At 36.8% G+C, this 60,948-nt stretch overlaps 2 protein-coding genes and 1 long non-coding RNA gene across 5 annotated transcripts; 1 reads left to right on the forward strand and 2 right to left on the reverse strand.

The window, feature by feature from the left end:
• Positions 1 to 16,125: 16,125 nt before the first annotated feature.
• Positions 16,126 to 16,674, reverse strand: LOC147479532 (uncharacterized). The gene is made up of 3 exons (XR_015204383.1): positions 16,567 to 16,674; positions 16,399 to 16,449; positions 16,126 to 16,250 (listed from the first exon to the last, which is right to left on the reverse strand). It is a non-coding gene; the product is annotated as an uncharacterized LOC147479532 (long non-coding RNA).
• A 16,883-nt stretch (positions 16,675 to 33,557) lies between these two features.
• On the forward strand, positions 33,558 to 37,916 carry LOC147479533 (uncharacterized). 3 transcript variants are annotated; one of them, XM_086577962.1, is made up of 9 exons: positions 33,558 to 33,806; positions 34,465 to 34,561; positions 34,629 to 35,679; positions 35,767 to 35,939; positions 36,521 to 36,715; positions 36,798 to 36,956; positions 37,258 to 37,327; positions 37,402 to 37,494; positions 37,618 to 37,916. In XM_086577962.1, the coding sequence occupies exons 6-9, from the start codon at positions 36,922 to 36,924 to the stop codon at positions 37,720 to 37,722; spliced, it is 303 nt and encodes a 100-aa protein (XP_086434088.1). In that variant the 5' UTR covers positions 33,558 to 33,806; positions 34,465 to 34,561; positions 34,629 to 35,679; positions 35,767 to 35,939; positions 36,521 to 36,715; positions 36,798 to 36,921; the 3' UTR covers positions 37,723 to 37,916. The 3 variants fall into 3 exon arrangements, 2 of the variants coding, with proteins under 2 accessions (XP_086434088.1, XP_086434087.1); XR_015205020.1 differs by lacking the exon at positions 36,798 to 36,956 and having other exon boundaries at positions 37,402 to 37,505; XM_086577961.1 differs by lacking the exon at positions 36,798 to 36,956.
• Positions 37,917 to 58,864: 20,948 nt separating this feature from the next.
• On the reverse strand, positions 58,865 to 60,447 carry IPT1 (isopentenyltransferase 1). The gene has a single exon (XM_086577215.1). It carries the CDS (start codon positions 60,157 to 60,159, stop codon positions 59,131 to 59,133), a length of 1,029 nt encoding a protein of 342 aa, XP_086433341.1. The 5' UTR covers positions 60,160 to 60,447; the 3' UTR covers positions 58,865 to 59,130.
• Between the last annotated feature and the right edge of the window lie 501 nt (positions 60,448 to 60,948).

Here is a 60,948-nt window from a genome sequence, read left to right on the forward strand (position 1 = left end):
AAATATCTGCCTAATGTCTTAGAAAAAATAATGAAGCTGACGGAAAGTTTCGTTGAGAAAGAGCAGCGCAATGCCATAGAAAAAATAATGAAGGCGGAAGATAGTTAACCGAAAGTGCTAAGCAAAGCGAATGCAGATTTTGAAGAAGAAAACGAAAATTTAATCGAGCGACCGTAAGATAATTGACAGAGACAATTGATTAGGTAATTGTGTGAATGTAATACCATAGAGCAAAAAATTTCTTTTGATGAAAAATAAAAATAAAGTATGGGTTTGCTATTGAATATTGTTGTTGTGACAGATAGCATACCTGTAGAAAACTGATAATGTTGTGGATTTATGTAGTTGAAATGAAATAGAACGAGACACCCCCATGTATAGAAAAACACCCCCAATGCTAACTTAACTTGGCAAAATTAGACTAAGCGAGCGTAAAAATGTCCAAACTTCAACTGACAAAACGAAACGCGGTGACTTAGTTGGATATTGTTGTAGTGATAGTAATGGACTAATGGACTAAAAGCGCTTCAAACTTAGGCGACGGCTAAACGTGGTAACCGTTCAAACTTAGACGGCTGAAGCTAAAAACATTCAAACTTAGGGACCGACGGTAACGCGGGTAACTTTGTCGATTTTGTCGTAAATAGCGATAGTAACGGACGGCGTAAAAGCGTAAAACATTCAAACTTAACATGGTTACTTTGTCGATTTTTTGTAGCTAAACGCGTGGTAACTTTGTCGATTTTTGTCGTAGCGATAAATAACGAACTAACTAAGCGAGCGTAAAGCGTTAAAACTTAGACTAACGCGAAACTAAACATGGTTACTTTGTCAAATTTTTCGTAAGCAATAGTAACGAACTAGCGGCGTAAAAGCGTTCAAACTTAGGACGGACGGTTAAACGGCGTAACCGTCAAATTTTGTCGTGGCGATAAAAGTAACGAACTAAAACGAAACATAAAAGCGTTCAAACTTTTCAGAAATGAACTGCCGAAAAACTAAACTTAGCGACGTAACCGTCAAATTTTCTCGTAACGATAGTAAACGAACTAAAAGCGCTCAAACTTAAAGCGTTCAAACTTAGGTAACCGAAATTTTCTAAATAGTGGTAACCGTCCGATTTTTGTCGTAAATGCGATAATAATGTTGCGATGGAAACAAAATGATACCATTAGAACTGAAGTGAAAGAAAGACTTTATTGAGCACCAAATCTTGAAAAGTGCAAAGATAATAACGGAAAAGAAACTATTGAACTAGAAACAGACGAACAAATATTTGTCCTATTTTTCGTTCAACTTGTCTATTTTGTCCGCTCCCTTAGTAAAATAATTTGTTACAACGAGCAAGAAACGAACACTGCCGGGGCTGTCAGAAATAAACCAACAATGTCAAGGCCCCATTTTGCAAATGACCAAGGTTTATGGATTAGATGATGCTTCATCGTGGAAAGTTTGACCCATATCACATATCATGTTTTTAACAAGGCATACACTTCTCGGACAAACGCTTAACATCCTTTGGCATGCATGGCCACCAATACCATTGGGTCATTGCTATGTGAGCGAGACTTCGCCCCCGGGAGTGGTGTTCACATAGTCCTGAATGAATTTCTTCGAGGCCGAGTAAATCGTTTGTTCTGCCCAAACAACGAAGGATAGGATTGAGACTTGTGCCGCTGCGATAGAATTTTTGGTCATCAGGAATTCCGGAGCATTGGCAGCTGCATGATCGTCATCGGTAGATACCGAGACATTATCAGTGTCAAACTCGTTGGAATCATCTGACAGCATAAATGGTTAATCCAGTGTTGTCGTGATAGCGATGACTTGATTTTCCACGGATAACTATGCGATAGAATCAGGATGCCTTACATCATAACGTGGATCCTGTACAATACTAATAGATGTAAAATTTCATACAATTTGTTGAACTAAGTCCAAATAAACGTACATTCTATCATCGTGAGCCGTATATTATCATTCAAAGTGGCTAGCGACTAACTTAGAATAATTAATCATAATTTAGTCTCCCCCAGCTGAAGAGTTGTGCGTATACCACAAATAACAGTTTCATACTCGGCCATATAATGTGAAACGTCAAAACCCAAATGTAGAGACCTCTCAATTATGTCTTCATTCAGCTTCAAGATGACAAAACCAAGACCGGAGCCAGACTTATTATGCAAACTATCGGTGTAAATCTAATAATCAGCTGATATATCTAATAAGTATTTCAAGTCATCGCCCCCGGGAGGTAATGACAATTAGGGATCGACGAGGTCCTTATCGAGTAACGCGTTCGACATAGGAATATCATCGATATGAAAATTAGTCATTAGAGAAACCAAAGTTTGTCTCTTTTTAACTGTATGAGTGTTAGAGATAATGTTGTAAGCGCTAAGGTAACTTTTCCATTCTGCGACTTGATCCGTAGACATTGCGAAAAAACTTGCGCAGCGGATATTCGATAAGTATAAACTTCGACTATTCTTTCTTTGAAATAAGTTTAAGACGTCTAACAGCATGAAACAAGGCCAATACAATTTTCTCAAAACAAGAATGCCTCCATTCAGCTGATATAAGAGCCGTACTAACAAAAAATATGAGACGACCATCATCACTATCAAACCACAATGGACAAATATGAATTAGATACGCTTTGCTGAGATTTGTGAAAAGTAATTATTGCGAAGTCCGTATTATTGTCTTAAACTCGTGGATAACCATTGCGAACAACGAGAATCTAATCATCACCGCTTAAACGATCCCACACGCAACTATGTTATTGGCGTGTATTACGTTGTGGTGTGACAAATACAACACCATTTTTGAGAACTCGTGGATGACGTACACTGCGAATAAAAGGAATCTCATCCTCACCACGTAAATGATCCCACATGCTACAATGTCATTGGCGTGTATTACATTGTGGTATGACAGATACAACGTTATCTTTGAGAGGAATGGTTTATTTCAGACGACATTTGTAGTAATTGTTATGTTTGTCGTACACTCGTGCACTTTTAAAAAAGTGTTTCTCGAGACATATGACTGGCATTATCCGTAACAGATAACGAAGAATCGTCGGAGGCAATAACTTTGTGCCGAATAATTTGGCGCATCGGTGGAACGGTAGCCGGGTTGCATACAATCGGGTCTTGAAAAGGAATAGGAGGGAGTAGTCCGATACCGCCAGGTTGACCTTGAACCTCACATTCGTGATGATCGTCACTAAGTGCATCGAGAACTTAGGCTCGTTGAGTATTCGTCATAACTTTTGTAGAACGTGATCGTCGGTTTTAAATAAGAACCGCAGACGGTGCCAATTATGTTTCGACCAAATATGATCAAAACACTAGGTGGTGACGAAAGAGGTGAATAACATAGAAAAGTAGTGAGAAAAGTGATGGTCATCATTCTCTCGATCACCATCACTTTTCTCACTACTTTTCTACGTTATTCATCTCTTTCGTTACCACTTAGTATTTTGATCATATTTGGTCGAAACATAATTGGCACTGTCTGCGGTTCTTATTTAACACCATCAATCACGTTCTGCAAAAGTTATGACGAATACTCGAAGAGCTCAAGGTCTCGATACAATTACTAATGATCATCACAAACATGATGGTCAAGGTCAATGTTTCAACAAAATATGATCAAAACACTAAGTGGTGATGAAAGAGATGAATAATATAGAAAAGTAGTGAAAAAGCGATGGTGATCGAGTGAATGATGAGACTGTATCTTTCGGTTGCCTACGTACCCAAATTATCGATGGGATCAAGTCTCAAGAACGTAGTTCTATATGATAAATAGTTTGGTATTTATATAGGTAGAGTAGAGAATCCTTGTAGCTAAAGTATTCTTGCAGCTTAAGTAATTGTAATTGAACCTGACTCTTAATTGATGATTATCTCTTTGATATGAAATGAATCTAGACATAAATTAATGTACGTAAGTGGCAAGCCATGTGGCTAGGGTTCAGCCCTAGACACATGAGTTAATGAGCATGTACATCAATCTATGGTATTGCAAATTAGGCCTTAGCCCTGTTGATTAAACGAATAAAGATGCCAATGGATGTTTGCCACGTAGGTGAGGGTCGAAACATGAGCTATGAAGATGCGACCTGGTGTGTGGACACATGTACTGTAGTGATTGGTTTGAGAACGGAGGGTACTTACACACCTCCTTACAAAGCTATGTACATTCTCGGCAGGTAATCTAATTGAATCTCTGCTCGTTTAGCTGATTGAATTGCATCTTCAATATATGGTATGAGGTGCTTATCACATTCTTCACGAAAGTTTGCAATCAGCACCCATTTTGACACATAAGTCAGCACCAGGGTTCGCCTCCTTCCAAACTAATCCCCCGATTTGTGTGTTTGCTTATTTGATGCTGCAATTACATTGCAATAAACTCTATTGGATTGAAATGCATTCACCATATTGGCAGAATCTGATTGAATCTAGTTGTTTTCCCATCCCAACCAAATGGCTTCGGACAATCCTTAGCAATAGATACAGATTCTGCAACAAAATTTGTCTCTAACACAAAGCCACTGTTATAAACAAATTCACCAAATGAAAAACATCTCTATTAACCCAAAAAATTTCAATATTAGCATTCAGGTGTTGGATCTAAAAACCACCGCACAATGAAATAAATCAGACAAAATAATTTGCACTGCATAGGCTGTCTGGATGTGGAATGTATAACAAATTGGAAAGATTTAAAACTCGCAGAATCAATACTACAAAAGTGGAAAACTCTGAAAACTGTCTCAAATCAACAATGTACGATTGTATTTCCTAAAGCTGAAATTACCGCATAATGAAATAACAAACTGGAAAATTATAAAAACTCGCTAATTCAATACAAGAAAACTGTGAAAAAGCACAAACTCACACAATCTTAACCGATGTGGAAATGCTTCTGAGCACTATCTCCAATCAACAATCTACAATTGTTTTTCCAAAATTGAAATTGCCTTAGTTGTTGGATAGATATCCATTACCTAGTTTAAAATAAAGATCCTGACCAAAAAGTGATGTAAAAAGAAAAACACAAAATAATAATAATAATAATAATAACATATGTACTTGGGGCATGGGAAGATAAAGAATGCATTCCCATGAGAAGCGTGGGTTGCAAAACTTTTAATATCATTTCACATTCTCTCAAAAAGTGTCTATATTCTCTAAAAAAACTCTCAAAACCCTATATGGCCTACTTCAATTGGAGTGGGAAAATAAGCATCATGTTTTGCAAAAATGAGGAAAAGAAAAAAGAACCTAAAGCTAGCGCAGTCACCATTTATCAAATATTTGATACCAATAACACTAACTACTACTGATTGATAGACCAATGCTTCCATTGAATTTTGTTGCAAATGAGTTATGAAACTAAAGCATATTTAAATGAGAGTGATGTACCAGACCAAAGAATGTATTTAAACAAAGTTTCCTGATAAACTGAATAGACACCACAAAAATAAGATGTTTGTAAGGATTTTAAAATTTCAAAATACAACAAAAGTTATACAAATTTATCCTAAAAAACATTTGAAATTGCAAACCTCAATTTGATTGCATTGAGTTCTTACCTTTAATGTGTTGTTTTTAACAATTGGAGGAACCTTGACGCCAGAAATTGGGAGAGAGAGCTTTGGGAGTTGGGGTTTTATACATAGAGTTGAGAGATACGTTACTCAGTTATGTTCTCCTTTAACTCTATTGAGTAATTCCATGTAATGGTAGTGGAGCAACTTAAGGAAACAATCACTACTGCTCTAATGGTTGTACTAATGGGTGTCTTCAATAATCCAATTCATTATTTTGCGAAGAAAAAGGAAACTACTTTTGCAGATGAAAAAACTCAAAAAGGGAGAAGAGAATTGAATGTACTGATGGAGAGAAAGAAGTTGTAACGGCGAGAGGATGCATAGGAACATAGCCCATTTTAAAACAATTGTTACAATCCGTCCATCATTGATTTGGCCTTCATCGCCCAACTAACGCACACCTGGTCACATGTCTATCACTCTTTTGTTTTGGAAACTTTATATTTTGGTTAACGGAGTTAATTGGTGAATTAGGTTATAGACTTATAGTTAAAGGAATTAAGTATAATAAATATATGTTTTAATTAAAATTGGAGTAATTGATGGGAAACCAAATAATGAAAATTAAATGAGGTATTCAAGCCAACATCTAAAGCGATCCCAGCCGCACATCTGCCAACATCTAACTCAGATCCCTACGAAATCCCCACCACCCTTTGTCTATCCATTTTGTTTTGTTATAATAGATTGTTCCTTTCTTTCAGTGTTTGTTGTTAATATTTCTAAACAACAACACTTAGGTTTATGTTAAAAGTAATACTACACTGACATATGAAAAATGACACAGTCAAGACACAGTGACGTGGCATGTTGCAACATCAATGTTGCAGTGGTGAAAATAAGAGCCAAAATCTCTTTTCTCTCACTCAAAACACTTCTTTTCTTTCCATTATTATTTTGCCATTCTTATCTTTTCTTCATAGCAAACCATCCATTCCATTGATTTTTCATAGTGCAACATTGATGTTGCAGTAGTTTTCATGGTGCAACATTGATGTTGCAGTGATATATTTTTCTGTGCAATATTGACATTGCAGTGGTTTTCATGGTGCTACATTGATGTTGCAGTGGTACTTCTCGGTGCAACATTGATGTTACAGTGGTGGTTTTTCATATTGCAACATTGATGTTACAGTGCCTCGTCACTGTGTCGGTCAATTGTGTCAAATTCTATGTGTCAGTGTAGAATTATTGTTATGTTAAACACGCTCTTTCTATGTGTATAATTAGATACATTAATATTTTTTTACCAACATGTGCTACTTGTGGATATACTTTAACTCATAATGTAACATGCTATGGTGGTGTGTACATACCAAGTTAACACGCAGGTTGAATATGTTAGTTTCAATTTATTTTGACTTTATTTTCTATGTATTATGCATAATCATTATCTTTTTTGGCTAGAACTTTACAACGTGCTCTGCTCATAAGTAAGTGGATAAATTAAGGGTCACTAATCTGCTCATAAAGTTATGGTTTGGGTTAGCCCCCCCTATTTTCAAAAACATTAGTGATCCCCAGTTGCAAGATCCAACGACTACGAGATGAATTTTTTTTCAAATGAAGAATCATGACCGTTGGAATCTTACAAATGGGGGGTATCACTAATATTTTTGAAAATGGGGGGGGGGGGGAGGCGCGGCGGGGGTAAGTCTAACTAACCCTTATGGTTTTTTGGGTTTGTGGGGATTACTATACACTATGCAAGGGATTACAATATATAATGATATGTGGTTTACATGAGTGGGGTCTATTACAATTTTTTCAAAGGATCCGGTTCTAGGGACTCAGGAATTTTTAACTCAATTTGCTAGCCACTAGATCTTCTGAATCTAACGGATCTAATTAAAGTTGTCTACCACGTTTATTTACTCTTTTAAAATGATGTCATGTAGGACTAACAGAAATAAACTTACGTGTTTTTTCCCTTTGTTGTTTTGTTTTTGTTTTTGTTTTTGTTTTTTTTTTTTTTTTTTTTTTTTTTTTTTTTTTTTTTTTTTCCTGAGGGCTCTTCTCCATCGCTCTTCATTCTCTATCTTCTCCATTACCCCAATCTCCATATTTTATTTATTGTTATTATTTGCAGACACCATCAAATTAAGAGCTTATTTTTTGCGGAAATATTAAAGTATCTTCATGGAATCTCAATGTTATCATGTAGATTTGTTTTGGAGGAGTGGAATTTGAAGTGTGATAGTGTAGTAAATTCGGAAAATAAGCTCCACGAAAGGCATAGTTTTGGTGGAAAGACATAGTAGCACAGGATTTGAGTACTTAATCGTTTGGATAAGTAGATAGTTGAATGAGGTTAGTAGGTCACATTTTTAGCTTGTTAAAGTTGAAATCAAAGTTAACACCAAGGATTCTGTCAGGTTTCCAACAACAAACATTAATACAATTGAATGCTAGAGAATGAAGTTCTGAATGCTAAGTGAAAATGGCGTATCCAAAAATCCTCCTATAATATATAACTTTTGGGATCTTTAATTTGTTCAAGGAATTCTTGTATGTACGTACATAGCTACTGTGGAAGGTTTTAATATATGAAGCAGCAAATTAATAATTGTTATTTTTGGCGGAAACAATATTATAGCTTAATCTAGTTAGAAAATGACCACTGCTTCGGAGGTGCTATTGATGGAAATGGTAGTAAGAATGAGAAAAAATTAAATTATGCTACTGGAAATCATGACATAATCAAAATTATGCTGCTAAAAATTAACACTTCACCTCACATAAACTAAACGCTTCAAAGAGAAGAACTTCTTGAAATGAGTAACAGCAAGGTACTCACCCATATCCATAAGGTACCCATACCCATTTCCAATAAGGTCAATGGCTAGACAGACCAGAAATACCACAACTGCAAAGAAAATAACTTCGAAGAAGTTGGGTGGTGGACCTGCAACTCAGAAAAGGCCAATGGCTGGTGGACCTGCAACTCAAACAAGGTCAATGGTTGGTGGACCTGCAACTCAGACAAGAGGAAAGGTACCTAGTGGTAAAGGGAATGCCAAAAGATGGCATATCTAGTTGAGTACTCGTATATAGTTGTGTTCAGTACTCAAGTAGATCAAGTAGTTGAAGCAAGCAACTCGACTATTTTTTGTGTATGAATTTTTGTGTTCTTTTTTTATCTTTAGAGAATATGGATTATGGATTTAGTTTATGTAGAGAATATGGATTATGTAGAGTTTTTGGATTCAGTTTGGACTCAGTTTAATAGTTTTTACGTGGAGTCGAGTTTTGGTTTTGGTTCTGTCAGAGTCAAGTTCTGTCTGATCAAGTTTGTGGTGAAACAAGTTCTATTAGAGTTGAGTTTTGTTTTGAGTTTTTGGTTCTGTCAGAGTCGAGTTTTGGTTTTGGTTTTAGTTCTGTTAGAGTCGAGTTTTGGTTTGCGTTTTTGGTTCTGTCAGAGTCGAGTTTTGGTTTTGGATGTACGCACCAAAAAACTCTGTGAATGTACGCACCAAAAAACTCTCTGCAAGTTAAAACTCTGTTGAGCCCTACTATCACTTGGTTCTCACCATTCTTATTGGAAGTTTTAGTCTGCCAAAGTAAGGATGATACATACTATATAGCATACCATTTTCTGGATGATACATACTATACAGCATCCTGTTGAGCCCTATTATCACTTGGTTCTCACCATTCTTACTGAAAGTTTTGGTCTGCCAAAGTAAGGATGATACATACTATGTAGCATACTATTTTCTGGATGATACATACTATATAGCATCCTATTGAGCCCCATTATCACTTGGTTCTTCCAATTCTTACTGGAAGTTTTGGTCTGCCAAAGTAAGGATGATACATACTATGTAGCATACCGTTGTCTGGATGATACATATTATATAGCATCCTGTTGAGCCCCATTATCACTTAGTTCTCACCATTCTTACTGGAAGTTTTGGTCTGCCAAAGTAAGGATGATACATACTATGTAGCATACCGTTGTCTGGATGAGAGTTCATCGTGTTTTTTATTTTGGTTATTTGAATTTCGGTTTTGGTTTTTGACCAGGCAATGTTAGTTACCACTGATAACAAACTGATGAATGGTTTATGAGAGTGATAATTTATCATATCGTCCATATATACAAGATCATCATGAAACCAGTTATGAGTTATGACGAAATGAGTTATGAAAGTACGTGGTACTAAATAGTCATAAACTCTTTCAACAATCTTTACAAGATGAACTCATTACCTTAAGGAGGAGTATCCACAAGAAGACACCTAATAATGAGCTTCATAGAAAACTAGAACAAATGACCAAAAAACATATATAATTTTTTTTTAAAAAATCTTGAAATTGTGACAGAGAGCCAACTCTACCAGTTTTCAGCATTAAAATGACTTGTCCATGAGTACAAATTCACAAATATAATTAACCATTTGATGCAATACGACATACACAGTTTCGAAACCTACAAAATAAATGAAAAGAGTCCTCAAAAAACTCTTCTCCTCTGTTAGAGGTTCCTCCTCTTCTTGCAAAATGCACTTCAAATTCTTCACAATAGTTCAACTCCAAATTCTTTGAAAAATCTCGAACTGCCATATAGCTCCTGCCCAAGTTTTCAACTACCACAAATCCATGTAGCTTCTTGTCCAAAGTGTTTGTTGAAATTAAAGACACATTAGTGTTCTATAAATAATATTCACCGAGAAGAAAATAAACAAATAGATTAAGCAGCTCTATAAAAGTTTTACAGACAAAAGAGATGAAACAATACCTAAGTTTTTTTCAATTCCGGACATGTTCGCTTGTCATGATCCTGCTATTTACACTGGCTACATTTTCTTTTCTTGGTCACTGCAATTTCAACCAAATTCTTCCATCTACCATGGGTGCTATTACCATCCTTTGGTCTCCCCACTGTTATTGAGATATTCGGATCGAGAATCGGAATTTGACATGAAGTAGTAGCATCTTCTTGACTTTTTTGAGCCTCCATTGAAGCATCAATAGTATTAGGAGTTCTAAATAATTTGTCGTGCTCTTCTAAAACACTTATGAAAAAAAATTCAAGTCCATCCAATGCTATTTTGTACAAGCTCTCATCTTCAGAAGCAACACTCCACATTTGCATAGATCTTCTATATAAATGGCTCATTCGGAAAGCCATAGGACAATGGTCATTAGGTTGCACTACTTCCCCATTCATCACTCTAAACTTGTTTGCCTCCTTTCTCCATCTTTTTAAAGTAAAATATGAGGGAATTTTATCCACATCAAGAGGATCAAATACTCACAGCATATGTCTGCAAACTATACCTGTAAACTCGAAATGGTTGCATTCACAATAACCTTCAAGTGTTATATTATTCCATCTCACTGTAAATTTTTCATGCACACCAGATTTTGATTCGACTATATAATTGCCATAAACACCATCTCCTACTGATCGACATATTTTCATGTTTTTCACTGTTGAGAATTCACCATGAAATTTTTCAAAAATGTTCCTCGTAAACACACATGTTGCATGCTTCAATAGAAAATCATAGTCATTAACAATAAGGTTCTTGTGCTCTGAAACGTAATCTTCGTCACACTCATTTCTAACAATCTTCTTCAATGGTTGCTCATATCTTGTGACAAACTCTCTTAGATTTGTATCCTTATTGACAAATTCATTAAAAAATGCGTTGATCCCCTCACTGCGTCCAGTTGTATTCATACCAACATAGAATATGATGCGATGGTATACAGGAACCCAAGATTCTCTAATGGCATACAAACCATTTAGCCATTCATTATCTGTCAACCCAAATTCTTGCATCAGATCATTCCACTTGTTCTCAAACTCTTCAACCTTATATGTGAACTTAAGGCATCTCTCAATTCAGTTCCTGAAGCTGGCATTCATAGTATAGACATGTAATTTTTGTGGCGTGTGCTAAGGAAAACTGTTTTCACAACCGAGAACATGGCAGCACATTGATCAGTAATGATGGACTTTGGAGCACGATCTCCCATTGCCTCAAGCCATGTATTAAATAACCATAAAAATGTAAACTCTATCTAATCTTGAAGAAGGGCACATCCAAGCTATATGGATTGGTAGTGATGATTAACCCCTGTAAATGGAGCAAATGACATCTTATATTTGTTCGTCTTACAAGTGGTATCAAAGAAAACAACATCTCCAAACTGCTCATATGTCATACGAGATCTTGCATTAACCCAAAAAGAGTTCACTACCCTCCTGGTTAGATCTAGTTGGACATCATAATAAAATTGAGGGTTGTCTCTTTGTTTTCTCTGAAAATAAGATATGACAGAAGCAGTATCACCCTTTTCTAATGTATCAGGCCTTATCGTTCTTAAACAATTGTAACAATCGCTTGATCTAAACCCTACATATTCTCCAACAAAGAGGTCAGGCACCTTGGAAAATTTCATGTTTTCCCTCTGAAAAATCTCTATTAGATCTTTGGCAGCAGCGGGCATGTGTCTGTTAGACGGCATATTCATCCTCTTTAGAGGAGTGACAAACTTATGATTGTGATGATAAGAAAAGACACTTATAATCCACTTTTTTAATTTTTTTTTTCTTGTGGAAAATCCGCATTTGTGCCTGACATTCACACTTCACTGTTGATGTACTACGAATTCTTCCTTCATCATCGTCATTTTCAACCCTCGTATGAGCCTTTCCCTCACGTGAACAAACAAATCTAACACTTGTTACTTCATCTGCACGAGCTTGAGTTTTATTTGATGAACTTATCCTCACAACAAAACCATTTTGTCGACCATAATCTTGATAATAGTTATGTGTTTCTTCAACATAGTTGAATAACATCCCTAAACGTGGTGCCTCAAGCTTCTCAATGAACTCCTTATTAGGGGTTGAATTACCACCAACCACACTCCCACTCACACCAAAATTATCACATTCCTCTATAACCATAGAATCAACAGATGGTGCATCCATCTAAAGAAAATGCATTAAAATAACCTTTAGAAAACGCAACAAGAAGTATACAAAATCGTTTGAAATAGAAAATGCAACAGTACGAAAAAAAAAATACCTGTTCTGATTCTCGCACTGTTATTGGAACCTCCGACAACGTTGTTTCATTGAGATCATATAGCTGTTAGAACATGACAGAAGCTCGATAAGATTCTTTTAGAAATTGACTTCAAGCAACTCCAAAAATAAAATAGTAAAAAATAAAGAATGTTAAAGTGTTATTTATTCTAGCAAAATATCATGTAAGAGAAAAGATAATCCATAAGTGAATGGAAGTCGGGATCGTCGCCTAAAAAACAAGCCATCTCAGGTTGTGTTGCAACCTGACAAAATCTCAAGCAGTTAGCCATATTGTATTTCCTTTCGCTTTCACTGTTTATTCATAATGACAAATGAGATGAGTCTAAAAGCTTACAAAAGGTACAGGAGTGATAGCAACAACCGAAGAAGATGGACGTGTCTCACAATCTACCATTACAAATGATAATGGGTGAGAGGGAGATACATTAGAATCTTCCATTGAACTAGGAATTAATTTTTTGTTGTTTCAAAAAATTTAATTGGAGATGGAGGTAGTGAGAGAGTTGTGAGAATGGTGTTGGTTGGAGAAGAAGAAGAGTCTCGCAACAAAACTTATAGGAGAAGTTAGATAATGAAGCGTATGAGGAAAAACACGTAGTTTATTTTTGTTGGTCCTACATGACATCATTTTAAAAGAGTAAATAAACGTGGTAGACAACTTTAATTAGATCCGTTAGATTCAGAAGATCTAGTGGCTAGCAAATTGAGTTAAAAATTCCTGAGTCCCTAGAACCGGACCCTCCTTTATAATTAACCTAGCTCTAATATATATGTTTACCCTGTTAACCCACTTCATCACGTTAGGTGCTCTAATGTTGTTAATAGGGATTTCCTATAAAGTTGGTGGTGGAAAATTACAACCTTTCTCAAGCCATATTTCGAAAGAATTCTAGAATCTTGAACGGTATGCATATAACTATTTGGAAGTAAAACCATGTGCACTATTTAATTCATTTAATCACAATAATTCTTTGTTCAGTTCACCATCCATGACTGAAAGTGCTTCCTAAGAGTTGTTATTCTCATATTATTGAAGCATTTTGTTGTTGATGGTGTTCTCTGTAAGTCAATTATTAATGTGGTTAAAATTCATAATATTATTGTTATCGTTTCTATATCTGATTTTGGTTTAGAATCTATATATAAACACATTGAATCCATTAACATACAACTTATATCCAACCATAAGCATCCTACGTATATGCTAAGAACATATGTGCTGGGCAAATAGAGTGAATCCCACACGAAAGCATCACAACTTGACATGGTGAGTTTCATGTTTAGAAACTTGAGTTATTTGCCTTTTACCTCTTAGAACTATGAAAGTGAAGTGACCACTAAAATACCATAGAATGAGCTTAAGGTGGTTAATGTTTGTAATTGCCTAATAATTTTCAGATCAATCGATGAGATCAAATAGGAATTGAAGCAACATCCAAGTAAGATCTTGCATTTTTGGTGTTCCAGCTTTAATGAGTTTCCAAGGACTAATTATTCAAATCGTTGGTCAATCAGACCTATTTGATCTCCTTTTAATTTGAACTGATTTGTACTTATATGAAATAAAATTTGGCTTAGAACAATAAAAATTCATCTTTGTGACATGATCCTCCAAGACTACTCTTTAAATGAACAATGAAAAACTGATTGGATTAGATAAAAGTTCTTTTAGTTGTGCATATAGTTTGACCGGGAATGTTATAGCATTGTTGATCAAACCATCTCCGATCCAACTTATATTTATGAGAGAACGAGTAGAATTAGGTGGGGACAAGTAATATCATGTATCTTTGTGACTAAATAAGTTCAACTCTCCATTACAATTTTGATGAAGAATCAGTTGATTAGGCATAATTAGGAGATATAGGGAGGTCACCATTTTTTTCTATGAGATTGTGAGTTATTGTGCATGTCTATCTGCTAAACTTGCTTGATTTTAATGGTCACTGATAGTGGCTTCACTGTTGGCCACTATCAGTGACCATTAAAATCAAGCAAGTTTAGCAGATAGACATGCCGGATCTTAGAAGTACATACTTATTTTAAGTTAAAATAAGTACGTAAATAAAACTTCACCTAGAAAATGAATTCAAACCTAACTTTTTGTGGATATCATCTACTCACCATAAACATCATCTCTACAAAATTTCAACTCATTTGGAAATCTCTAACTTAGGCAAAAGACCCCATTATATTTTGCAAGCATGGTACAAATAGACCCATCAAAGTCCCCAATTTAATTCTAGTTGGCTGCAAGATAAATCATATTTCATCCATCAAAAACACATGGAAAAGATTTTAAAGTCAGCAAAAGTGCAAAACTACAATATATTTTATATTTTGACTGGTAATCCCTAATTACATCAGGGTACCTCTTGGGTAACGCCTTCCCACCTAAACATAAGATTGAATTCTGACACAATTTCTCATCGATAAACAATCAGAACTGACCTTCTTTACTTGAAGAACTACAATGTCAACTGGATGGGCATTTGGTGTAAGTGACTCAACCAACCCTTCATGGTACACAGACATGAGAGGAATGTCCTTTCCATTGGAGTCGAGGAGACCAACTGCCAAAGGTATGAACATGGGTACTTTCACTTGCTGGCCAGGGGTTGGAGGAACCTCTTGACTGGAAAAAGATAAATCATAAACATAATTGAAACTACAAACATTCCTACTGTATATAACGACATTATGTGTACCTAAATCTCAAGGAATAAGTGTTGGCTTCGGGACAAAAAGAAGATGTAACTTTCACAATAGGCGTGCCCGCTTGAGAGTACCTATAATTTATGATTACATTACAAAACCAAAAGCACCAACAATAATGTTAACAAGTAGAGATTGAACATAACAAGAAGGGGCGCAGACATACCATAATAAGAAATTCTGGAAGTTCGCATCATTTGAATCCTGTATGGAAGTAAAAAAATCTTCACAAGTAGCAGCCTATCCATCATGCCTCTTAAAGTAGAGATCCATTCCCTAGAACACATAGAGTGCACGTCATCACTCCATAAAAAACAATTAGTACAATAACATCATTCGGAAGTAACACAGAATCCACATTTGTGTAAATGTACATATAGCTATAATGCGACAAGATAAACATTTCAGGTTAAGGAAAATCCATGTTCATACTTTTCGAAAACCTCGACTCCCAAGCAAAGTTTTGTACATCTTGACAACTTCAGCTCCCTATTAAGCACAAATACAAATGAAGAATCAAATAACGCAAACTGTAATTATCAAACTAATTCCTAAAAATTATCAAGTACATTGTGTGAGTTCGGTTTCTTCTAAAATACTTAGCTCAAATCAATACACTAAACTAAAAGCTATGATCTTCTCTTTTAAGAAAGCTAATGGTGGCGTAGTGACGCGACTGTTATTCAGTCAATGATACAAGAAGGAAAACTCACCATAGATTATCGGAGGAAGAGTTCCCAGAGTTAGGCTTTCAAACTCAATAGATTGTATTTGGTACTTTCCAATGTAATCTACAAATATTGGTTCTACCGTGCTCTTTATCATACCACATATAGCCTGTACAGAACAAGATTGAACAACAAGTAATAAGAGAGGAAGAATAACCAACCAAAACAACATGTAATCCATATCTCAGTTTCCAGTACAAGGCATGAGGTACAGTTGTGCATATACTTATTAATTGATTATCTGAACTTAAAAGCACCTTATCGAGGTAGGGCCACATATCAGATAGAAACTTATTCAACCAGTCCACCTAAAAAGATCACAAAAAGTAAATCAGTCACTGTGTGGAAAGAAAAGACCGTAAGTCCAAAATATCGGTAAGTGCACAACAAGAAATGAAAAAATCTCCATTAACTTCAATACTCACTCTATCATAATCCGGATTTTTTATCCATTGAGGAATCTCATCCAAAAGATCGTGCAAGGCATTTGAATCCAATTCATGAAGTGGTTTGATGATAGGGTCCTGCCATGTAGGTTTCAAGTGAATATTAATCATACTAAAAGATTCACCAGAAGAACATTTGCAGCACTAACTAGGGAACCGTACCATTCTTAAGTCTTAACTAAATAACATACTTCTAGAGGTAACACATATACTGATGGAGGTTTTAGGTGATGCAATAGGACAAGGACAATATACATGGCTGGGTTCAAGAATTTTTCAGGGCTATGTCAGCATTTCAGAAGATGGTATATTTATCCGGTTTGAAATATTCTTCCAATTACCACGAACAAGACAAATATAAGCTTTGAGAGAGCCCATAGATCCCTACAAGACCAGCCTTGTCTCATTCTGCATAGCTAACGGTCGCGGCAATAAAAATGTCTTGTCCTCGATTTCATAAACAAAAATCAATGTGAATCACGACAGTGAAACCTGACTTTGTAATTGCTTCTAAGATTGTTTGAAAGACTCCCTTTTGCAAAAGCAATAGCGGCGAGGAGACAGGTGAGAGGCGTGGAAACTTATGGGTGAGAACTAGTAAGATTGAGATCTTTATTAAAGAAATATATGAGAATCACTCTGAAAACAACCAATACCATCTAATTTTCAATCGGCAGAAAAGCAAAACCAACCTTTTTTAATCAAGAATATTCTAAAGTAAAACTGAGAGGAAACCGAAATCAAAGTAAACAGATCGAGAGTGACCTTACCTAGTTCATTAGCGATGTCACACCACAAATTGGAGAAGATGACAAGAGGAACCCAAAATGTTTTCAGAAGTTGGAGGCTAGATTGAAATAGAAGATGGATGAAGAGGATAACCAGTCTTCTCCGTTTGTTTTTGGTTGGGCTATTTTTGGTGCAAGAAAAGAGTCCATATGTTTTTTATTTTCTAATTTTTGTTTAAGGGTGGCTAGTCTAGCAAACCAATCATGCACCTGTTTCATTTCTATTTTTCACGGTATTTTTCTAACTAATTAACTTAATTAAAATTAAAAGGAACTATATTAATAATAACACTTATGGAAATCAAATTATAAGTGATTTTGAAAACTTGGCAAAGTCACTTTTAAAGTGGTGTTGAATACATAGATATTACATCACTTTATAAGTGACACGCTGAGTGGCAACACCTTTAAAGTGATGTTGAATACATAGATATTATATCACTTTATAAGTGACACAGTAAGTGACATAAAAAAGTGTTACTACATCACTATCACGACATCACTTATTAAAATGATGTTGTACAACTCTACTATATCAGCTTTTGAAATAAGTGATGTTAAAAAAAATTGTGATAATTATTACATCACATGCTGAGAAAAGTGATGTCATAGTTTTCATATGACATCACTTCAATGAAAGTGATGTAAAATTAGTGATGTCATATGTCATATTTGTTGTAGTGACTTCTGACCAGCTAGTAAACAAGGGCAAATGCAAAATATTTTTAAGCCCTATGACTCAAAGCAGGAGAGAGCGAATCTAGGAGACTCTGGGAATAAATGAAGGAAGTTTGCCAGAAAAATACCTTGATGTCCCCCTCATTACAAGAAGAGTGACTAAAGCTGCTCTTGCACCTCTAATGGACAGAATCAGAAGAAAGGCTTCAGGGTGGGCAGGAACGATGCTATATTTTTAGGGCAGAGTGGTTCTTGCAAGACATGTGCTTAACAGCATTCCTGTCCATAACATGGCTATATATAGATGACCAAAATCAGTCCTGAAGGAATGCGAGAGCATCATAAGAAACTTCATCTGGAGTGGCAATCCAGCCGAGAGAAAAACAATAACAGTATCTTGGGATAAGACATGCAAACCGGTGGAGGAAGGCGGGCTAGGGATAAGAAGATTGCAAGACATCAATCTTACAATGCTCATGAAACAAGCTTGGTGTCTACTAATAGAAGACGGTGACTGGTCATCATTTATGAAGGGCAAGTACACTAACAGAGTTGGGGGATGGTCCAAATACAAGTCATCAACAGTTTGGCTGGAAATACGATGGGCCCTCAAGGAAATGGCTCCACTTCATGGATAGATAGTGAGCAATGGCAAAGATATAAACATATGGAGGGATAGCTGGTTACTGAGGAAACCTTTCTGCGATTTCTTTCAGGAGGACAGAAAGGAGATTATGAAGCTTCAAGCAACGTACTCTGGTTGATTGCATACATGGAGAGGATTGGCATTTGTCTAACAACATGACTCAAGTGCTAAATCACATTGGCATGGAAGCGGCAGAAATTCAGCAGCCACATAGCACCTGAGAAGATGAAAGAATATGGATATCAACGAATAATGGACAATTCACTGTCTCGGCAACACATGAGGACATAAGAGCCAAGGCCCACAAGCCCGTATGGTGTAAATTTATATGGAGTGCACATATCCTACCAAGGACGCAAGGAATAGCTTGGAAGTTGTCTCATAGTGCTGCAAGAATAGATGAGCAGCTGAAAAGAAGAAAATTCCAGCTGGCCTAGCGATGTAGCATCTGTAGGGAACAAGAGGAAACATTGGATCACCTTTTATTTCAATGTGAGCTGGCAAATAGGGTGTGGCAGTATGCAAGTCAGTGCTTTGATCTCAACCAGAGCATGGAATCTCTGAACGATATCATATCTAACAACAGGGTAAGCACTACAGGTCAATAATTCTGGATATGTGGAAGGCATGTTCCCTGACCAGCCTAGTGAGTCTATGGAAGAATCACAACAAGGTAATGTATGACAACAAGGTTTCCAACTTCAGAGAAATCTGTTTGTTGATTCGAAGGCCAACAGTAAGGGCATATCATAAGTCCTCGGGACACATGGAGAACTCGATGAGAGATCTGAAGGTACTTCGAGCATTCAAACTCAGCCACAAACTTCAAAAATCTCCAAAAATCTTTGAATGTTACTGGAATCTTCCCCTGCCTGGAATGTTAAAGATGAATGTAGATGGAAGTTCTAGGGGTAATCTAGGTAACTCAGGGTGGTGTGCTGTTTATAGAAATCATAATGGGGCTTTCCTTGGGGTTGCAGCGGGTGGATTGGGAGTCACTACCAACTACATGGCGGAAACATATGCGATTGTGGAAGGAGTCACAAAAGCTTTAGAAATGGGATGGAGGCATATATGGGTGGAATCAGACTCTTTTGCAGTAGTCCAAGCTTTTCAAAAAGGTAATATGCACTGGAGAGTCGGGGCACAATGGCAGCTAATAAACTCGCAAGCAACATGGATTAATATCACCTCAATCTGGAGGGAAACTAATTCGGGAGCAGATTGCTGTGCCAGACATGGAGCAGGACTAACTAAAAGACAAAGTGTATGGTGGCAGACTCGACCTCCATTCATGAGACATCTTGAGAACCACAACACTACGTACTTTAGATTTACTCACTAAGCACTGTTGTATTGAGAAGGGTACACATTTGTTTTATCCTTCTTAGTTTAGTCATGTCATAATGTTCTTATTTTTTCTTCTTGTAACCTTTATTATTTTAAGTTAATCAATTACCTTTTAGCAAAAAAAACTTAACGGGAAATCGGAAACTAGATACAAAACCTCAACAAACAATTAATAGAAAATCGAAAACTGGATGCAAATGCATTGAACTAACTTCAAAGAATAATTAAAGAGAAATCGAAAAGTATATGCAAATGCATTGAACTAACCTTAGAGCACATGATGTTGAGATTATTAGCGGTATGATATATAGGTGGAAGTCACGATTTTGAATTTATCATTTTGCATTAACAAATATACTTACAAGCTCCATCAGCTCAGATCACTTAACAATTTGCATATCTTACTTTATATTTCTATGTGACCCTTAAGTTAGGTCAAAATAATCTAATCCACCTTCGCGGCTTCGCCACTCCTCTTTGGTAGCGGTAAGGCAATTTCAAGCATAATAATTGCTTGCAATATTTTTACGTATTAATTTAAAAACAAAATTTTATTATCATCCATTCGGATCAGAATCTGAAATTATCAATGAATGCATTCGGGGTTATTTACCTTAATATAATTCATTTACCAGAATCTAAAATTATCAATGAATAGATTCGGGATTCTTTATCTTAATAATTTAACTGGATAATATATAGCATCATGACAAAAAAAATTGATTTATTAAAAAAAAATGTTTTTATATTACCACGGACGGGTTCAAAAGCTAGTATTATACAAAGCACATGCACACTATACTTACCAAATCTAAGTTATAACTACACGAGTTTCTAGTTGTTCACTTTTTTTAAAAAAAAATAATAATTTTGAACTTTTTTTAAAAAAATATTTAGAGGGTTAAGACATACCCACACTGGTTATTCTAGTTGTTCACTTATTTGTTCAAAATTTTGGAATTTAGGTATGTGATATGCTAGAAATTTGACATATATCACATTGAAACTAATTATTTGTTCAAAATTGTAGACTTTAGGTATCTGAAATGCTAGAAATTTGATGCTGGTTAGTTCTTTAGATTTCAGAAAATATCGCAATACTTTATGCCTTTGTCCGTTTGTTTGGCTAAATACAATATGAGTATTAAAATGTAGGGTCTTTTAGGTTTTGATCCTCCTAAATAATTGGTATTTGGGGTTTGGTCTGCACTAATCAGCTTATTAGGTTTTGGTCCTCCTGACTAACAGTCAACCAAGTTGACTGTTTGTTGACTATTACTATTTTGTAAATACTCATCATACCCTTACGTGTGTACGACACGTGTCAACTTGGTTGACTTTTAGTCAGGAGGACCAAAATCTAATAAAACAATTAGTGCGGACCAAACCCCAAATACCAATTATTTAGGAGGACCAAAACCTAAAAAGACCCAAAAAAAATAAACACGTATCAAGATCAATTAGTTTAGAAGGACCAAAACCTAAAAAACCCCAAAAGAAAGTCGAAGAGTTTAGTTTAGTTTTCATTTTTTCCTACCATATTTTTAAGATTGTGATAATACACGTCTATATAACAATGATTTATATCAAGTTAATATATACAGTATGGCGGGCAGGTTCCACTATGTAAAAAAATCATGAAATACGATTAGATTCAAGAAACAATAACACCCAAATTTCTTAACCCACACTCAAAAGAGGCACGTGTCAATTTGGTTAACTGTTAATCAGGAGAACCAAGGCCTAATAAGCCAATTAGTGCGGGCCAAACCCCCAATACCAATTATTTAGGAGGACTAAAACCTAAAAGACCCTTAAATTTGGGATAGTTCTCTATATGCGGAATCTATTATTACAATAACTCACAGGTGATGTTGTAGGAATTTTGTGAAGGCTGGTTATGCAGTTATCTTTCTACATCGACGGTGAAAATTATTTCTTACAAGCTTTTGAGTGTGGGTTAAAAAATTTGTGTGTTATTGTTTTCTTGAATCTAATCGTATTTTATGATTTTTTTTTTTTACAGTGGAACCTGGCTGTCATACTATATAGATTAACTTGATATAAACCATTGTTATACATACACATGTATTATCACAATCTTAAAAATACAGTAGGAAAAAAAAAAAAAACCGTCTTCCACACCCTCGCAGCACTACTTGTGCTGCACCACCACCCACCGTCCACCACCCTCTTCCCTTGCAGCGCCTACACCACCACCCACTATCCACCACCCATCGCCACCACCATCCAGCACTGCAGCCACCACCACCGGTGGTCTTGCAAACAGATCTACACACAAACAGAGCAACATCACTCGTGCTGCATCCCCATCGTTCACCACCCACCGCCATCACCCACCGTCACCACCATCGTCATCATACCAAAAACCCGACCTCATAGCAACGGCGCCACCACCATTCTCAGACCTTCCACCCTCCGATTCCCACCATTCTCAGACCCTGCAACCACCGATTTCCACCGCACCACCAGCTCAAACCGCCACCCAATCCCACTCCTTCCATCACCATCCAAGCACCGCACCACCATCATCACACCAAAACCCTGACCTCGCAGCAACAGCGCCACCACCATTCCCAGACCTTGTAACCACCGAATTACACTTTTCTCAGACTTTGAAACCACCGATTTCCACCACACCACCAATTCCAACAGCCACCCAATCCCACCCTTTCCATCACCATCCAAACACCCACCACCCACCCAGCTTCCAAACAAAAACGAAAAACAACCCCATAATTCTCACCAGCACCTTAAAAAAATTTTAAAAATAAAAAAAATAAAAAAATAATAAATTAATTTAAAATAAATTAAATTATATTAAATTGTTGGTTGTTTAAGATTAGCTAGGTTTGGTTGGTTGTTGGTTTTGATGGCGTTGGGTTTGCTTCGATGCTAGGTTTGTCGGTTGGTTTTGTTGGAGTTGGGTTTGCTTCCATGATATGTTTGTTGGTTGGGGTTGATTTATGGTAGTGCTTTTGTTTGTTGTGGTTTCATATTGGTGTCGTCTGTTTTTGGGTTTGTTCGAGCATAGGGTGTCGTCATCATGCTCTCTCAGAAGAAGCATGTGCATTGTCCTTTTCGTGAGTTTGACAAGTGCAAAGATGGGGCCAATGGTGGTGGCGGCTTCGGTTTTTCAGATATCGAAACTCACATTAAGAAACAGCACTTGTGTGGTCAGGGAGATATAGATAGCCTGCGGGATAAGATTAAGAAGGACATAAGTTTATATTTATCCCTTCTTAATTTTTTGAAAACGGTGAACAAATGGATATGTGGCCACTGTCTCAGCATGCATGCATTAACCATACCATGTCGTCATTCAGGAGGCATCACAAAACCACCAGAAATGACTGATAATGGAGAGTTGGGATGCCTTATTGTCGGTATACCAGAACCACCGCCTATCCCTATGACTATGTAATCTACACTCACATCACAAGGAGACGCTAGTGCTATCCCAAGGCCTCTGGGTGTTGTTCCCTCTCTTGATGAGACGTTACTTGATAGGGCATTCCGTATACCCTTTCGCACTGTGAAAAGTATACCACGTGCATGTCGTTTGGCGTTTTCTAGTGCATTGAAGTCTGCTCTCTGGGATATTACGGTTGATCCTAGTTCAGTTTTGTTATGGGTTCGTCTTCTCCTTCTCCCGTGCTGCACTCTACAGGTTTTCCAACCACAGAATCGTCAGGAACGTCGATCTGGTACGAGGAAAAACCTTCAGCAGAAACAGATACTCCATGCGTTGACGATATGGAACGAGCCTGGTGGACTGTTTCACCTCTTAGAGTCTGCAGTAGAGCCTCCTTCAATCCAGCCACCCCAGCGATCTGTTTCTACTCAGAATGTGCGTCGATGCTTACAGAAGGTTGCTGATGGACATTTTACGGCAGCGGTAAAAGTGTTGTCATCATCAGGGGTCGCCCCTAACTCGGCGGAGACTATCCAAGCATTAGAGGAGAAACACCCAGTGCGACAACCACCTGTGAGACCAACTGTTCCTTTTGCCGAGCATCCTTTATTTGTAGAGAGAAATACCCTTTTGTCATGCATTAGGTCGTTTCCGAAAGGCACTTCTTGTGGCGGGATGGTCTCCGAGCTCGGCATTTGTTGGATGCTATGAGTGGTCTTTGCAGCAGCTATATCGTCGATTTGCTAGATGCATTGAACCCCGTGGTAAATCTTTGGTTCTGAGGGACAATGTCCACGTACCGTTAGCGAATTTATAGCGAGTGCTCCGCTTACTCCACTTCTTAAGCCGGATAACGATTATTCGGCCCCATAGGCGTGGGCATGGTTTGGCGTCGTTTGGTCTCTAAGATTGCAATGAGAGGAGTTTCCAGAGATGTGGTTGGGTACTTACAGGATTTCCAATATGGTGTGGGTGTTTCGGGAGTGGAGCGAGGCGATTTTGCACGCCAACCATATGGTGTATGCTAACCATATGGTGTATGCTATGCTTCCGGTAGATTTTCGAATGCAATATGGTCTCATGTTGAAAAAGGTTCGTGATCCGATAGATTTTGCCCCTTCGCTTTTAAGATGGTTTGTCGGACCATCATGTTGAAAGGTCTCACAGGTTAAACAATCCCCTGCCCTTCTATTTGCCCTCGTGTTGCATCCTCTTATTCTACGGATCCAATCTTGTATTGTCGGGTACTTTAGGTGATGGGACTCTCGGGGGGGATACGAATGTGGCGACAACTTTGGGTATGATTCCGGGGAAGAAGGACCTTCTTATGGGTTGGTTCTTAATGTGGCTAAAACCGAGATATTTTTGGCCATCACTAGATCCACGCCGCTCTACTCCTGGTCTCTTTCCTTCAGATTTGTCCCATCCTCAGCAGGGGGTCAGGTTGCTTGGAGGTGCAGTTAGCACTGATGCATCTTTTGTCATGGGTCTTGTTCGCAAGCGTATTGACAAGGCTATGACTCTGATGGACTATTTGGCTGTATTAGAAGATCCACAGTGTGAGTTAGCACTCTTACGAGCTTGTGTTGGGCTCTCTAAGTTAGTCTTCGCGATTCGTACTTGTCCACCATCTTTTTTCAGAGAGGCAGCTCAGACTTTTGATCGGCATCTCCGCAGTGTTCTCCAGGGTATTGTGGTTTCTGATGGTCCTGGCTTCGGTGATTTACAGTGGCGTTTATCGACACTCCCATTACGTCTAGGCGGTTTAGGTATTTATTGTTGCCACCGATGTATCTACGCTTTGCTTTTGTGGCCTCCCCACGTCCGACTTCGAGCTTCCGTAACCACATTCTTAGGAGTTGTGGCCCGGCACCTTTGGATGAGATTCTTGATGTTGCTAGCGGTGCATTGAGTCTCCTGTCTACCCGATTTTGACCTCCTTCTATGGTCGTGAGTGCTACCGTCCCCTCAAAACCACAAAAAGTTTTGGCGGAAGCGTTCTATGGTAAGATTGTTGCTGGTCTTGAGAGGGAGTTTGTGTTATCTGCTCGTCAGAAAGCAGTCATTGGATGCTTACAGTCAGAACATGCAAAAGATTTCCTACTTGCTATTCCGATGGAGGGACTTGGACAGCGCATGTCACCGGTAGAGTATCGTTCTATTCTCCGGTACCGCCTCATGATTCCTTTGTACTCAGATGGTGGTCTATGCCCTGTGTGCAAAAAGAGTAGACTAGATACTTTTCGGGACCATGCAGCACATTGTAGATATTTCCCAGGCTTCAAATACCGACATGATCATGTCAGAGATATTTTATGTGATGCATTTTGGAGGGCTGGGGTACAGTGAAGAAGGAGGCTCTCGTGAATTTTCTCACCGATCCGAATGAGGGAGATTGACACTTCGCTGCGGATGTATTGATCTACGGTTGGTCCGAGGGGAGGCATCGCGTGTGTTGAATGTAACTGGAGCCTCTCCATTAGTAGGGCTTGGGAATGGAGTCTTTGAGGTGGGAGAAGCAGCTAATAGAGCAGTGGTAGGAAAAATTGAGAAACACGAGGAGGCTTGTAGAGCTAACCAACATTGTTTCATTCCTTTCGGTTTTGACACCTTTGGTTTCTTGGCACAACATCTGTTGAGCTCCTTAATAGATTGCGTAAAGTTATGGACCGCGAATGTAATGACCGCTGGTTCTAACGAGTTTGTTTTTGGGAGGATAGGTTTTGCTATTCGAAAAGGACTTGCTGGCTTGACTTTGTTGCACGCTTGTCCTAATTATTTGTAAAACTTCGTTATCATTATTAATAAAATTTTCAAAAAAAAAAAAAAAAAAAAAAAAAAAAAAAAACTAAACTAAACTAAACTAAACTCTTCCATTTTCTTTCGGGTTTTTTTAGGTTTTGGTCTTCCAAAATAATCAATATTTGGGATTTGGTCCTCCTAAACTAATCGATCTTGACATGTGGTTTTTTTTTTTTTTTTTTTTTTTTTTTAGGTTTTGATCCTCCTAAATAACTAGTATTTGGGGTTTGGTCTGCACTAATCGTTTTATTAGATTTTGGTCCTCCTTACTATAAGTCAACTAAGTTGACACATGTCTCACACACGTAAGGGTATGATGGGTATTTACAAAATACCAACAGTTAACTTGTTTGACTGTTGGTCAGGAGGACCAAAACCTAATAAACCAATTAGTGCGGACCAAATCCCAAATACCAATTATTTAAGAGGACCAAAACCTAAAAAATCCTAAAATTTAAAAACAAAAATTAAATCTGAATAGTACAAGGTTTTTTTTTTTTTTTTTAAGTTTAATTTATTAGTGGGAATGAAATAGAAACAGAAGGCGAGTGAGATCCTCACACTAGCAGTAAAAAAACTAGAGAGGTTTAGTAACCAATGACAGAAAAAACCATAGAATCTAGAGCCCATTGCTTGGAACGTGCACGCTCAAAATCATATAATATAAGCAAACGCATAGGGATCATGGGTTAAGGAAAAGCACACGCATGGAATGTAGAAACAAAGTTTGCAGTTGCAAAACTGGCAGATGTATATAACGAGGTAAGTTGTACTGTTATAAAAATGCTTCATAATTCTCTTCACTCTCTTCTCTATGCTTTTGTCTTTCACTCTTTTCTTTGGACTTCTTGGATCTCCCATACACTGGTCATCATGATGGGGGTTCATATTATCAAGGGAATTCAAATGTCAGTTATTTTAAGCTAAACATTCTTGCCTAAACTCAAGCATGCCTGATTCTTTCAGACAAAGAAGCCCAATGTGACTTGGTGTTCCACGCCTTCATAATTGTAGGTTTGTCAGTAGAACAGTTCGATCAGGTTGATCAATATATTCGTTATTGGATCAGTTCTGAAACCTTCGATCATTTTAAGTCTATATATTCTATAGATTATGCTAACTAGATCATTTTAAGTCTATCTATAGGTTATGCTAACTAGATCCTATACTTTAAAATAAAACAAAATAAAACAAGGATACCACTGAATGCACTGATTCAATACAAAATTCGATAATGGTCCATTGATATATATTTAGAAAATCCACATGAATTGAGTTTGATGAGCTCTCTATCAGCAATTGTGCTTAGTTATTGCCGCTAGAGACTAAATCAGCTAGTTCATTATCTATAAGGTGAAGAATCATCAATTCTGTGACCAAAATGTGGACGTATTTAGCTTTTTGAACACTACACCATTTGGGCCAAACAGAAACGGATTACGCCGGTTTCTGTTAGGCCCGTCCCTAAATTGTGAAAAAAACTACTGGGACTTTTAGCCTAATTTTAAGACGGGCCTAACATAAATGGGCCCATTCGTTCTTTTGTTCGGCCCAAATGGTGTAGTGCTAGCTTGGTTATTTCGGAATCTGTAGAACCCTGGTAAGTTCGGCTAAATATACTTTTGATAGAGCATATATAAACAATTAGACAGGATCTAATTCTAACCGCAAAGGGTATTTGTAGACACCCCATTTTTGCAACCCAGGCATAATTCATTTACGATTTTGTGTTGAATTAAATTTGATCATATAAGGTGATTTGTATTCTCGAGTCTTCATTTCTACATCAAACTTTTTCTTTTTCATCTTCTATTAGCGTCTTTAGACTCTCCTCATCATATTCTATCTATAGTTGAAGTTTCATTGTTTTCTGAATTTCAAGCTGAAAATGACCAAAATGCCTTTGTAACCCTTTGGAGCCCAAATTTCGAATTTTCCACTATTTCTTTGGATGAGATTATTTCATATTTGAATTCCCCTCGAAAGTTCCTTCGAAATGAGTACAAGCTTTACTAGGTTCTTCTTGGATTTCTGAAATCCTAATCTTACCCTATCCTGTTTCAGCCCGTTGTGCGCGTTGTCAAGTGCAATACATTTTTGGAGTAAGATTTCGACCCAAGGGTATTTTTGAGAGTTCATAGACCTTCCTAACGAGCTAAGAATCTTCAGCTAGTTATTCAGAGCTAATAGCCTAGTAGTCTTCTTTTCTTGAGTGTTTATCATTTTTCTTTCTAGTTCTTCATTTTAGTCATCTTTTCTCCTAGTTCAATCCTGCGTAGAAGCTTCATTTCACCAAAAGTTGTTTCTTCTCCCAAATCACCTGTTTCAATCCAAAAATCAAGGTTGTCAATTCAAGATCAAGTTCATCGTCATTATTAATCATTCATCATATCATTCATCAACAATCAATAAAGATCAACAATCAACAATCAACAATCAAGTATGAGGCAACATTCCAAACAAGATGACATCTTTCTTACTATTTTATTTTAATTAGTATTATACATGTTAGGATTATTTTTTTAGTTGTATCATAGCATATAGTTATTAGTCTTTAAATAATTTAGTGAAGATCATCCAACTTGGTAGTTAAATTTCAAGTTTTCTTCATTTGCTTATCTCTAAACTTTATACCTCAATAGAAGTAAGGGTGGTTTTTACCAGGAGAGTGTGGGTGCCTAACACCTTCCCACATCATACCTTGACTCCCGAACCCAATAATCAATCATCTAGTTCAGGGACTAGTCATTCACATAGATTTTACTCAACTTTTCCTTAATAAAGTTAATGGCGACGACTGACGACTCTAAAATCAATTATTGCTTAGACCTAGGTACACATTTTTGTGCATACAGGTTTTCTGGCGACTCTACTGGGGATTCCCCTAGAGAGTCAGATTTACAGTATCTTTTAAGGTGTTTCAATTAAGATAGGAAAGAAGTAGGCTTATACAAAAGCCAGTTGGAATTGAAGACTTGGGTTAAGGTTATCTCATGCAGCTATTAATTAACTCAATAATTGAAATGGATAATACACTAGCCAGTTCTCCTCAAGGATCTCTGCCACTAGCATCTTTGCCAATAGTTAGTTCCCCGCTTATCTCTCAAGATGAGCAATCACTGTGTAGCAATGGACAATCTCCCCATGGAAGGAGTCAAAATCCGATATCACTTCCAGCCGGATCGGAGGAACTAATGAGACAAACAATGGAGAGAATGTTTCAAGAAATGATACCAAAATTCATGAACATGGGGGCAAGGACAACTGTCTCAAGGGCAATCCACTCCACTGCCACCACCAAGGTTTGATCTTAACCTAATACCTACTGCACAAACCCAGCTACTTACTAGGAATTTCACACACCAATCCACCCAGCTACAACTTCCTATACCATCAGCTCATACTTCAAGCCAACCCATCTCTTATATCGACCCAACCTACATGGCTCAACCAACCGTTCATCATTCATACTACAACCCAAACCAATATACATCCACACACATGTTCACCCCAAACATATCCCAACCCATGAGCTCCACTCCATTCATGTTCCCTCCTCCATGCATCACACAGCCACCGTAACCTACCACCAACATGAACACCCAAAGCCAAATATCCATAATCTAAGGCCCAATGGCAAACAGATTGAAAAAGATTGAGGAAGCATTGACAAAGATCAAGGTAGACGAGTTTGATTTGTCTATATCCACAAATCAGAGTTCCACATGGTTTCGAATTCCCTAAAATGGAGAGATATGATGGAACTGGGTGTCCTAAAGCGCACATGAAGATGTACGCTAGCTACTTGCAACCTATGGGGATTGGGCTAGAACTATTGGTCCAACTATTCCAGAGGAGTTTGAAGGGTGTGGCACTGACCTGTTGGATAAACACAGATGCTCAGAAGATAAAAACTTGGGATGAACTTGCAATAGCTTTTGTGACGCATTTTTCATACAATACAGACATCCATATGGGTTAGAGACAATTGGAGGCCCTCAAGCAAGGTCCAACTGAGACATTCACCGAGTATGTAACCAGGTGGAGGACCAAGGCAGCTCAAATTCTAGATAGGCCATCAGAGACAGAACAAATTCGAATGGTGGTAAAAAGTTTGAACTTCGAATATGCAAATCGATTGAATCTCAGCTATCATCCATCTTTTCAAGTTTTGGTTTTGGCAGGGACTCAAATTGAAGATGTTTTAGTTTGTGGAACTATGACCTCAATTGCATCTTCAGGTTCAAGTGTTGTTCAAAAGAAGAAGCCACCTTCAGTCACTGTTAACAAGCAGAAGGACGCACATGCCGTTGCCACATAAGTCCAGCCTCAACCCCACACACAGATCCAGTCAGAGGTGACAACTCATCCTTCTTCCAATCAGGTTGCTTTCCCTCCAAGACAGCAAGACAGTGGTGTTCCCATGCAACAAAGGCAGTTCACAAAATTGGGCTACCCAATACAAGTTGTTCTCAAGGCTTTAGTCCAACAAGGCATGCTTACTTTAAAGCATCCAAGGCCTCCTCCAAATCCACTATCATATTGGTATAAACATTGTGATTTCCATCAGTCTCTTGGATATCATACAGAGAAGTGTGGAGCTCTCAAGCATGCGATACAAGTTTTGATCGAATCAAGGAGAATTGATGCATCATATCTCAGTACTCCAAATGTGCAATGAATATATTATTGTACTATAATGAAGGAGTTCACACATTATATCCTGTCAAAAAAAGTCCGACCTCATTTATTACCCCACTCGAGCAAGCATCCAAGGTTAGTGCCATGTTGCTCTTCAAGTCATTCAATTTTTAAGATGCAATTAAAAATTACAAAGCACATACACAGGTAAGGCCCAAGGTTATATCATTGGATGAACGAGTGGCGCCTATATTTGTTGAATCACCAATTAAGAAGGCATCATCACCGGTTCTACCTCTGTTGCATGTTCCAGATAAGGAGTTCGTTAAGCCCAAAGAGGAGTAGATACTTCACAATGTTCTTTACAACAATTGATGCATCATGACCCAAATTTGTTAGAAGGTTGTGTAGAGGCCCAAGAACCGGTCCTTGAGAATTCTACCAAGTCTTTACTTGATCCGGGCCGGTGACCAAGATTATCAATACATCTCCCTGATAGATGATTCAAAAGATTATGGTATTGATCGAGCTCTTTGACATGTTTTGTCCTCCTATTTTTTATGAAGAAGATTGTATTTCTGCTATCAAGATCACTTCACTAGAATACAATCAAGAGGACTATAGTAATGCTTTCGCACTACCTTTCTTTGAAAACCGGCTCATAATGGCTAAGCCGGATTCCAATATTAGGCGTTTTAAGAGTCTTACTCCTAATCTCAAAGACTTGACATCTTCCTCACACTTGGAAGATCATATGCGAGCTCAAGAAAATCGAAGTCATTTGCCATCGCAATATTCTGGCAAGTTATTCTTCTAATCATCCTATTGGTATTTTGTGAACGGGACTACTCTATGTTTGTCTCTTCAAGATCTAGTTGTCATCAAAGCTAAAGCAAGTTAACAATGGAGAGGTTGGGAAACACCACCAACCATGATCATATGAAATGGCCATTCGATCATCACCATCACTTTCAAGCTAGGCGCACGTCTAGGCACTCATGTGTCTTTGATGGCATTCATGGGCTAGACCCAGGATGGAAACCTGACTTCTTAGGGTGTGTGGCGTACAAATTACAGAGCATCAAGAAATTTGATATGATGCTCATGGAGGTACCACATCATTCAGAAAATTTATCACTCATGCATGGATCGGAGCTGCAACATTGGTTGAGGGGTTCCGGATCAATTTCTCTCATATATTTGATCCAAGTCTGCTATTCAAAAAAAAACACAAAAACAAAAATAAATCAAATCAAATCAAATATTTCAAAATTCCAAAATTCCAAAAATTAATAAATCAAAATTTTAAAAATCAAAAAAGTTTTCAAAATCCCGCAGATATGATTTACCCACATGCCTTAGAGTAAGATGATTGGATGACTTATGTAGGTTATTGACCCCTCTCCCCTGACAATGAAGAAGAAATGGACAATGATGATGTTAAGTTTATTCTTCCTCACGAACATTATGAGGACTGACCGACTGACGCCAATCATCAAGGAGTCAGAGACAATTAATCTTAGCACCACAGAAAAACCACGCAATGTGAAGATTAGTACAAACTTGACCCTTTTCTGAGAGTGGAAGCCTGAGCAAATTACTGAAGGAACCCTGGTTATTATATTGGCACAAGATTACTATTGGTCGGAAAAAAATGATTGGTGAGGAAGCAAGTTCAGTAGTCGTGTCTAAGAAGATTTTTCAAATGTCAAATATCACTTATCATAAGCATCGAGCATTCCGTATTTACCCTTGTGGAGAGGGAAAAGCTCCACTACATCATTTGATCACTTTCCCTACTGTAGAAAGGGCAAATTCTACAATCTATCAGTCAATAGCTACTTAGCCAATCATCCAATCAGTTACCCTACCATGGAGAAGGCAAACTCCATATTGCATCATTATCATCCATTTGCATCGATCGAAGACATGAGAGCTATTTATCAGAAATGTCAGCTTACTTGAATCTAACCACATCAAGAGAAATGCCAAGAATAGTTCAATTATAATCAACAGTCATTGAATAATATGAAGGGGCATATTACGAAAGAGCAAGGGAAACCTGGATACTACTAGAAAATCATGGAGACGGATTGTTACAAGTGCAAGTAGAGGAATGGATCAATAACCTAATCACTAAATGACGGGAAGTTCATACCTAGTTGGGAGGTCCCATTCAATATCAAAAAGATTATACTTAGGAAAGTTGTGATCCTCACTAGTCTTGATGGTGAGAAATTCTCAAATCCTTCCAATGCCAATCAGTTAAAGAGGTACACTAGTACAAAAAAAAGGTTTTGTGACTGCTTTAAAATGTTATTTGTGACTGTCGTGTTCGAAACGGTCACAAATGGCAGAAAAGGGTTTTTGTGACTGTTTTAAAAAGTTTTTTATGACGTGCGTTTTCGAAACAGTCACAAATGGTTTTTTTTTATAAACAAGGTGTATGTGTGTGGAGAACTATTTGTGACTATTTCACTAAAATAGTTACATGTTCCCGCATTTTTGTGACAGTCATAGTCATAGAAGACCAAATTCTAATTTTTTAGTCCCGCCCACAATTGTACTAAAAACTACTTTGAAGCCCACATTCAGTCTCCTGGCCCGCTTTCTTCAAACACTTGTAGGTTCGTGCCTCTAAGAAATGCTTCACAAAAAAAAGAAAAAATAGAAGAAACAAAAAACAAACAAACAAACAAACAAACAAACAAGCTAGATGAATCGCACGATCTCTCACGACTCTTTCTTCACTTCTGTCGATTAGGATTATTTCGGTCGAACCCGATTCTCAGTATTCAATAGCTATCCCTTTGATTAATTGAATATATTTAATTGAATTTCACAAAGTCAGTGTGGCTAATGACTAATTGAACACAAGGTTAGTTCTCGTTTCTCTCTAATTTGATTTTGAACTTGTTAGTTGCACTAACAAATTTTGTTTTTGATTTCTATTCCGGTATGTTTTTCAATTAACCGTTCATTCCTCTCTCAACTTAAATGAAATCAAGTAAGATATGGGTTTTCAATTAACTGTTCATGCCTACTTTACCTCATTGATTTGCAAATTGTTATGCTTATATAACCCCATTTACCTGAAATTTTCTCTGAGCACAATATCAATTAAAATTATATGAACCGAGAAATACAAATTAACCCCATAAAATGTTAGCTTAGGACAATTACAATTTTTGCTTATTTAACTGAGGATAAATGTTTTCACTAGTTCACTGTAACACCAGATGTCTTGTATAACATAATGTTGTGTCCGACTTGAATTTGTGAACCGGGGAATTTTATATTGGCTTGCTAAAAATTTTATGTACTTTGCTTAAGTTTATGGTAATGGAGATATTAGCTGCTTTATGCTCATTGCAAGCATCCACCAATCCACCATGAACTAAAACCTGATTTGTGTTCTTATGTTGTAGTTTGTATTTACAATCAGGGATCACCATCTTTTTACTGCTACAAAAGTAGTTTTTTATTTTTGGAATGTTTAATAGCATTAACAATTTGGCTGCTATGTTCTCATGGAGGTGATTCCTTATGCTTCTGAATGTCTCTTTTGACGAGAAGATTTTACCGACCACATATGGTGAATTAAGGCCTCCTCTCAGGAAGCATCACTTGAAGGTACATCCTCACTCTTCGTAATGAGTTACTGTAGTTTGGCTATTTATTTATTAATATTTAATTTCAGCTGGAAAATATAGCTTGGTTACAATCCAAAATTGATACTCTGGGCTTCTAGAGAATTGGTAGACCTCTCTAACCTATTATTAAGGTTGATAATATGTAGACCTTAAACCATTCTTCAATCTTATCCGAGTAGAATACAGGTAAGTGTCTGATGTAATCGAGTGGTTGTGCATGTTTTGATGCCTTCAATGAACTGTCAAACTCCAATTACTTTGTTTCTTGAGATATTAGTACGTTATACCATTTCATGTGTGATAGTAAAATCATACAATTTGTACCAGAAAATCTTATGTTTTACAATAACATATACTACATGTCTACATCATGAAAAAAAAAGAAAAAAAATACATTTCTTGCAGTTTGTTTACTTGTGAATATATTCTTGTAGCAAGAGATCGTACTTCATAAATTTTTAAACAGTAATAGTATTGGTTTCATACATATTACATAGTGATAAATCATGTGTACTATGCACAACTTTCATAGTTCAGTTGGTTAAAGTGGGTTTCTTTTATTTTTGGCCTGAAGAGTTTTGGACTTCTTTCTAAGTTTTCTTCTGTTGTGCTTCTATTTTTTAAAGTTGTTTTTAATTTTAAACGCCTTTCCCGCCTTACAAAAGGAGCCTGCCTAAGCAGCACCACTGATGCTGGGCAGGTCATGGGTGGACTTTATAGCAGGCGAGGCCCACCCAGGCGTTGGCGTTTGCAGTATCTTATTCATTGTAATTTCAGTTTGTATTCTCTTGAAACCCTTTATTCTTATGTATGTTACTGATAAAATTGACTTGACTGGGTTTTAACTATTTTAACCAGATATCAACCTTCATTTACTTGTTTTCCAGTTCTTATGGTGGTGAAATACTGTGCATTGTGTTTAGTGCCCCCCCCCCACTGTCCTCTTCTTCTTATCACAGGCCGGCTTCTCTAAATGTCTATTCCTATCTGTCAAATTGTGGAGTTTTTTGCCGTGGTGTTGGGGATTCATAATGAACTTGCTGAGAAAGAACTGGTTCGTGTGGGTGCGATCAAGAGAATTCTAAATCTCATTTTTTAGTAAGTAAATCATTATTTCATTTCAGACCAATTCCTTTAAGGTTAGTGGTTATAGTTTCCTTTTTTTTTTTTTTACAATGTATGCAGGTATCCGTTCCATAATGCATTGCATCACCTTGTAGAGAGCATAATAAATTCCTGCTTGGAGAGCAAGAATTCTTGTATTGTTGATCATCTTTTCCAAGAGTGTAATTTACTTGGAAAATTTCTCCAAACAGACAGTCATCCCATTCTCCGTTCTCTCCAGTGATGTAAATAAGGTACTTTACACTTGAGCAACTCATTTAAGAGTCCATTGCATTGTATTTTTCATGGAATATATGTTATGCTCTTGAACAGGGATTTGTTGACCCATTGTATATTACCAAATGTTCACTTCCTGAATTGATTTCTAAGCCATTTGTTTCGAGAAGATTTGTTACTTAGTGGACTGTTATAGTCACCTAATGTTCCCTACTTTGAGTTACTTTTTGGGCTTGTCTTAGGACAGTTTGTTAGCTGAAGGTTTGACCAACTCACTTTAGGCCACACATGTACAGGCCATTGTAGGCCACAACACAGCCACTTCAAGCCACTGTAGGCCATATCACAGCCCACTGCAGGCCACTTCAAGCCACTTTAGGCCACAACACAGGCCACTTCAAGCCACTGTAGGCCACTGCATGCCACTTCAAGCCACTGTAGGCCACAACACAGGCCACTTTAAGCCATTGCAGGCCATAACACAGGCCACCTACAAACCATTTCCAGTCCACGTACACATAGGCCATGTTGCGGCCACCCTTGCTGCACATGACAATATAATATTTTATGCTAATCTTTTATTCGGTTTCTGAATCAGGAACAAAGGAAACGATCTATGCACTTCCTTTGGTGCCATGATTGGTACAATTATTCAAAGTGGTCGACTTAAGTTTCCATATGGACCAGAATTATTCAGAACTAACATGGAGTTTTCATACATAGAGACAAATGACATGAAGAATGTTTGTAATCTTGAATCTGTCGAGTCTCCTTGTATGGTTGCATATATGAGGTGATAAAACTTACATTGTTACTAACTATTTTATTGAATGTTTAGTGCGTTTATAAAATGAGTTGTTGTCTTCACATTTCAGATGCTTGTATGAGAAATTTGTAAGTTCTAGAGATGGATATATATTTGTCAACTAGGCTGTCTTTAGTGCTGCGGATTCAAAAGCAAAAACTAAATTTGTTCTTGATAGATTGAGGAAAGCAAACATGAATGAAATTGTTTTCATTCCTTCCAACCCATGGTATGGACATATATTATATTGGTTTTGTTGAACTCATATTTGGTTACAAGTACATATTAAATGCTAGTTAATAGCTTGTTCGGTTTTAGCTTCCATTGGATTGTGATTGTCATCGACATGTCTAGTATGGATGTTTATTAGTTGGATTTGTTACATGGTAAATGCACCGGTGACATAGAAATCATTATCAACACGTACGTAACTATTTCCATGTGCATTTATTGCTATACATTTTTTATTATATATGTACACTTTTTTATTTATTATATTGAAATTAATTGTTTAAATTTTTAACTTGAAGTGCATTGATAGCTTTAAGAGGGATCCAAGTGAATAGAAGTTCTCAAAAACCATGTTGGCACCAAATCAAGGTAAACGATTACAGTTACTATTTATGTATGTACTTTATGTATAACATCCCTAATTCAATTTCATATTTTTGCAGGGCCCAAGACAACCAGATGGTAAACAATGTGGTATTCACGTAATGCGCTTCATACGAGACATAATGAGCGATCCTTCTCCTTTGCCATTGAAAGTAAATAAAATGTCTCTCACATTTTAACTTAATTTATGCTTGATATCTTTAGCAACTGTGTTTTTAACTTTTTTTTTTTTTCTATTTTGCAAAATATTAACCTTGTTGTTTCTTATATTTCAGCTAAAAAATCTTAGCAAGAAAAAGGCCTTCACCGATAAAGAGATAAATGAAGTTCGAATGGATTTGGTTATGTTCATCCAAGAATGTATTATGAACTATCCTTAAGACGAAGATGAACCGTAAGGCTGAAGACATATATGTGGGCGGGTGATCGATTTTGACGAGATTAGGTTATTTTTTCATTTGGATTTGGATTAGGCTGATTATATTTATATGAATTATATTGGAAATGTGTTATTTACTTCATTACGTTTTACAATTTAGTACAAATATATATTGGTTATCCAAGGGGATTGGAATGTTTCAATGAAATTAGCAATATATATGAATGTTACTTGAAATTTAATGGATCATATTCAAGTATGTAGTTTATTCAGGTGTGTAGTTTATTGCAGATTCCCAATTTTGTGAGTTTTCATATATATATTCACATTTTTTTTTCTTTTTTTAAATAAAAAAAAATATACATATTATGGTTTTACCCAAACCGTCATGACTAATGGTACTTTTTATAACCGTTCAAAAGAATGAATGCATAAGAGCAAGTCCAATGGGGGGCTATATGAGCTGCTAAAGGCAAATATAGCACCCCAACCACAAAAATGTCATTCCAATGGGGCTGCTAAAAGAGTCTTAAATTTGGAAGGAGTCAAAAACTCAGCTAAAGTTAAGACCTTCGCTAACAGCTGCTATAATAAGTTTAGGAGACGGACGACATAGTTTCTGCTCGTATGTGTGTTAAATTTTGATGGATAGCAGAAACTGTGTTGTCCGTTCAAAAAAAATTCAACTTAAGTTACAAAATAATGGACGGACGGCAGAAACTATGCAATCCGTATCATTTAGCAGCCCAATTTAGCAGTCAAAAAATTCAACTTAAGTTACAAAATAATGGACGGACACGATTGGGTTGGTTTTTTGATTTTGGGGTGTCAAATTTGGCTGGCCAAGCTAAAAGGCCTATGTGGCACCTTTTAACAGCCCAATTTAGCAGCTCCCCATAGGACTTGCTCTAACAGTTTATTTAAAACCGTCACAAACGATATGATTTGTTGTGACGGTTTTTTAGTAGTTGTTACAGTTTTTTATGGTAGAGATAGGCTAGTCTAAAATAAATATTTGTGACGGTTTTGGGGGGGGGGGGAATGACCCTTACTCCATCACGATTTTGAAAAAAAAATGACAAAAGACTACAAAAGACTTTTTGTCACTGTTTTTAAAAGTGATATAAAGCCTTTTTTGTTGTAGTGGTACTATTCATGACCCAACCTTGTTTATTTTAAGATAAAAAGTATAGTGGAAGCCTTAGAGAGACGATGGAACAGGCTATTTTTACCCGATATGTTAGCCTAAAAATCTAACCTAATGACATATGTTTTCATTAGAAGTGCCCTTTTGAGCTGGCGCCTTAATTAGCCCATCCTTTCATCCCCACAATAAAAACCTATGTCCTTTAGGAAACCAGATTTACCCTAAACCTACCTATAGTTACTCCAATCCCATTTTAATTTATAGAACTTGTCATGTGATAAGAGCCCAAAACTGTAGTATTAACTTCCTAACAATAATACTTTTAGACCAATTATGCGAATAATAAATAAGAGTTAATACTGATTACGTACTTTTATGTATTTCAGGCATTGGAGTCAATTATGTGAAATGTGTCACTTTGACGAGATAAATGACCAAGGGTTGGTTGCTAAGAAGTTCTATGATTAAAGGCCAAGATTCAAGAAGAAAAAGCCTTTTTAAATCCCGGTCAAAGCTGAAAAGTCAAAGTCAACGTGGGCAGAAATAACACACAAAAGTCAGCACAACTTCCGAAGACCGTATCTTTGGACTCAGACCTCGAATTGGCGTACCTTATTTCAAAACGACCGGCTCGGAAAGAGGTTTCCAATAGTCCAAACCTTGACCCAATCAGAGGAGCAAATGTGGACGAAAAGTCTATCGAAGAAAAATTCAGCTGAAAAGGCCTCTATGGACTGAATAAATTGGATTTTGGGCTCGATTTTCCGGCCCAAAACATGACTCCTCAGCCCATGCACGAAAATGTGGATCTGGTCTCCTCTATTTCAACACACAAGACTTAACTCTGAAGAATACTTAGCTTAGAGTAGAAGGTAGCCATTAGAGAATAAGTTCTAGATCTAGTTTTGAGTTTTATTACATTAATTAGTTTTCAATTATTGTTTTAGATCTAGTTTTACCTTTCAATTAATTAGTGTTAAAACAAGTAGATTATTATTTAGAATCACTATTGGTTTTATAATAAAGTATTAGTTTTCATTTCAATTTAGTTATTGATTAAATTCTTATGTAGTTTTAATTGTTTTAAATTCATAAATTAGTTGTCTTTATTTCATAATTAGTTAATCATAATCTAGTTTAATTATTAAATTCATTATAATTAATTTCGATCTTAGTTGTTAATCATTTCATAGTTATTAGTTTCGTTTTGAATTATTGATTAGAATCTTTATATTATTAAAGTTAGAATCTTTATATTATGTCTTGTTTGAATTCCATGAGAAATGATAGTTTTATGAATCAAGGCTAAACCTTCATTAGAGGGGTTTGATGAAGCCTTGATGAAAACTTGATTGTGTAGTGTAAAATCGTTGTAAGAGTCTATTCCACTCTAGAAGGTAGTTGATTCGCCATGAGAATGGGTAGAATTTCCTCACATGCTAGTCATTAGTTGGTAGAGATTGCCATGAATGATTAAAGATTAGAACAACCAATTCTTATCGTAAGAACGTAAGAATTTGATTACAACAATCTATGCTAGTTTATTAAGTTGGATTCAAGGTGGATTCAATCCCCCCTAATTCTTTATCTAGATTCAAACCTTAGTATTTTCCGTCATTTCGTTATTCGTATCTTGTTAGTTGAATTAACATCGTAGTATAAATTCCCACCATTACTCTCACTAACTTTGGTTAAGACTGATAACTTTAGAAAACATTTAATGCTAAAGAACTAGAAGTGGAACGAATCTTTTACTCCACTCTATTTCGATAGATTCAAGAGTAGAATAATCTTTGATAAACAATACACTCAAGTCTAGTTTTAGTTTTACTTATCTATGCGTAATTGTATTCATAGGTGAAACTATCTATTTTACGTTTATCAAATGGCGCCGCTGCCATCTTAGTTCCCTTTAGCATTGTATTCTTTAGAATTGTTAGTTTTCCAAAGTCCCAAAACGCACCCACCCTTGTTTGATTCTAACTGTGGTTGTCCATTTCAAAGACTTGAAATTTTTCTCCATGAGAATTACGGAAGGCGACCGCGCCCTAGGCAAGCTAAATTGGAGCGCCACCCGCACCCAAACGCCTGGAACTCCAGTTTTTAGCTGAACGCGACCCGCGCCTTGCCAAGGCAAAACTCGAGCGCCCCCCGCGCTGAAGCGCCTGGAACTTGAGTTTTACTCGAGTGCGACCCGCGCCCTACTAAGGCAAAACTCGAGCGCCCCCGCGCTGAAGCGCCTGGAGCTCCAGTTTGACCTAAGTGCGACCCGCGCCCTACCTAGGCCTATTTTGAGCGCGACCCGCGCCCTCTGCTGAAACTACCCGATTTCCACAGGTTCGTTTCAAACTTCCATTTCTTCAAGGTTTTCAGTGTTCTAACTTGTTATATGCACTGAGCTCGTGTAAATAAGACGTTATTTATAAGCGAAGCAAGGAGGCATTCAGGTACTCCTTTCTTCCACACCTCGCATCTCCTGTTAGAGGTTCATACTAGCATATCAAGATTGTTTGGAGTGTTGTTGTGTTTCGTTAAGATTGGTCTTAGCCTTGCATGAGATTAAGGTCAGGCCGAAGAAAAACGCCTAACGTAATCAACCGGCAACGTCAACAAACACGCCTTTCTAAGTATACCACTCACTACATCTCTAGCTAATATACCACACACCACACCTGAAATAATGGCTGAAGAAAGAGAGTCTCCTCTCTCTGACTTTTACAAAGCCTTGAATGATAGCCCAAAATCTTGCATCATTCTATCAGACCCAGTGGGGGATTTCCAAATCCCCCTAAATATATTTAATTTGTTACCCATTTTTCATTGGTTAGACCATGAAAAGCCTTATCAGCACATGCGTAGGATTGACCAAGTTCTCACTACATTCCACCATCCTACGGTTGGTGCTGAACAAATTAAACTGAGGGTGTTTCCTTTCACCTTAGCCCGATAAAGGCGGCTTCTTGTTAATCGCCCAAAAGCTAATTACGTGGACTTCGTGGGTGAAACTTGTTCAACTATTTATGGAACATTTTTACCCACCACTGAAGACTGATGAAATGCTTTCCAAGATTCATTTCTTTCGACAGAATCCTCATGAATCATTTTCAGAGGCTTGGAATCGGTCCACCGATCTTCTTATAGAGTGTCCACACTATAACCTTGCGAAAGACAAGTTAGTTCGTGCCTTTTTCAAAGGACTTTTACACCACCATAAAGAAGTCCTTGACATAATAAATGGGGGTAGTTTCCTAAGTAAGGGAGCCTCAGAGGCTTATAAATTTTTAGAATATCAAACTAAGCGTAATAATAACTGGGGGGTAGTGACGATTTCTCCCATTCCGCTAGTTCTTCTACAACAGTTATGGCCGCCGATATGTTTGAGATGAAACCTGATCCTAAACTTAAAAATTTAATCGAATCTCTCACTAAAAAGGTAGAGGATATTTCTGTTCAACAAAAGCCTACCCCTGCCATGAATGTCAACTCTATTCCCTGTAATTTCTGTTTGAGTCCTGGGCATCTCGACTCCTATTGTCCTCTAGTCTATGAACATCCATCCGCACAGCCGGACAATGTTTATTCCATTAATAGCGAACCTAACTCACCTTGGAGACAAAACCCCAATTTCGATTGGCAAAATAATCAACAAGTTACACCTCCAGGGTATAATAATCAAAATGTTAGGCCAACACCCAATTACAACCAAACTCCCTAGAGACAAGGACAAGGACAAAGTAATTATAATAATTATAACAATAATAATTATAATGCTAATAGAGGTATCGTGCTGGTTAATAATAACTATCACAACCCACTTGTTACTAATCAATGTGAGATAGTTCCAGTCACACCACCAGTGACCACTACACCTACACAACCGGATCGTCTTGACACCTTCATACAGGTTAGCCAACAACTTTTCCAAACCATGGCTCAATCTAACCAACAACTTTTTCAATCCATGGCTCAAACTAACCAACAGGTTTTACAATCCATTAATCATTTAACCTAACAGTTAGCCCAAGAGAAAGCCCAACCAAAAGGCGTGTTTTCAGGTCAAGCGTTACCTAATCCTAAAACACCAAACACAGCCTTTGAGGTAATCGGTAATACTAGTAATCAAAATGGAAATGTAGGTGAGTTAAATGTTATCACCACTCTCCATTCTGGCAAAGTGGTTGATAACGCCGTAACTATGCCAGTAGTTACCCCACCTGTAGTCCCTACACCGGATATCGAACTAGATACCGAAATGATAACTAAAGATCATACCCCTGTACAGGTACCAGTTAAACCACAACCTAAGAAACAAAAAAGCAAAGTTAAACATCATGTTGATCCTTACGCTAAATATAGAGAGAAACCACCGTTTCCCCAGAGATTAGCAATGTTAAGTAAGGATACAAATTTCGATGAGATTAGGAAAGTTTTCAAAAATCAAACGATAAACCTTCCTTTTCTTGAAGCGATAAAAAAGTTATCTCACCATGCTAAGTTTCTTAAAGAGTTGTGCACTACTAGGCGTAAGACAAATATTTCTAAACACGCCTTTTTAACTGAACAGTTCCCAACTCTATCTGAAAATAATGGAATCGTTTAGTATAAGGACCATGGTCGTCCTACTGTACAATGCACCTTGGGGGATAATCACACGACCACTGCTTTATTAGACTTGGGGGCGAGTGTTAACTTACTCTCTTATTATTTATATAAACAAATAGGTATACAGGAGATGTAACCTACAAAAATGACGTTGCAATTAGCGGATCGTTCTATTAAGTATCCTAAGGGTGTGGTTGAAAACGTGCTAGTTAAAGTTCAAAATTTTTACTACCCAGCCGACTTCGTTATCCTCGACACAAAAGTCGCTAACGACTCTGTTCCTATCATTTTAGGGCGTCCCTTCTTGGCTACTGCCAACACGCTCATAAACTGCCGTGATGGTTCGATGTCCTTATCCTTTGGCCATCTTTCTGTTGAGGTAAATGTTTTTAAGACGATCCAACAGTACCCAGATATGACTGTCGATGGAGAGGTTAGCATGATTGAGAGCTTTGCTCGAGATTATTTCGACAACACGTTTTCTTATAATCAGATGCCCAAATTTCTTTCCTTTGGAAGTTCAGACTCCGACGTTTTCATCCCTACACTAGTCGATACCCATCTTATGGATGAAGACGAGATTGATGATTTTCTCAAAAATATAGAGGAATACCATAGTAATGTGGATGTGACCAAGCTAGATAAGGAATTCGACAAGTTTCTTAGAGCATGTGATGATTCCCTATCAAGAACTACCTTGCGCACCATCCGCCTCGATTCCCCTCCTTCCACCTTTTCAAAGGAACTTAGAGTTTGCACTTGATCCTCTTGTTTCTCCTGTGCTTCAATATTTTCTAAACTCTTCTGTTAAGAAAATACTACCTAAAGAGACACCTGACACTTTCATTTTCAGTTGTGTGATAATACCAACCCATGCCATAAATGAGTTTTATGCTAAACCCACATTCTCATTTTTTTCAATTCCTTACTTCTAAAATTCATCCATATCCACCATATCTTCCACAACCATCCATTTTTTCACACTCATTCACTTGGCCACCTTTTCGTTGGAGGAAAAAGAAGGTGCATGCTCGGTTACGTTCTAGATCTATCAAACTTCGCTTTCATTTCACTAAGTTGTGTCGTCGAAAATCTTGGTGCTTGATTCTATTTGGGGGTGCATTCCATGTTATTTATTTATGGAAAGACCCATAACTCTTTAGGTTATTGATATATGGTAAACTACATGTTCATTATATACATATGTGTTAGATAAAGTCTTGAGTATCTGACTATAAAAGACTCATTTTATTCTTCGGTGTACTTCCTTTCACTTCTATATATTGATAAGTGCATCATTTAGGTAACCGGGCCCTCCCTAGGGAGTGTGTGGCTGTAAGTACCGGATCCTAAGTCTACGGTTAACATAATTCACATTTTCCACTCTTGCATGTTTCTCAGTTTTCGAGTCATGTTTCTCTATGGTGTGAATTATATATGTATTGCATATTGTTTTTATTAATTCGGATGTTAAAGTTTCTGAATTCCGTAGTTAAATTTGTATTCGGTAGTTAATTGTATTTGAATTTTGATTTTAATATAATGTGGTTCTTTTCAAATTATGCGTTGATTCTTGTGTTAATCCCACCTTCCCAAATTGTTTGGGGGTGGTATTATTTCTTTTAGCATGGTTTTTATAGGATCCACAAATTATTATGTAATTTTGGAGTGATTGTTAAGAATAATGCTAATATTGGCATACCTATGATTAGATATTGTGGTAGGATGAAATCTAAAAGAGTTTAGAAGTTACTATTCTAAATTCAATCTAAAAGATATTAGGTTTGTTTTAGAATCAAGAATGTGGGTTGTTTCCGTTTTCGGTTTCGAAAATATTTTGGTTCCGCCAATTGCCTTAAAACTTTTTGGCAACTTGCCGATTCGTTTTGGAAACTCAAAACCTATATAAACTTCCTTCATGCTACACTCACAACCCACACTACATCTCACTTTCATCTCTCACCTTTCACTCCCAAGTTTCTATCTTTTCTTCTTCACTTTAGCAACTCAGCAGCTCGGAGTGCGCCTGCGCCTTAGTGGAGCGCCACCTGCGCCCAAAACACTGTAAGTTGAAATTCACCAGAGCGCAACCCGTGCCCATCCCAAGCTAAAAGTGAGCGCGCCCTGCGCCTAAGTGCCTGGAACTCGACCATAGCCAAAGCGCACCCCGCGCTCATACAAGGCATAGTCAAAGCGCACCCCGAGCCCTGACCTCCTTAGGCACGAAAAATTCCGATTTTTTGTGGGTTGTTCCAGAATCGTGTGCAGCTGTTTTGGAGAGTAGTTTTGTAAGCTATAGTAGATGATAAGTGGCATGAAGCCTAGCTAATTATCATGGCGTGGCAGGATGCAAAGAAACCTCATCTCTTTGAAGAGGAAGATGAGGATGAGGATGATGCTTAAACGCGGGAGTTAAGGTAAGTTTTAGTTACAGTTAGTGTCTGCTTATGTTCCAAGCAATTTAATTCTTATTAACCCTATAACGGGTGGAACTCCTATAGAATTGCGTCAATTTTTATTTTCTATATTAGTATGTTTTAATCTTGTTTTGCAGATGTTCTAGAATTTTACTCGTTTCCATGGTATTTCTCTACCCTTTTTATTTAAATACTTTGAGGACAAAGCATGCTTCTTGTTTGGGGGGAGCATATAAACACGTGTAATTAAGGCATCTGTTAGGATATAGATATGTACAATATGCACTTGTTTTCTAGTAAAAATTCAAAAATTTCAAAAATATAAATAAAAAGTTATGTTATACACTTAGGAATATTAGTATTGTTTTCTTTCTCTATGCTCTGAATAATCGAGAAGTCTTACGTAACTTTTGCATTAGAATAACTTTTAGAAACTTAGGTTAATGTGTAGGTAATAATCCTTGCATCTATCTATAAATATATTACATGAGTATCTATGATTGTTTGGCAGTAAGTTTCTGAAATCTAGGCTAGAGTATTTATTCTACAAATCCTATGAGAATATAGCCTAAGACCTTATATGAGTGAAACATTTGAGAAATGACACAAGGGAGAAGTAAAATCCGGATAGAGAAATCACACGTCCACTTGCTTGCTCACTATACCATATCCTAAGCGAAAATTTAGGCCCTCTTTGGATCGATATAGCCAGAAATTCAAACCTTATGAAATTATTTTTCGCTAGTCGCTCCTCTGAGTCTTTCTTTAGCCTTTCATAACCACAATTCCTTTACCCTTTTACAAAACAAAATAAAAATAAAAATCGGCCTACCCATTCTTTGAATGAGTCGGAGAATAGAGATGAAGAATAGAAAAGAGAAAGACCTTTGAAATCAAGAAATTGTTAGTCGCTTCAGATAAGAAAAGAAAGTTTCCATCCAAATAAAAAATATATATAAAAAAATAAATAAATAAATAAATAAAAGAAAATAAAGAGTTAGAACTCCAAAAATAGAATCAAAGGAGTCAAAAGCCAAAGAAAAAGAAAAAAAATATGGCTAAGGATGGAAACAAAGTGTAGAAGCAAAAGTAAAAACAAGGTTTTCTCTAGTTACATAATATGAAGACTCTATTATCTCAGACTTGTTCGTTTTGAATATCTATTTCCTTCCTTCCTAAACCATCTCCTAATCCCCACAACACCTAATAAGACCTCTAGCTCAATTAGGAATAAGTTAGTGTGATAGTAAGTGGCAGATGTGTTTGATCGAATCCGGCTTCCTTGTGTATCGTTGAGATTGTAAGGTAAAGTGTGCCCACCGCATTTTATAAATCTAAACTTGAGGGAAAATCAGAGTGGTTTGTCTTGACATTTATGTGAGGACCTACTTAAGGACGTTATTCCGAGTTTTCATAAATGGACCTGTTAGAGCATTTCATAGTATTACTCATTGTATATATGTTTATTCGTAGATGATTTATTATTATGCACATATTAGCTTAGGTTTCGACTTGATTATTCTGTATTCATTGCTAGTGAGATGTATAGATAATTGAGGCATAAATAAGGAAACAATAGTTTTATTTCTTAATCATTATAGTATAGATGAAGTTTGTGAGTACCTTCACTGGAAAACTTTCACGAGGCTATAACTCGTCCACTAGGGAATTCCTAGTGGTTTAAGGCCTTGTTGCATATGGTCAATGCAATCGCACTCGGCGAAACGAGAGTAGTTACAACTCCATTTTTGGTCACTTATTCTAATATCTCATATCTGCTTGAGGACAAGCAAAATGCTGTTTGGGGGTGGTTTGATAAGAGCTAAAAACTGTAGTTTTAACCCCCTAACAATAATACTTTTAGACTAATTATACAAGTAATAAATAAGAGTTAATGCTGATTACGTGTTTTTATGTATTTCAGGCATTGGAGTCAATTATGTGCAGAAATGTGTCACTTTGGCAAGATAAAGGAGCAAGGGTTAGTTGCTAAGAAGTTCTGTGATTAAAGACCAAGATTCAAGGAGAAAAAGCCTTTTTAAAGCCCGGTCAAAGCTGAAAAGTCAAAGTCAACGCAGGCAGAAATAGCACACAAAAGTCAGCACAACTTCTGAAGACCGTATCTTTGGACTCAGACCTCATAATTGGGCGTACCTTATGTCAAAACAACCGGCTCGGAAAGAGGTTTCCAATAGTTTAAAGCTTGACCCAATCAGAGGAGCAAATGTGGATGAAAAATCTATTGAAACAAAATCCAGCTGGAAAGGCCTCTATGGACTTAATAAATTGGGTTTTGGGCTCGATTTTCCGACCCAAAACATGGCTCCTCATCCCATGCACGAAAATGTGAATCTGGTCTCCTCCATTTCAACACACAAGACTTAACTCTGAAGAATACTTAGCTTAGAGTAGAAGGTAGCCATTAGAGAATAAGTTCTAGATCTAGTTTTGAGTTTTATTCCATTAATTAGTTTTCAATTATTGTTTTAGATCTAGTTTTACCTTTCAATTAATTAGTGTTAAAACAAGTAGATTATTATTTAGAATCACTATTGGTTTTATAATAAAGTATTAGTTTTCATTTCAATTTAGTTATTGATTAAATTCTTATATAGTTTTAATTGTTTTAAATTCATAAATTAGTTGTCTTTATTTCATAATTAGTTAATCATAATCTAGTTTAATTATTAAATTCATTATAATTAATTTCGATCTTAGTTGTTAATCATTTCATAGTTATTAGTTTAGTTTTGAATTATTGATTAGAATCTTTATATTATTAAAGTTAGAATCTTTATATTATGTCTTGTTTGAATTCCATGAGAAATGATAGTTTTATGAATCAAGGCTAAACCTCCATTAGAGGGGTTTGATGAAGCCTTGATGAAAATTTGATTGTGTAGTGTATAATCGTTGTAAGAGTCTATTCCACTCTAGAAGGTAGTTGATTCGCCATGAGAATGGGTAAAACTTCCTCACATGCTAGTCATTAGTTGGTAGAGATTGTCATGAATGATTAGGGGTTAGAACAACCAATTCTTATCGTAAGAACATAAGAATTTGATTACAACAATCTATGCTAGTTTATTAAGTTGGATTCAATGTGGATTCAATCCCCCCTAATTCTTTATCTAGATTCAAACCTTAGTATTTTCCGTCATTTCGTTATTCGTATCTTGTTAGTTGAATTCACATCAGGTAAACTTTTTACTTTTTTTAGCATATTCCATCCTGTCCAACAGTTAAAGAGTACGAATAAGAAGCAGAAACTTCCCCTTTTGGGGGGGTTTCCTTCCCGACTGTTTTGAATTATCTTCATTACTACCGATAGATCTCTTAGAATTTGAGAAGACACCGCTCACAAGAGTAAGAATAGCTGAAGAAAGAGTCTTAGCAGCAGCAAGTTCAGCTCTTTTGGCTCCGAACCAAGTCGAGAATCAAGCTCAACAAAGTATGGGTTCTTTTGCTGACAAGGTTAGAGGTAACCAACCTCAGCACCTGGATGTAGAGGACCTACCTATACCGGAAATCAAAGGAAACATGCCGTCTATCAAGCTCCCCAAGAAAGCAGTAGAAAGGGGTCAACTTTATTGCAAGTATTGTTTGGTGGGTCGGTTAGATTTGCAGAAAATTAAGCTAGAAGACGTACGTTCTATAGCGGCAGAAAAATGGAAGCCTCAAGGTGACTGGAAGATTATTCCTTTGGGAAAAGGCTTCTTTATCATTCGGCTAACCAGTGAAACTGATTGGAGGAGAATTTGGGGAGGGGGTCCGTGGAGATTTGGGGAACAAACTCTAAGGCTATCAAAATGGACACCAGACTTTGATACTGATGTTCATATCAAAACCAAAGCTCTTATCTGGATAAAATTCCCTAAGTTGGGCCAACAGTACTGGGATTACGAAATCCTGATGACAATGGGTAAAACTATCGGTTACCCAATTGGTGTGGACAAACACACACTAGAAAGAGACTATGGTTTCTATGCCAGTGTTCTTGTTGATGTCGACATCTCTAAACCTATCCCAACTCAGATATGGGTGGAAGAGGAGGAAGGAATTTCTTTTGTGCAGGATATTGAAGTAGTCAAAATGCCAAAGTACTGTGGACACTGCAAGTCAGTGGGTCATCTGGTAACAGAATGTAGGGTGCTCCGGAGGAACACAAGAACAGAGGCAACAGAAAAGGAAGCTATTATTCCAGGACCAATTCCTGATGCAAGGAAACTTAACAAGAAGAGAAGGAGAAACAAGGATAAGCAAAATGCAGGAACAAGTGGTACTAAGGACTCAACTGAATACTACATCTCTACTCCTCCAATAGCAACACAACCAACTGCTATTGATGTAGAGACTGTAAATACGCAGGTAAATGTTATAGTAAACAATGATAATAATGTTGGGGAACAAGTCTTGCAAGAGGCTCAAGCAACTCAAATGATGGCAGAGGCTACACGAGGCGATCGAACGAATGTGGTGGTGAGGTTGAGATCGGGGCCGGTATGGCTGAGCAAGAGGCCCGCACAAACTCACATGGCTGGTGAGTCCGCTAGAGGTCTGAACCGCATCGGCGGAATCTGGAGACCGGAGGATGGATTGGATGGGAATCGGTCTCGGGAAAGAAATGAGACACTCTTAGAGGGTGAAACTAGGGCGGTATCTCCTGTCATGATGACCCCAGTAGCTTTAGTTGTTGAGACACCCATCCCATTTGCTGGAGATGGAAACAAGCTAAAATTAGTAAATGAGTGTAATGATCTACTGAGATCGGTCAATTGGGCTGATTTAGCGGATGATGAGTCTGACGAGTCCGGCGAGGAAGGTGAAAAGCCATGGCGATTTATAACAAAGAAAAAGTCTAAGCCGGAATGGATGTTGCAGAAGTACTCTCCTCCATCTACAAGGGCAAGGAAAGCAACTCAGCATAATCAACGATGAATGTCGATCCTAACATCAAGACCTTATTTTGTAATCAAAATCGACAGTACAGTCAAGTCGTACTTTAGAGTTCTCTAGAGTACGCTCATTAATTTTGCTTTATGGTGGGAACCTATCCTGTAACTTGAAGACTTTGTCTCCTCGTGTACCCTTATACTTATATTAATAATATATTCACATTTTGCCTGCAAAAAAAAGTTGAATTCACATCGTAGTATAAATTCCCACCATTACTCTCACTAACTTTGGTTAAGACTGATAACTTTAGAAAACATTTAATGCTAAAGAATTAGGAGTGGAACGAATCTTTTACTCCACTCTATTTCGATAGATTCGAGAGTATAAAAAAATCTTTGATAAATAGTATTCGTATAGTTATAGTTCTACTTTCGTTTAGAATTTCATCATTTATTCGTGAGTAGAATTGTCATTTTTTCATTTATCATCATGATTCAGGAAAATTATTTAATTTTCATCATCAATTATTGATCATTAAGCATCTACTATGGTCATAGTCAACTATGATTATCCCAATGTTATTACGCCCAGAAGAAGTTGCCCAATCAACTTATTAGGCTAAAAAAAACACGAGAACGAAACAAATCAATTCAATATATACAAGGGGCAGTTCATGTGAAATTTGGGATACTTAATCATTTTCCTTTATGTGACAAGTTCCACCCTAAAAGAAAGTCTTTGATCTTATCCTTCCTTTCTTAACCCACTACCCAAGCCTACGTTACAATCCCATGAAAGTCCGCCCGATCTTGATCTCTAAGTCCACTATGTCTCCTAGTTGAGAAATGTTCAAGGTAAAAAAAAATAAATAAATAAAAAATAAAAAATAATAATGGCATTGGAGGATACACCGATACAGTCTGTGATATGATCCATTCAGAGGTTTGCAAGGCCAGAAAGGGTGTTTTCATAAGTGTCTCCAGGAAGTTCTAGGTGTCTCCAGAAAATTGTCCTATGCTCTATCGTACTCAGTTAAATCGTGAAGGGAATCCATGATTTACGTTCAACATGTAGTGAATGAAGGTCATGCAATAAGGCAGGGGGAAAACGGTACTATCTTATTCATTCTTGGTGCTAAGATTAATCGTACTCCTATCCTATAGGGTCATCCTCGTGAGGGTCTTCTTGTCGGTAACTCACTCCCCCCACCCCTCATTTGTTATTTATTCATGGGTTATTTAGGCTTTAGTCCTACTTTTTATGGGGTATTTAAGCTTTAGTCCTAAAATTATCGATTATTAGGTTTTAGTCCTACTTCCATCTTCAATTTTCTTAAATTACCAAAATACCCTTAGAGCATGTTTATCACGTGACTTGAAATTGCATAAAAGTAGGACCGAAACCTAATTTACCCAATTACAAGAGGGGTAAATCCTAAAAATGAGATTCAACCAAAACCTAACATTTTCTTAACTAACATTAAAAAAAAAATGTATTTTGGGAAAAGTCATTTCATTGTTTTTTTGTGCATTCTCTCTCTCTATAAGTCTTAATTTTAAATTGTTCGACTATGTAACACACTATTGTATTCATTGAGTCCTTTGAATTGGAGTGCTACATTCATAGGATAAAAATACAAATACAAATACAAATATTGACGAGTCGCATGTTTAATACAAATATATAGTGAAGAATTTACCGCTCGAATTGAGGTTCTTCTCTAAAGAGAGTGCCACGTAGACAGAGAGACCTTCTAGCTCAGAAAAGCCCAAGCCCATAAATGGTTTTAGTGAGCCCAGAATCTACTACACAGAGTTGGTTTTATAAGTATAGCCCCGTTTTTAAAATGTTTATGATTAAAACTAAATGGACATTATTGTATTAAATTAGTGCTCCAGTGGGCTAAAAAAAATGAAATCTCCGCCCACTCGTTTTCTCTGACGCTCTCGTAATCTGAACGAAATGGGGGGGGAGTGAGAAGAATTTTCCCTCATTATCTCACCTAATTTATCAAGATGAAAACTAGCAATAATCGAATGGCAGATGTAATTTATGTAGGAAACTTATTATAAAATTATATTTATTAATTGTTAAGTAAACAAGAAAATCAAATTGATACAACAAATATGTCATGAACAAATCTTAATTTAGTTCAACAAACTAACTTAATTTACCAATGATTAAATTCGATCCTAGTGATAATCACTATGTTCTTGTTAAGGCAAATTTGCTCCCTCTCGGTGCTCAAGGTTGACGAACAATTGTCTCCCAAGACAGAACGGATTTCAATCTCATGAATGTAGCACTCCAATTTAAAGGACTTAATGAAAGCAACATTGTGTTGCATGGTCGAATCTCATTTTTAGGATTTACCCCTCATGATTTTGCATGACCGTTTCATGGTTGCCTCTTGGTGGACGTCGGCTAAGGTATGATTCTTTCTCCTTGACTGTGTTTATATAGAGTCTCTCTGACTTTAGACCTAATATGATACGTTTGGAAAAGCTTGTACGTCAAATAGGAACCTTTATATAGTTAGAAGCGGTTGATTTGCTAAAAGACAAAACACTTTGAATTGTCAAAGATTCCTTTGAAAATCTGTTTTTACAAAATGATACGGTGCAAATACTAAGAAGGAAGGTCAGGGTACCCCTTGCCTGTTTGTCACCAGGTTCGGTCCTATTCAACCCGGTTTACCCCAGTTGACCCGGCTCGGACCAATTCAACTCGGTTCTCACCAGTTGACCCAAAAAAAACTTTCTAAAAATTAAAAAAAAAATTGGGTTTTTGCCCTCCAGTATGAGAAAATATTCATCAAGTTTTTGTTTTTTTTACCGCACTATTGACGACCTTTTGATCAATTATATCATTTTGGTGACCAAATCGTGCGACATTAAAATTGTTCACAAGAACAATGTCAATTTTATTGACAACCTCACGGATGGATCAGTCTGAACTCACAGTGGCAGTCTTTTCCAATCCAAGTATATTGAACGTAATTGATTGATTTATTGAACTTGAACATTACCATCCCCAACATCCATCTTTCATCTCCAGCACGTCACTTATCTTCCCCAACAGTGTTCTTTTGTGTCCTCCCCCCTTATCGTTAGAATCTCCTATCCCTAATGGATCTTCTTGCTCTCCCCAGTGAGTCTTTTACCATTGTTTGGTTATCACCATTATATGAAAATCTTTAATCTAAGTCAAAATCATGAATGAATTTATCTATCCATTTGATTTCACCAGTTTTCCAAAATTATTAACTTGAAAATATCAGATTTCAAAAAAAATTGTCCCTTGATTTCAAAAAAGTTGCTCATCATTTCCAAAAAATAATTTTCAATCAACCAATATCATATTACGCGGTGTAAGTCTGTCTGATTCTTTCGCTAGCTAGCATTGATATTTTGTCTTGTGGTGTAAGTCCGTCTGATGCTTCCACAGATAATCCAGTCATCATGTTGCATGGTATAAGTTTGTTTGATGCATCCACCAACATTCAATCATTTTTAAGCACCCACAAACAACTTTTCAAAAAATTGAGGATTTCAAATCTCCAGGGAAATACCCTATTCTAAAAATATTTTTCAAATGAATTTTTCAAAATTGCATGAGATCTTTTGGCTAGAGTTTGGCAAAAATAGTGTGCCTCCATGGCTTTGTCGTTCAGTTGCAAGCAACCTCTGCCAAATAGGGGCAACTGTAGACACCCCATTTTTGCACCCCAAGCATAATTCATTCACAATTTTGTATTGAATTAAATTTGATCATATAAGGTGATTTGCATTCTCGAGTCTTCATTTTTACATCAAACTTCTTCTTTTTCATCTTCTATTAGCGTCTTTAGACTCTCATCATCATATTCTATCTATGGCTGAAGTTTCATTGCTTTCTAAATTTTGAGCTGAAAATAACCAAAATGCCCTTGTAACCCTTTGGAGCCCAAATTTCAAATTTTCCACAATTTCTTTGGATGAGATTATTTCATATTTGAATTCCTCACGAAAATTCCTTTGAAATGAGTACAAGCTTGCCTAGGTTCCTTTTGGATTTCAGAAATCCTAATCTTGCCCTATTTCGTTTCAGCCCGGTGTGCTCATTGTTCAGTGCAATACATTTTTGGAGTGAGATTTCAACCTAAAGATATTTTTGAGAGTTCATGGACCTTCCTAATGAGCTAATAATCGTCAGCTAGTTATTCATAGCTAATCATCTTCAGCTAGTTATTCATGCCTAGTAGTCTTCTTTTGTTGAGTGTTCTTCATTTTTCTTTCTAGTTCTTCATTTTAACCATCTTTTCTCCTAGTTCAATCCTTAGTAGAAACTCCATTTCACCAATAGTTGTTTCTTCTTCCAAATCACCTATTTCAATCCAAAAATCAAGGTTGTCAATTCGATCAATATCAAGCTCATCATCATTATTCATCAATCATATCATTCATCAACAATCAATCAAGATCATCAATCAATCATCAATCATCAATTAACAATCAACAGTCAAGTATGAGGCAACATTCCAAACAAGATGACATCTTTCTTTTCTCTTTTATTTTAATTAGTATTGCATGTTAGGATTATTTTTTAGTTTTATCATAGCATATAGTTATTAGTCTTTAAATAATTTAGCGAAAACCATCCAACTTGGTAGTTAAATTTCAAGTTTTCTTCATTTGCTTATCTCAAAAATTTACACCTCAATAGAGGTAAGGCTGGTTTTTACCATGCGAGTGTGGGTGCCTAACACCTTCTCACGTTGTATCTTGACTCCCAAACCCAATAATCATCTAGTTCGAGGGACTAGTCATTCACATTAGTTTTACTCAACTTTTTCTTACTAAAGTTAGTGGCGACTGACAACTCTAAAATCAATTGCTTAGACCTAGGTACACATTTTTGTGTGTACACTATCCAAACTAGCAATTAATGTGCATCCATTTCAGTTTTTCTAGTATATGGACCTATGGTACAAAACGAAGCATCACATTCCTAATTCCAAACAAGTTTGTGAATTGTATGGTCGTGTTTGTGAAAAACCCCCCAAATTAACAATCGTCACAAAAGACCCCCCATTCCATCTCAAAACTGCCTAACAACCTATTTGCTTTTTTGAAATACCAAATTTACCCCCAAATTAGGTAGTCGTAAAGATTTTGTTCATATTCCTTTATTACCAACGATTTTCTTCATAACCAAAATCACTCTTCTCACTCTTGTGTTCTGAAATTCTCTCATGGTGGTGGTTTTGATAAGGTAATTCCAATACAACTTAATTCATATTTCATTCTTCCTCCATTATTCATCTTATCTTGTTAGTTCATCTGAACTGGAAAAATGTGTATAATCAAAGTTTGGGGGGTTGGTTAGCGATTCGAGTTGGAAGTGGGGGTTTATTGTGATGATTGTTACTTTGGAGGGGTTTTCACAAGCGCAACCATACAATGGGGGATTAATACAAAAAAACATGCCCGTTATATGAACTCTACTTACTCAAACTCTAACAAAAACTCTACCATGAAAAACAATGAATTAGAAGCTGATTTTTGGTGAAGATGTTCTCCCCACAATATATATCATCTTTAGAAAAAATCAGCACATTTGAAGATGTTTAGACGTATCAAAATTTAGTTACAATGTTATAAAATTATCCAACGGTCTAAATTTTTCAAATTTTAAAACAACTTTTGACAAGGTTAAACATTTTCATTTAGACTAATTTTTGTAGGGAGATTCTCCATTATGAAAAGACTACCTTCACAAAAAATCAACCCTCTCATCTTATAAATCCACTTTTTATGGTGGAGTTCATATAATGGGCAGGAGTATAAAAGGCACATTATACTCACTACATCTTTTAAGTTTCTAGTTGCTCATTTATTTGTTCAAAATTGTGTAATTTATGAAACAACTAAATCCTTCCAAACCAGAACCCGTTCTCCACTATATTATTGTAATGTCAAACCGTGTTGTTGAAGGGTCGCGGTATTTACACCCCATTTTATGGGATTAGCACATCTTTGACCAATTCCAAGGTGTTGGCACCCCTCCATTAATCATATAAAAAATCACTCACGGCAAGAAGTTGCTGCGAAAAGGTAATGCCCACAACAAAGAGTTGTCGCGATATAACAAATCCATGGAAGGTTGTTGTCGTGAGTCCTTTTTTGTTTTAAATTTTTTTTATAGCCACCGCAAAAAAAGTCAGTTCCCGCAAGATGGTTGTGTTCACCAAAATAGAGTTTTTACTTGTATTTATTATCAAAACTCTTCTCCATCAACTTGATCACAAGTTTTTTTTAGAGTATATAACAAAATTTGCCGTGGGATAGCAAAATTATGCCTCGATTATACATATTTTTTTCATAGGTTTGGTGTTGTTCTTGGAGCATACGGAGAATCTTAAAGAAATAGATGAGATATATGTATGTCATGTGTGTTCAAAATTTGAAATAAAAAAAATAACAAAAAAATCCTCCACAGCAACTCACTGTCGTGGAATGTGGAATCTCGCAGCAACCTGATACCATAGATTATGAGATCTCACGACAATTTGATGTCGTGGAATGTGAGATCTCGCGGCAACTTACTAATGTAGAATTATCGAGCATGTGGAGTGTAAAAAGACATTAGAGAATAACTATTATTCATGTACCGCTTTGTTAAAAAGGTGCCTAGGGTGTAAATACCGCGACCCTTGTTGAATATATTTAGAGAATTAGAGCTACCCTATGTCCTTGTATGGAGATGTTAGAGCACTCTCAAATGAGTACGTGTACATTCAGCCAAGTTTGTGGGTCAGGGTGCTGAGAAACACAGACTATAGGTACCGGCGTAGCTAGTGCATTAACACCTGTAAGTCTGTTCTTCTTAGCTTGATTATTATTGACCCGAACAAAGTACTAAACTGTACAATTCTCAATGAAATTCTACCTAGCTTGATTATTATTGATCCAAACTTGTGTAAAGTGTAAACAAGTACTGAACTGTACAGTTCTCAATGAATCTCAATGAAATTCTACCGACATTGGCTATTATGCAGTCTCACTCAAGCACTTTCATCATAAATTGTGATATTGACTATGAGTCAGTTTCAAAACCAATTCAGGTACTTAATATTTCTACGAATACGAGGAATACTCTTATAAAGAAACATCTTTGTCTAGGACCACCTGTTTTCACTTCTCAGACCTTAGTCACCAACTTTCCCTGGACTCCCTCCAAACATTGACTGTACTGTGACATGCTTTCATTCATTTTTATTCTACTATTCCCTCAGCAACAGCAATAGGAGTTGCACCAATGCTAGGCTGCTTACACTGGCACAGGTCAAAAGACCTTTTTTTTTTAGCTTGGTGCACACTACACAGCTAAAAAGACCATAGGCTTGATGTTAGAGTATGGCAGCGCAGTCTACATTTAGTTTGTCAAAGAGTTGCTTCTTGCCCTTTTTCTTAGCCCTATTACAGTATGGCACTATTGAATGAATTGTATTCAAATTTTTTTTCTTGATCAGCAAATCTGTTTTAAATGAAATCAGTAACTCTTTGATGTTGGCGGGATTCGAGCTCCTGACCTCTCGTATTATCACCCAAATGTTTTACTAATTTTACTAGTTGGCACCTGAACTTGTATTCAAATTACAGCCGCAAGTAAAATTTGTTTCTGTTTCCATATTTTTGCTAAAATTAACTTACATACTGTAAGTCTATGATCACTCTTAGTTACTATAACAGCTACAAGACTACCAAGTCCAAGAAAGAATTGCACATTTAGCAGTAGGGTCTATTCTCTTGTTTAGTTTGGGATTGAATCTATGATCACTCTTAGTTACTATAACAGCTACAAGACTACCAAGTCCAAGAAAGAATTGCACATTTAGCAGTGGGGTCTATTATCTTGTTAAGTTTGGGATTGAAACATTAACTAATAATCCACTATAGCCTATTCGAGTAGATGTGAGTATGTGATGATTGGGGGACCACAACCAAAAAGGCCAATTTTAGGCTTTTTAGCTGATTTCTGAGCATTTTGTTCTCATGCTTGCAAATGAAGTCCCAAAGATAATTAAAAACAAAAAGAAAGAGCCATGAAATAATTAAATTTGAAAACTCTTTACCTCTTTTTTCTCTCTCTCTACCTCCCTCCCACATAATCCCTAAAATAAGTAACTAACCACATTAGGTTTCCAAAAAAATTCAAAATTTGGTCACCTTAGGTCAACTCACTTGACTTTCAAACCGATTCAGCGTCCAAATGAACTCGACCGCTGAATCTAACTCCCCGAGCATATAAAACAAGAGAGAGAAAGAGAGCTGATGAAAAGTTTGGAAAAAATGTAGTGCAACAACTACTCTTCCAAAAACCTCTTCACAATCTTCACGCTTGGTTCCACGACTTTTTTTTCCCATGCTTCTGACGACATACCGGAATCTGACAATAATACCGCCCGAAATGCTTCCGTAGCATTTAACCGCCGTAAATCCCAACCAGCTGATCTCAACCTTTGAATCTTTCCAATCTGTCTTTTAGCTAACTGACACGTGTTAAATTTGATAGCTTCTATTGCCAGATCCATCTTGATTTGTGTGTCCATCGTATCATTGGAATCATTCCCCCCTACACCACGAAAATATTCTTCAAACTCAGGTAACCCTATTGCTTTCTTTATTCCAACTCTCTCCCCAAGCGATCCCAACTCAGTTTCTGACTCAAACCATTCACTTAACTCATCTAACATTCCAGCATCAAACATGTCATCAACACGTCTCAACAAGTACTCATATAAAACTGGCAATGCAACATCAACCCAAAGAAAACAACAATCGTAACGCAACTTATTAGCCGATAATAACAAGGGCTCAATATCATCTTCGTCGAAAACATCCGAGTCAGGATCATACCGGTCCGAAACGAGTGCGTGAATCAATGAGTTGGACCCACCAGCAATAACGGGTGTTTTATTTCGTGACAATATTTCGTCTATAGTTGAAGAAGCAATGGACCGATATTCCAACGGAGTCAACTCACCGAGTTCTGAGTCAAACTCACCGAGTAAATGATGTGGTACACCGAGTCTATCTTGGAATGGGATTTTATTTGTTGTGATATCTAGACCACGATACAGTTGGATTTTATCAGAGTTGATGATTTCTGATGGGAAAAACCGAGTGGCTAAATCGATTGAAAGACGTGACTTTCCTGTACCAGTTGCACCCATGATTATAATGATCTTGTCTTTTTGTGGATGAATCTTAACCGATTGATTCTCCATTTTTTGTTGGCCCCACTTTAGTGAAAATGAACAAGTTTTGATGATGGGACTTTTGATTGATGGGGACAAAGTGTGTGTAGTGTAACGACAATAATTTAGTCTCATAGAATGAATGAGAAAACAAACCAAAAACTTAAGCAGAGGAATAGAGAAGAAGAAGAAGATGAAGTGGGGTTTATATATGGAGAGAGAGATGGGGGTGTGTGGGGTTTACTGCATTGAAAGAAGTACAAGGACGCATGAAGGAAAGGAATGATTATAGAGACTTTGAGAGAACCAATATAATGGGAACGCCATTTTTCTCAGAGAGTGTGTGTGTTTTTTTGTTCTCTCTCTCACACGCTTATTATACACAAATGGGAGCTGGGTAGCAAACGCACTTTGCCTTAAACCTTGTTTTTATAAAGGATAGAGAAGTAATTAGGTAATTAATATGTTTCAACGTGGTGAACTGGTGATTTTGTAACTGGGTTTTTTTATGGATAAGTATTTAGAATTTGATTTTACTATTAAGAGCATCATCAACGCACAATGCTATTTCCCGTTTCTAATGTGACACATTTCTATGAATCTATTTTTATTGTAGTAATTGTTAAAATTAAAACTATTTTTGTGAGAATTATAAAAATGGTGGGACAAGTTTAGCCACTCTCCTTTTTGAGAATAAAACAAAAAAATATATTTTATATTTGTAAAAAATTGGGACGTCACTCTTTCTTCTATCCTGAAAGATAATTCAATTTTTTTTTCAAAATAACGTTGAAGTTTAACGTGGAAATTGTACTTTTTGGTTAAAAAATTAATGTGTCGAAATCAATTTAGAAATTGCGTTGATGATGCTATTTGATTTGAAAATGTGCCGTTCTAAAATTTGATAGGTATTCATAGGCATCA

This window comes from Coptis chinensis, chromosome 8, assembly GCF_015680905.1.
Source record: "Coptis chinensis isolate HL-2020 chromosome 8, ASM1568090v1, whole genome shotgun sequence".
Lineage (NCBI taxonomy): Eukaryota > Viridiplantae > Streptophyta > Magnoliopsida > Ranunculales > Ranunculaceae > Coptis > Coptis chinensis.

Bases quoted from the DNA above. Each gene is read 5' to 3' on its own strand.
- LOC147479533 (XM_086577961.1), top strand. From the start codon at position 36,558: ATGATTGGTACAATTATTCAAAGTGGTCGACTTAAGTTTCCATATGGA. The intron at 37,328-37,401 runs GTAAACGATTAC...ATATTTTTGCAG, and splicing joins CATGTTGGCACCAAATCAAG to GGCCCAAGACAACCAGATGG. The intron at 37,495-37,617 runs GTAAATAAAATG...CTTATATTTCAG, and splicing joins CTTCTCCTTTGCCATTGAAA to CTAAAAAATCTTAGCAAGAA.
- IPT1 (XM_086577215.1), bottom strand. From the start codon at position 60,159: ATGAGACTAAATTATTGTCGTTACACTACACACACTTTGTCCCCATCA.